General features: G+C 46.1%; 1 protein-coding gene across 1 annotated transcript; it reads right to left on the bottom strand.

The window, feature by feature from the left end:
* Nucleotides 1-15,285: 15,285 nt before the first annotated feature.
* On the bottom strand, nt 15,286-44,421 carry RNF7 (ring finger protein 7). Its single transcript, XM_086943701.1, has 3 exons — nt 44,002-44,421; nt 20,489-20,536; nt 15,286-16,721 (listed from the first exon to the last, which is right to left on the bottom strand). Exons 1-3 carry the CDS (start codon nt 44,177-44,179, stop codon nt 16,603-16,605), a joined length of 345 nt encoding a protein of 114 aa, XP_086799827.1. The 5' UTR covers nt 44,180-44,421; the 3' UTR covers nt 15,286-16,602.
* Between the last annotated feature and the right edge of the window lie 27,668 nt (nt 44,422-72,089).

Below are 72,089 nucleotides of genomic sequence, written 5' to 3'. Positions count from 1 at the left end.
TCGGTCAGTAGGTGAGGTCTAAAAAATATGTTATTAGCACTCTTGTCAACAAAGTGTAAAGGCGTTTGACCCTACAGACTTGAGGTTGTCCTGAGGTTATCCACTCAAAGCTCCTCCATGCATGGGATCTGCAGACGTCATCCAGAGCAATAGTTAAATGGGGTGGCTTAGTTCCCAAATACAATCATAGTGTCACAAACTATTCCACAAATATCAAAACACTCGTTACCTTCTATTGTCGATTCATGCAGAAAAAAGAAAACTGTCAGAAATACCAAGTTGGAGCCCAGCCTCCAGTCATCGTTTTCACAGAAAATGCCCCACACTAGTCACCCACCACTGACCCGATGACAGAAAAACAGTCTAATGACTGGCGAGGGAATACAGAGCGCTGTTCAACACACTATGCTCTTGTTACCGATGAATATATACGTCACTTATCTTTCACAAACGTTATTTCTGGGGAGCAAGTTACTTAGCTTTGTTAACGTAATTTCTCGTGGATTCTCTATTTAATTGCAGATTGATCACATTGTGAATACCCCCAGGCGCCAGACTGGATTTAGAGATTTTCTCGGCATTGCTCCCATGTGCCAGCACTGTCGTAGAGCGACTGCGCTAACTCTGTTCCGCCCTGGAAGTGATGCCAGATATATGCGCCACACCTGCATGAAGACGTCAGTTTCTTTCTTGACTCTGTCTGCGACTTTGGACACAGAGCTTAATAAAGGATTAGATGCGACTGTGTGGACTGCAGATCTGTAAAATAGGAGGGAAACGGCCATTACAACGAAGCCTTTCCAACGAAATCGTTAACCACGCATGCAGTACAACGCATGCGTGGTTAACACGAAAGCCTTTACCACGCATACCTTTACTACGAGGTTTGTAGTAAAGGTATATGTGGTAAAGGTAAAAAGTAAAAAAGGGGGGGCTTGGGGGGGTCTCCCCCCCCAAAAAAGAAACTCACCTGAAGTCACGTCGGGTATCAGCGATTCAGCGGTGTTTAAGAGAAAACGGAAAATAAACTTCCGCTTTCTCTTAACGACGTATGACGTCACCACGCTAGTAATTGTGGTAAATGTTATGTGTGGTAAACGAATTCCGTTGTAACGCATGCGTGGTAAAGGCATGCGTTGCAACGGAATTCGTTGGAATGTCATATATTCAAATAGGACCCGTTTATAGTTGGATGAAAGAGTGCATTCCACAAAACGAAGAGTTAGGGGGGTCAGTGACGAATCTGGAGTTAGCGTATTCGCAAGAAAGGGCATTACCAAAGGAAAGTAACTTTTTCATGAGATGAATACTTCTAACTGCAGATTCCTCACCTTGTTTATATATATATATCAGAGTAGTACCTCCCAATGTGGTGGGTTTGTGGAGTGACTCAAACCAGGAATCCTGCAGGATTGAATGAGCAAAATGCCCTTCCCACCAGACCTGGCTATCAAGGCAGTAGTGCCTCACGAAAGTATGGATTGAGGCCCAATGTCACAACAGGCATACCACGTGGCAATGCAGTGGTAGAGGCGTTGGCTCTGGTCAAACAAGCCCTCAGATCCTCCAGGGGCTGCTTCGTGGCCAATGCGTAGCAAATTTTTATACAGAGGACTACCCACCTTGATATGGTCCTTTTTTGCACTGCCTCATGACTGGTTAGCCCCATTGAACCCCACGCCCTTCTGGTGATCCTTAGTATTATCGACGTAAAAGCTAAAACTTCTTCTGGGATCTAAGTTATGAAGCTTCTCCTCCTCCTTTGAGGTGTGAGGAGGAGCAAAAGGATGATGGCTATGAATTGTCTGACATGAAAAGGTGTCACAATCTGCAGTAGGATTGCCACACTAGTTCATATCACCAGATTGCCTGGGGAAGAAGGTAGTGGATGAACGGACACACAGCTTGAAGTCTACTCGCACATTTAGCAGAGGTTATCGTTATAAGGAAGACTTTTGGGAGTAACTAGATGCGAAGGACGGCTGTGCATATGTTAAAATGGGGCGCAGAAGAGTAAGAAACAAAATTAAGGACTCACTGTGGCATAACAAATGGTTTGGGTGGAAACATGTAAGGAAACAGGCTTTTTGCAGCACCCCCCCCCCCCCAATAAAAAAAACACTTTTTCCCATTTGAACTACTAGCTTCTGGTTTTCCAACCCGGAGAATGCACAGAGGCCTGTTATTCAGATGCCAGTGCCTGTGTTCTAACCCAATACATAGTGTATTTCAAATTGGCTATCCCCAGTTGGCAAGGACTGAATTGCTTATACGTCTCTAGTATATGTTACCCAGGGTGCCTAGGGCATGTAAGCCAGAGAATCCACCCAGGACTTCAGCACTGCTTATGCCAACCTATGTGTGACCATGTACAAAATAGCTCAGAACCTGCCACTGCAGACTGAAATGGCAGTGGTAACACTGCTAGTTCGACTTTGCCATTCAAATGAATAGCAAAGCCCCCACCTCTCTTAGCAATATATGTAAGCCTCCCCTAAGGAAGGCCTATAGAGCCCAAGACAGGGAGCTGTATATTAAGTAGGACATGTATTTTTATGAGTCTTAAAAGCAACACTTCTAAAATTGTTGTTATGCTGTGCAAGGGCTACTAGATCCAATGGTTAACACAGGGTTACAGGCTGACCCCTCAGGCTGGCTAACTTCTGAATGGGACTACCTAGCTGGGTGCTGTAAGGTATCAAATTAATCCTGGCATTAAACCCCAGTTGATGCCCAACTCTAATTTAATGTCACTATTAAAGAAATGCAACTTTTAGAAAGTTGTTACTCTGTTACACATTTTGCCCAGCAGCCTCACACGGTCACTGGTCAACAGACAGCATTCTTACCGACTTGGTGGGGGGGGGGGGGGGGGGGGGGGGGGGGCGTGCGTTTTAGTCATGAGACGAACTCCCAAGCTTGGGAACAATAGCATTTCAACAACATAATGTAGCAGTGGGTCACAGAAAAAATGACTAACTAGGTATCTGAAGGAGAAAGAACCAAGATTAGTGATCAATATAAATCAACTTATTGCGTGACTAAATTATATAACACTGATCAAAACAAAAGGGTACTCTTTCCATGTGAAAAAATACCAGTTGTCAATCGATACCGCCCTGTTCATCATCTGGGTTCCTTCACACCAGAAGGTAAGATTTTGTACCCACTGCAGATGAGAAAGATGTGTACAACTCATCTGACTAGCGAGGCCCAGTGCTTACTATAGTGTATCTAGGTGTGGAATGACAACTGTAGAGTAGTGCATAAAAAGTGAAACAATGATAAGTGAAAGAAAAATGTGCTTCAGTGTCTAAAATTGGATAGTAAACAGGCTAGGAAACTTTAACAAACACCTCCCCGCTTCCAAATCAATAAAAAGAGTGCGACAGTAGTAGTTTCAATAGATAGCTACTACTTAATGTGTGCGGTCAACATGTTTCTGCAGACTAATCGGAGCCCATGGGGTATCATGCTGCTTTCATCAGGACCATTATCGCTACTACTCACTTTGGAGGTGAAAAAGAAAAAGATTTGTCACCTGGGTATTAAGTCGGTCGACATTCTCCTGGCTTTTGGTCCCCAGCACATCAAGTGAAGTAGGAAAACACGCAATCAGATACATAGAAAGACAAACAAACAACATTTAATGTTAGTTTGATTATAGGATCCATCTAGTTTATATCAAGTGAACCAGTTTTGGGCAATTTATAAGCCTATCTGGTATATTATTGAAATATACCATCTCACTTACCAAAAGTGGCACGAGAGAAAAACTTCACCTCACCTGGCCACAGCGCAGGTAATTGGAGCACCGCTCTGGTGGGCGAAAAAAAATTAAAAAGAAGGGATTAATCCAACACGTCAGTAACACTGACATCATGAAACTAGTCAAAGCCACAGAGTGAAGGGCAGGATAGTCTCCGTTTATATTTGAATACTTTTGCTCCAGCTCACACACTGCCCCTTTAAGGGCCCAGAGATTTTTTTTATATATCCATGTGCATATTTTAGTACCCGTGCAAAAATGCTACCAGCTGTAGGTTTTACAAACCTCACGATGCACGGAGACCGTTGTCAGTTGTAAGAGGTAATTTTATATGCTAGCAACATTCATCTTTCATTCATTCCGGTTCGGCAAGTCGCGAAACAGAGGCACACCGGGTTCAGCGATTGTTCCATTTCAGGCAAAATTCTGGGGATAGCTGTATGAGATAGGCTTACTTGCTAACGCCAAGACGCCTGAGGGTATATGATGCGCTTTATAAATATCAAAAATAAATAAATAAATAAATAAACTCCTTAGTTCACTCACAATCACACGACTGGAGAGCAAAGACGTGCCGAATTATAGGTTAATATCTGTTCAGCACGAAAACTACTTCCGTATGTCGTTCAGTCCCATTCACACGACTGTGGAGCGAAGACGTACCAAGTCGTAGGTTATTATTTGTTCAACACGAAAAAAGGGGGTTGCTACTCTTACCTTCCAGTCGGTACTCCAGACGTCCTTCTGGGCTGTCTCGGGGAGATACCGACCCGGTAGAAACCACCCGTATTTAACCACATTACCACAGAGTTCTAAACGCGTCTTGTGCGTCATCACATTGCGTCGTTGCAAAGACGCTTGGGAGTTGTAGTTTAAAATCTTTATCAAAGTACAGTTTCTCTTTTAGAAAACAATGTTCATATTTGTAAGTGCCTGCCTAATTTATAGTTTATCAAAGCTGAGGTTTGCTTATCAGTTATAAACAAGGCTGAAACGCTGTATATTGCGCATTTTCAAATCGCGTAATGAGCGTTGTCAGATCGCATGTTCACTCATTTTTTCTGGCAGTGCCTGCCTAATTTATAGTTTATCAAGGCTGAGATTTGCTTATCAGTTGCAAACAAGGATGAAACGCTGTAAATTGCGCATTTTCAGATCGCGTAATGTGCGTGTGTTAGGGGATGAAGTCCTTTACCAATCATTACGCCTGAAAGCAGAGTCAATACCTGCCAAATACTAAGATATAATACAAAGCAAGGTAATTTTGTCTTTTGTATTTAATCGCTCAGGCGTCAAGCGCATGAGCAGTCCTCGCCGTTGCAAAGGTGCTTGGAAAAAAGAGTACTTGAGATAAATATCCTCCTGGTTTACTGAAATATGTAGGGCAGATGTAAAGTACCCTGTATATTAAAATATCATTCTCTGCCTGGCAGGTCTTTTCAATGTGCATATTCCCTCAATGCTACAGACAAAAGTGCCCGGGGGTTATTGATATTGTTTGAAGGAAAGGAAAAAGAAAGGAATGGTACTTGAACAATAGCAGCCTGCTACAGGGCAAGTTGTTGCTTCCCTTTCGTAGGAAGCCACTCAGGGTGTTAGCCCAAAAAGTGACCTTCAAAGGCAAAGCCGCTTAGGTGGGCAAATGGCATTCACCCTCCTGAGGGGCTCCCCTTTGTTCAAGTAGATAGACTGGAGACATCGACACAGGGTAGACCAGCGCCCAAACCGGTTTTCCCATGGACGTGTAGCCCACAAGTAGCCACACCTTTAGGGTAGGCTACCAAGCTCCTAACATCCAAGTAAGGGTTCAGACATCTTGAGTGGATGGGATTGCTACATGCCACACATAGCCGGAAAGCTGTCACCTAGAAGGAGGGGACCTAATAGCCCATTGGTTAGTGACCGCATCATCCCGCCCCACCTCCCACCCCAAGGCCCTTTCTGGGACTACATATGGCACCACTAGCTCTTAGATAATGCGGAACTGGAACAAGGACAGAAGAAAAACTGTCCTGCTTCCCCCCAGACTGCACAGAGAGGCTGCATTATCTGCTGGACTGCACCTGCTGCACTTTGAGCTAGTGAAGAGAGGACTGTGTCTGTGGCTCCTGGCTCTAGGAAGTCGTGCTCTAGCCCCAGACCGAAGAAGTGACTCCAAGGGTCAGGCTGCTGACCTCCTGGAACCTGCAACAGGGTCATTGAAGTTGGATAAGCCCATTTCTGCAAGTTAGTAGCCACTTCAAGAGAATCGTCATTAATTGCCGCTGGGCACCCTAAGAGACCAATCCTGGACAGCCAAAAGTTGCACCCGTGTCAGCCAGACCCAAGAGTGTCATCGAAGTCCTGACTGGTCACCCAAGAGAGACACCAAAGGATGTCGCTGAGACCACTGTAGACCAAGACCGATAGCCCAGCCGCTGCTGACCATCTACGGTTTCAAAGAGGACTTCAAGGGACCTCGACCTTTTTGGTCAAAGTTGCATCCCCTGACAAGTGGACCGAGGAATAACCTCAAACGCACCCCCATTGACGGTACAGCACTCAGAGCAACCTTGAACATCTTCATCTCCTGCATCCGCAGCATCAGGACCACTCCATTGAAGTCTATGGCTGTCGTGCTGAAAACTTTGGAACTGGACTGAAAAAAAGCTCTGGTGGCCAAGTAACTTTCCAAATCTACCCCATTGCCACATCAATACCTTTTCTTTTGAGGACTTTTGTATTTGGTCACCTAGACTGGTGTAGCTGAACTCATTTTTACAAGCTTTTCAAAAGTTTACAAATGTTATGGTTACCAGTGCCTGCTTGCAGTTGTAATAAAAATTAAATGTTCTTTAAAACTCAGTACCTCCGGGAGATTTTGCTCATCTTGGACTCTAAAAATTCATTAAAATATCCTCTATATTTTATAAATTGGTGTCATATTTCTTTCGTGTTGCGTGGCTTTCCTATTTCAGTGATTGGAGGGGTTAAATGCTTTAATGGAGTTCCTTTTATCAAGCCTTGCTGCTCGAAACCATAGCTACCCAGGTTGAGCCTACTGTGCAAAAGAGCATGACTGGACCCAAGACAGTTTTTGCGAGTGTATTCCATGGAAAGGCCGCACAGTCATACCATATAATACACCCAAACCATCACAACATGGACCACACCTTTAAGATAAAACATAAAAACAGGTGATTTAAATAAGGACAGCTGGTCCAGTAAATGCAAAAAGGGCGAAAGGACTGACAAATAACCTTTAAAAGAGTTCTAGGTAGGCGAAAGACAGCACAAAATCTAAAACATCCAACAAGTTTGTCTGTATAGCAAGAATTAAAGCAGTTTTTGAAAATAGGGAATGCACACCCATTTGAGTCTGTGATTTCATCCATATTAGTCCTCGCCATTTATTCATGGCCACGTGCTCATTGGTAAGGTGCCCTGCCCAGACGGCACCAGAGTACTACATTACCGTATTTTAGGGACAATTCTCCGCCCCAATTCCAACCTCCCAGCATAATGCAATTTAGTCATTTCTGCATTTGTACACAATTTTTTCCTGGTTTTCCTTTCATTCATCATAAAATTTCCTCCAATTCCTCATTTTAATTGCACACGTAACGTAACATGCCAATTTTCAACGGTTTCTTATGTTTGAGTTTGTCCATCCGGACCTTATTACAGGAACAAGTGCAGTCGCAAAAAGTTCATCCGAAGCAGTATTTTAATAACCCAATGCATTTCGGGCAAATTGCATTATGCTGTGCAGTTGGAATTGGGGCGGAGAATCGTCCCTAAAATACGGCAAAGAATTACAGAAGGCCACAAACGTATCCCAGTGTCCAGCATAACAGTTTTCATATAAGGGCGCATGGTTACTAGAAGGACATCCAGGACTCCAGGAGGGAGATAGAAAGCAATCAACTGTCATCAATTGCCACACAGAGTTGTAGAGTGCGCAGGTCCAGTTGCAGTACCCACACAGCTGCTGCAACAGAAGATCCTCCTAATGAGGCAGACTTATCTGCTCAAGCCCAAAAGTCTCAGGTACCACACACTCTTGGTCCAATCCAGACCCACTAGAATGACTTGGGCCTGGTCATTCCTGATTGTCTTGAGAACTCACAACAGGAGAAACAGTGGCGGGAAGGCATTCAAGAGTCCTGTGCTTCGAGGAGGAGCCAAGCTGGCGACCGAAATGGCTGCATAGACGCTCGGCTCCCGGAGCCCTCTCGCCCCGCACATACATCCTGACACTTATCCTGAGCCGTAACGGCATATTTCAGTAGGAGAAGGAAAACTCTCACTTACCGTTTGCTTTTGGGGCTCCTACGTGCGGCGGGCCCGAAGAAATTTACCCAACTGTTCTGCGGCCTTCACGGAGCTGGGACCGGGGTGTCGATTGAGAGGAGCAGCCGGCCGTGACTGTCACAACAGCGGCCATTGGTGGAGGTGTGGAGTCGGCCGGTGGGCGCCGGAGGTGTGCTGGGCCGATGGAGGCGGCGACGACTCAGTCCGTCTAGCGGAGTGCCTCGTGGGGATGCGTGGCAGTGCAGGATCGAGGGGGGCACGTGAAACTTGGCCCCCTTTTCAGACTTGTGTCCAGGCATAACAAACGGCTTCCCCCGGAATCGGCGGGCGGCTCCCAAGGAGCAGCAGCGACTTTGTTTAGCCCTTTGGTGGTTCTTCGCCGGATGGCCTGCCTAGACTTTCTGGGTCCGCACTTTACGTCCTGTTGAGCCCTGGTGTGGGGCCTGGTCCCGGGGTGAGGTGGAAAAGGACGAGGCCGGATCAACTAAGATGGCGGCTGTCACCCTCCTACGTAGCTTGCACTTGAATGGAAAAGTCTCTGCGCTGGAGTGTTCGGAGGTCTGGTGGCACGGGAATGAGCCCACATCCCAAGATATATTGGCCGCTCTGACGACCCTGCATGTGGCATTGATCCATGGCGCCCAAGGTCTGGGAAGAAGGATGGCCGCCATTGCAGTCCCGCCATTCCACACAGATACATCTCGATCTCAAGGAAACGCCGACGTGTCTGCCCCTATGTCAGTGGCGAGTGCTCCATCTACGCCCATCTTTGTGGAGGCACCGGAAGACCCGGCTCAAGAGATCGCCCTGGACAGCTCTATAGTACACATGAATGACTCGTTGGGGCGTATACCTGATCAGCGGCCGGGGAAACAACGCCGGTCTATGTCTTGGGCTGCCCCGGAGACATCTCAATGCTTGCCGAATGGTGTAACCCTTTCTCCTTGGATGGTGTGACTGTGTTCGGACTTGAGGATATTTTTGGTGTCGAAACCGACTCAGATGGATTTTCGCCATATACATTCGGCTGGGTTTTGGTTGCTGAAATCCCATGGAATAATAACGCGGCTCGGTCCGCCCGGACCACCTGGATTCTGCACGCAGCTCTGTCTGCCGATTGAGAACTGGGCTTATGTCGGTGTTATTGACAGGAAAGGCCAAGGGCGACATTGCCTGTGATCCGGTGGATTTATTGATGGCCGATGGTGATTTGGGAGACATTCGGCTGGGAGTTTATTGATGGTGCTTTCAGTGCTCAATATTTTCCATGGCTATTCGGATTATGCTTTTAGGATGTTTACCGGGTGCGGGGCGAGGGGTGGGGCCGAGTGGCGATATCGATGGCCCTCCTCCACCTTTTTGTCCTTTCTTCTTTCTCTTCCTTTACTAAATTTCGGGTCTCCTTTAGGGCGACAGGCACGCTGGTGGGGGGGGTAGGCCATGGCCTTCTGCAGGCGTGCAGGGTGGGGGGAAGGAGGATGGGAGTTGGTACTTCGTCCGTTGTTTGTTTCTATGGCCCTTTCGTCTTTCTTCCTTATTGGTGTCGTCGTTTTCCATGTTTCCTGCGCTATGCTTCGTTTTGAGGGGAGGGGTGCAGCTTGCTATGGAATGGGATTGTGGTCACATTTGTCCTGATTTTTATACCTTACCCCCAATACTTAAACTGTGTATGCATTATTCGCGGATTCCCTGATTCAGGCTTGTTATTGTAGGACCATGTATGACTGAACGACACTGATCCTTATTTTTTCTTATTATAAAATGAACCTTCATGAATCCTGACTTTCGATCATTACGCCTTTATTCGAGTCATATCCTGGACGTTTGTTAGACCCCGGTTCTTGAGCTGTTATGTTACCTACATTTATTTGCTATACTTATGACTTGGCTAGCGGCCGGCCGGTATGGTTGTTGGCCCATACTTGTATTGGCTTGAAGTTATAATAAAGGTTCAAAAAAAAAAAAAAAAAAAAAGGGGTCCTGTGCTTCACTCTAGGTGGAACACATTTCAGCGAGACAACCTTCTTGGGACCTGTAGTGTGCGAAAGCGCTTATATTGCTCTTTCTTGGCGGTGGCGAACAGTTCGAGCCAGGGTTCTCCCCACTCCTCGAGGACACTGTGTCCCACTTCTGGGTGCAGAAGCTATTCATGATCTGCTAGGTGTCACAGGCTATGTTTGTCTGCCCTGCCATTCAAAGATGGTTCTCTGCTAAAGAGATGACCTGTTGACTCGGTCAGTTCTACAGAAACAGAGCCCCTCCTGGCACAAGCTCCAGAACCTCACTCCGTTGAAATGATTCTCCACTGGAGTTTAGAATCCTCTGATCTCCAGCTCTCCCAGATGGCCTCCCCAACACAACAGTGATACTTTTGTCACAACCGTCAGCTCTGGGTGGGGCAGAGAGATGGGTCTGCCGTTGGTCCAATTGTGGCCAAGTAGCCACCTCTGCAGGCTTTTTGCAGTCTCTTCTGGAACCTGGGTGAAATCTGACTGGCTTCTTTGGTGCTGAACCCAATGACTTTAGATACCACGGCAGAGCACGCATTAGCCAGCAAGCAGGATGCAGTAGGCCAAGAAGTCTCAGTGACATTCTCACAGAGACCCATAACCGAGGTTGAAATATCAGGGTCATCACCCGAATGTCTTGAAGTCGTTGAACCTGAGGGATGACTCAACACTGCACCATATTCAGGATGTCTCCAATGAACTGGAACTTCTGAGAAGAAGTGGGATGGGACCTAACACGGTGATAGAGAGCCCCAAAGATGTTGAGGGGTCCGCCATCATCATGAGGTAATCTATGACTGACTTTGGCAGACCATATTCTACATCCAGTCGTTAAGGTAGGGGGAAGCCTGATATCCCTAACCTCCAAAGGTGTGCTCCAATCACCACCATCACGTTTGTGAACATCCAAGGGGCACTGGTGAAGTCGAAAATGAGCACAAAGAACTGGAAATGCTTTTAGCTTACCTTGAGCCACAGGGTATCACCTATGAGTTCTTCTATAATTATAATAAACTAGCTCCCAGCACAAGGAGGGTGCTAAAGGCGCTATAGTCCTGTTTCCACTGTCATTATAATACAATTTCCCCTTTTGTGCTTTTTGCAATTGTAACAACGCTGATTGTATTATTCTTATGCATTTTTCATCCAGTATTGGCGCGTGTACTGCATCTTAGAGCACGGTAGTTAAAATAAAACATTTTAATGGGATGGCAAGACGGGAATTCGAAAATGCAGGTCCAGAGATAACATCCAGTCTACAGGATCTACGGCAAATAGAAACTGAGCCAATGTGACCATTTTGAATTTGTCCTTTTTCAGGAAGAAATTGATCGGATGATGATCCAAAATAAGACGAAGGCCTTCATTCTTCTTGAACACCAGGAAATAAGTAACATTCAGTCCCTATTTCCGATGCAGGGACCCTCTCTGTTCTCCTCGGTCCAAATGAGCCCCGACCTCCTGCCTCAAAATGGACACATGATCCTTCAACAGCTCCTCCTTTGTAGGGGGATTATGCAGTTGTTTTGAAATAAATGGTAGGACATATCCTTGATGGCCTATTTAAAGCACCCATCTGTTGGATGTGATGTCCAGCCACCCATGAAGGGAATACCATATCCTGTCTCCAGTAGCGTGGCCATATGCTGCTGAGGGCAATTTAAAGCAGTCTGATGGCAGCAGTAGAAGGGATGGGGGGCTGGGCAGTGGGCTGCCCTTGAGTGCCTAGTCATTGTCGACCAGATCCCCAGCCTCAAAATGCCTGGGGGCTGGTGCTGTGAAGATGGGTCTTGGTGTTTACTTTGCACCAGTCACCTTACTAAGCCTATAAAGGGGCGGAAATGTTGGGGTCACAGCCACACTGGCACAAAAAGGCTGAAGGAGTGTGCTGTGGCCCTGCTTTCCTGGAAGCACTGCAGAACCAAGTCTGCCTCATCTCTGAAGAGATGGGTGTCAGCAATGAAATGTCCTTTAGTGATGTCCGAAAGTCACCTCAGATTCCAGTAGATCTCATCCACTCATGGCGCCGAAGCACCACACTGGTACCAATCGCCTTGCCCAAGCAGTCAGTGGTATCCATCCCAAGTGGATGACGTACTTCGCTGTGTCCTGATCATCTTAAATGATATGCACAAGGTTGATGCAGCATTCATCAAGAACTGTTGGCAAGAACATGTTGACCATATCCAATAATGCATGCAAGTATCATCCCAGGAGGCAGCTGGCATTTATTGAGCAAAATGCAAGGCTGGCTGTGAAAAATATACTCTTCTTGAATGCCTCCATGCGCTTTGATTCCTTAGCGGGAGGTGTAGTAGGGAATGACATAGTGTTTACCATACTCATGTACACCTGGCTACCAAGTTTCCAGTCGTAAGGTTTGCATGAGGAAAAGAGGATCGCCAGCAGCAGTTTTGTGTCTTCTGGCAACTTGCATATGTGGGCAAGATCAAGGTTAAGCCAAAGTGTCTGTTGGTGTGTCTGTCAAGCCCTTGTTAAAAGGGAAAAGTGATTCTGAGGAAGTAGGGCCAGGTTGCGGACCTCTATCAGGACGTTAGTTTTAACTTAAATGGATGGGAGTTGCAGGTCTAAAATGTTGGCATCCCATTTGATCACCATAGCAAAAGAAGCCAATTTCTCATTGGATGGGCCAGGGGAAAGGTTCACCCAAATACCCAGGGAGGTGTCTAGCCGACTGGAATTCTGAAAGTGCATAAAAAGATTATTCTGATTAGCAGTAATGAGATGCATCTGCCCAACCATCTCCAGGATCACAGTGTTGACTGTGGTCTGAGACAAAAGGAATATGAAGTGTCCTAGATAGTGGCAATGTTCTGTACGAACTGCAGGAATTCGATTGCATCAGTATGAGCTGCGGAATCAGTTCCTCCGTAAGAGACTAGGGCCGAGACCAGGAGGCAACTTTACCTCCATGAATTTTCTCCCCTGACAACTTGGAGTGTAAAGGGGACCCTTAGCCGTAACAGCCATGACAACGGAAACGGGTCTGCATCCTCACGTTGGACCAGCCGTTCCATGCCTTTCAACGGTGCTCGCGAAGCAGAGCTAGGTTTCAACAGTGCTCGCGAAGTAGAGCTAGGTTTCACAATCCCAGATCAATTTTAGATTCATTCGGGCACAATACCAGCATGACTTGAGTCATGAGAAGACCCTGGGCACCAGAGAAATACCTGTTGGGATCGGTCAAAGACATCTGCTTATGACAATTCCTACAAGGTTAAAACCCTGCAGCCTTTGGAAGGGACATATTGACTTGCATAGTGTAGGAACATTTTTGAGAAAATTTGCCAAAAGAATGAGAAAAAGGTGAGGGAGTCCGCGCCAGATCACCATTCAAAGGTAAAGAATAAAAAGGAAATGACGGCGTGCAGGAGAGGCACATATATTTGGCTCTGGTGAAACTTTCAGAAAGGGATGAAGCTGATGCAGAGTCGCACGATGCCATCTGCTGGCATGCAAGAGCAAAGCTGAGGAACATCTCCGGATCCAGTCTGGTGTCCTGGGGGATTCATTGACAAGGTGAGGAATCTCTGGTTAGAAGTAGCCATCAGCAATTACCACTGTTAACACTCACACTTGCATTAACAAATTGCACTTTTGTGACTAACTACCAGATGTCAGAAATATGCGAAACATTTCAACCCACAACGATTCTTGATACAGAACATATATCCCGATAACCAGAAACAAGTTGCTGAAAAAGAAAAGATTGCACCAGTGGGTATGCTACTGCACGCATCTTATACTTTCAAGTAACTGAGGAATAACATAATTTATTTGTTATCCAATGCAAAGTGAATTATCCTATTGTAGGGTGGCACAAAGGACTTCTCTGGCTACAGGGTCAGCATAGCAGTACACTCTTAAAGTATATCCTAGTATTGAGCTAACCTGATGTTTGTCTCTGCCAGTTACAACAGTGAGATGTGGAATTTGTGAGCATTCCATCTATTTGATCACTAAAAAAAATGCCTACTGGAAGGGCAAATTGCCGTTTTGTTAGCCTTTACTTTCGTCTTTGTTCAGTGGGGAGTTAGCGGAGTTGCCTAGACATTTTCTCTTTCCAAATGCAAGTGCACTCAGGAAAGGCGGGGAAGTAAGTTTCTGCAGAAGGCTTCGACATATACTGACAGAATTCCCTATTTCTTCCCTGTTTTTCCGAGACAGAGGCATGTCACACTTCTAGGACAAGGCATACCTTTGAGATGGGTTCTTCTGTTTCCAAACCAACAATCCTATTTCTTGCCCATTGACACGGTTATGCTGCAGTTCCAGTAGAATATAAAGGTGAGCTTAAAAACCTACAGGGATTCATCGAGTTTTGTGAGAAGGTGGACCTTTTAACCCACAAGTTAGGTGGTATAAAACATCATTAATTTTTGACCATGAACCATGAAGGAGCACTTCTGCAGAGAAAAGGCACAGAGAAATGAAAATTATGGGCCTTGAGCAGAGAAGGGGTAATTGGATGGACAGGGTGATAGGCTATGGGCAAAGAAAGGGGAACAGTGAAAAGCTCACACGAAGAGACACGATTCACAGCAGTTGGCAAGGAATCGGATTGGAAAATGATAACCTGCAGCAAGGACCAAGCCGATAGGTGCTAAACAAGAATTAGGGAGGACTGTTGCAAGAACCCATGAGGAAAAACCTCAACAACAGCTATTAACAGGGAAAAATGGGCAGCGATGGAGTGCAGGTAGGAACATGTGGAGCAGAGACAAGAACTGTGTGTCTTGAGGATACTGGAAGCTGCAATGCGGACTAAGACTCTGTAAAAACAAAGGGTATACATAAGTATTTACAAACTCTGTGGGGAGGAAGCAACTGTCACAATTACATAGCGTGTGAAACTGAGGAGAAGCAAGCACACACTAAAAGAATAGGAGTACTGAAAACACGAGTAAGCAGTGAATCTAATGCCCAACTAATTGTTGCGGGGTTAACAGCAGTCTTAACAGTCTGACATAAGGAAAACTAGGGAGGCTGCGTGTATAGTAAATATACTATGAGAGGGAGGATAAGGAAAAAATATACCAAGGGTGAAATAAAGGAAGCGGTAATCTCCGTTTTAGTTTTCTTAGAACATGGTAGCCCATCTAAGGCAGGAATTCCTCTTCAATGGTCACCATTGTAAAGATAACCGCAAATAACAAGTAAACCCTGAAATAAATAAAACAAGCAACTACACCATTTCATTTTTTAATAACTTTTATTTAGCTAGCTCATAAATAATACTTCCAAATAAAGAGGACTCTCTGGGTGTCTGATCTCATACCCTGGGCTTGTAAAAGGAAATTATCAGTCTATAGCAGATTAGGCACTTTGAAGTAGTACTTCCGCTAACCTCTGGACTTGTGCACTTCACTCAGAAAAGTATTCAAAGCAAAATTATTTGTAAATTACAATTACATAAAGACGTCAACCGAACTGTCTGCAAACACTTAAAGATTTGCTGTCAAATGACGACTATGAAACACAGAGCTCACAGGTATTAATGAGGATTCAAATTTTGGCATATAGTTTTCATTCTGTACTCCTGCCATTAAGGTTTTTTCTATTTGACTTTCATCTTTGCTCCCTTTATGAAACAAGCGACACTAACGGGGCATGTGAATTAATAGGTAAAATATCTGAAGATGTAACAAGTTTGTGTTCTAATCACAAGGCCGTACTGAGACATTTTGCAACATTAAAGCCAGGGGTGTGATCTGCACACAGGAAAAAGGTCATAATAAAATGAACAGATATACTATCTTTTAAAAAAAATGTTTACAATATCTCCTAGCAGATCACGAATTTCAGAACGGAGTACATATACCGTCTATTTTACCAATCCATACTTTCTCCCTTATTTCATCTGTTCCAAAGCTGCGTAATAAATACAAGAGTCTCTCGCTAGAGGAGGGTTTAATTCATTCTGTTTGTAAAATTAATAAATCAAGAGATTTAAGTTACAAGAAATAAAAGAGTAACAGTTTGGTTAACAAAAGATGAAGAAGCACACTGTTACTGCTGGAACCACAGCTGAATGCTTTGTGGGCTCCATTTAATTTCTTTAAAAGGAAAATACAACCATTTTAGGAATAAGACTGAAATCTCATTGGCAATTCACATACTCTCAAACGCCACTGACATTAAATTGAATATTTTTGCTTTGGTTGGTTAATAACTTAAGATGGCATTTCAGGTTAGCGTTTCAAAACCATTATTACAAGTCACACCCAGGTTCCATTGAAGTTGTTTAAAATGCTAAATATAGAACATATAGAAAATAAATGCTCTTTCAGTCGTTCCATTGGTCTTCAAAGGCAACGCCTGATTTAAAAAAAAAAACAGAAACCAGGAGGAAAATTCTCTTATGCTGTTGAAGGATCCTCTCAGAAAAACCACACCGCAGACAGAAAGCAGAGCGTCCACTTCACCGATGCAATGGCCATTCATTGGTGAACACATGGCCTTCAAAAGAATCCTGCTCCAAGAAATTGAGACAGAAAATATCCCGTTCTTTCATTTGCCTATCCTCTGGACTACCCAGTCCTGCTGACATAGAGGGCAACGATTGTTCTGCTTCACCCAAAGGGACATGCAGCAGTTGTGGAACGAATGATTACATTCTCCCCAGACCACTAGAGGAGAAAAGAAAAACTCGTTACGAACACTGCATCGCAAAATATCAGCTACAAAATGCATCACCGAGTACTCTAGACAATGCAATAATACTGGCTTTTTTCCACAACTGTTACTATGCATTTTGTACTTCCTTTCCCCTTCCCCCAAAACGTTCTACAATCAAATTAGAATGAGAGTATAAGCAAAAGGTCAAACACTACACCATTTACTTGCTTTCTGTGCCATGAGAAAGTCTAACCAGTGTACCTTTCCATCGATACCTTGGCCCTCAGCCACTGAAATTTGGCCACAGCAAATATTCCTTTAATTTTGCTGATTTCTAATAACTGTAAGTAATGTGATGCCCAAAGGTTTAGCTCCAGGATAAAACCCTAAAGACCAGACCATGGGTGTAGATTTAAAATTAAGAAAACCGTAAAACGTTTGTGTCGGAAGCTAAATTCACGCCACCACACTGTATGACAAGGCTAACTTTACTACTTAGCAGCAATCATTTTATTCCAAGATATAGTGTCACTTCAAGAAACAGTAAATATGTTACTTATCTGTAAAAATGTTTTTTCATGTTGGCATCTGTTATAGATTCAGTGCAACTAGAGGTTGAGCTCTATATATTTTTTCTTTTTAGAAATAAAATAGTTGGTGCCATTTCAGACATGTCAGTAGCCAAGCTCTGCAAACACATGGAGATGATGGAGGGAGCGCTGAAACTTTTTAAACACTCACCCCCAGTCACAGATTTGGGTTGAATCCATCATCGTTCTTTAGCTTTCTTTGCCAACCCAGTTCAGACACAGCTATATTATATGCAAATCAGTCTTGACCCTGTGACTCATGAGAACAGTCAAGCCTGAACTGCCAAGCCATGTCCTCCCTGGACTGGAAACAAGCATCCTGGGACCGGTTTCGGGCTAACAGTCCTCATCAGCCAGGCTAGCTTGAACCCAGTGGCAAAGTGAGCAAGGGACCCACGTCTGGGCATACCCTGCCAACTCAGGGCGAACACAGCAAACACAAGGAGATGTTGGACGGAGCGCTGAAACTTTTCAGACACTCACCCCCAGTCACAGATCTGGGTTGAATCCATTGTCGTTCTTTAGCTCACTTTGCCACCCCAGTTCAGACACAGCTATATGCAAATCAGTCTTGACCCTGTGCCTCATGGGAACAGTCCAGCCCGAACTGCCAAGCCATGTCTTCCCTGGACCGGAAAGAAGCATCCTGGGACCGGTTTCAGGCTAACAGCCCTCTTCAGCCAGGCTAGCTTGGATCCAGTGGCTCAAAGTAAGCAAGGGACCGACGCCTGCGCATACCCTGGCCCTAGGTTGGCAGGGTATGTCGAGACGTGGGTCTCTTGCTCACCTCGCCACCAGATTCAAGCTAGCCTGGCTTCTGAGGGCTGTTAGCCTGAAACCGGTCCCAGTATGCTTGCTTATGGTCCAGGGAAGACATGGGTTGGCAGTTCGGTCTGGACTGTTCCCGTTAAGCACAGGGTCAAGACTGATTTGAATATAGCTGTGTCTGAACTGGGGTGGCGAAGTGAGCTAAAGAACGATGATGGATTCAACCTAGATCTGAGACTTGGGAGGGGGGGGGTTGGGAAGAGAGTGGTTGAAAAGTTTCAGCACTCAGTCCATCATCTCCTTGTGTTTGCTCAGTAGCCAAACTCTCCCATGAAGTTGATTGAAAATAAATAATAAACCAATATAAGTAGGCTAAGCGCTACGTTTTAATAGCTCCAGTTTCCGCGCCTCGACTTGGATAGGTTAACAGGTATAATACACAATTTGCTCTTTGTTGACAAGTTCTCCATTTATCTATTTTTACTTTTGGGACGGACTGTTGAAAAGGATCCATTTCCTCCCCATACTTCTGTAGTAAGGAAAAGGTTACCTGCCCTGTAAGCTTTTGTCTGTAGCGAGTAATGCTATAGATTAACATGCTCTGCATACTCCTGCATATAGTGTTGGGTTCGGATGTTTGCAAGATGCAATCGGTATCGAAAAAAAGCCCAGGAAAAGAAGAAAGCATCAAAAGGTGCTTCACACCTTAAGCCCCATCGGGACGGTGAAAAAAACCCCAACAATCTAACATGGAATCTGTGCCCGTGTGTAACGCCAACCTAAGGAGAAGTCAGTGTATACCTTGTGACTCAAAAGACTTCTTCAAACAAAAACAACTTGCAAATGTCGTAGCCCAACCCTAAATAAAAGGGTTACGCAGAGCATATGTATCTAGAGCAACACAAGCGACAAACTTTTCTTCATTCCTTTTTTATTAACGGGAGAAAGCTGGCCTTAATCTCAACCAGAGATTCAGTGACCCTCTCCATGCTGATCTATAAATGACATTTGGCTCAGGATTTGGCCTAAAACTTTGAAGATGGTGGTGGGGGACAATACTTCATTTTACTGCTACTCACCCGAGAGTAGATCGGTTTAAAATGAGGTTAACAGCTGATAGAAAATCTGGCTTCATTGGTAACAATGTGATAGGAGCCTTGCTTGCTTCAAGAATTTCCACCAGAAAGATTGAATCAGCTGGGATTTCTTAACAAGAAATTGAGGGCAGATGGCTCATCACTAGACACAAACATGGGGTCAGTGAATTTATACGATAAATATCTATGCACCTAATGGAGACTATTCACAATTCTGGCAATTACAAAACAAATTATTGCTCCTATCGCCAAAGAAATGTATCCTCTTTGAGGCAACTTCAATTAACCCATGGAAACAATCCCAAACAGGCAGTCCACATCCAAATTTAGACCCTATCCCGAAGCAGATAAATCTATGTGTAATCTATGTATTTCCCATGGTCTTAATGACAAATGGCATTTCCACAAATATACAGGCAATTATTTCACATTCTTTCCATCCATTCATCAGAGTTATTCACGCACGCACAGATTACCTACTCATTGACGTCACCCACCCACCTACAATATTCAGTTTTCTATACAACCACCAACCAACAAGTAGTGATTTTGGATCATGGCGTCACCCACCCTTTCCACACAAAAACGGCCCCCTCAGCCCAAACAGAGCTCCTGGCGTATGAACGCCCAAAATCCTTGAAAGGGACTTAGACATTTTGCTTTAGATAAACTGTTAAGGCTTTTTTTCTTCTACTTGTGTGTGCAGCAGCAATAAAGAGAAGGTTTATGGGGGAAATGTTGGAGGGGTGGAGCTGCTGTACATAAGATTAGTAAATTCATGTTCTGTAGTGATCGATAAATTACAACAAAACACTTTCTTGTTTCCGATACGATATCACCTATAAATATTTAAGTATTACAAGTTGGCAGCAAATGTCCATCAGTGTTGTAACGGGCCTACATATCTTTTTAACTATAGACCAGTGCCTCTTAACCTGTATTTCAAGGAGCCCTGGGGGTCCGAGAGCCCTACCAAAGACTCTTTTACAAAACTAATAAAGTATGTACAAATTAAGAAGCAAAATTTAAAATGTGAAATGTTTTTCTATCTTGGATTGTGAAATAAACAAAATACTTCACTATTTGCGTTTTTGTTTGGTGTATATTTGTTTTTGTATTTTTGTGTATTGTTTTGAGATTCAAATCATAGAAATTGCTTAGGCTGGGGGTCCCTGGAGTCTGATGAGGACTCAGTAGTGGTCCCAAGATAAAAGTTAGGATTCAGCGGGTGTCCACTGCTGTCAAAAGGTTAAGAACCGCTGCTATAGACCGATACAGTCAACAAAAAGTTCTCTAGATAGGAAACGAAAAAAGTGTACATACCAACACAATCTTCTTGTTTATTTTCTGCCTGGCATCGAAGACATGCATCTGAAAGAAAAACAGCACAAATAAATCAACAATTGCTACCTTGGACTGTGTTCAATTAGTGTAATGGAGACAAGTCTCACCAACTGCAGTGATCAAAATGCCCAATCAACACAGAATAATAATATTGACTATTGATGCACCAAACAACAGCATTAATCATATTGTGGGACAAATGACAAAAGATACTAGTATCCAAATGAATATTGAGAAGGTAGGAAGATAAGTGGATGAATCAAGCTACTAGAAAGATGAAGTTAATGCTGCCAAAAAATCATTGCTACATCGTGGATTATCCCAACGAGCTAAATTAGCACTATGTGAAACATCAGAAAAACAGATATGAACATAAAACAGAAGTTACAACACTTGATAAGCTGTATCCAGAACGCCCTTGACAATGTGGCCTTCTAGGAAGGCAGACAGGTGATTAGGGTTAATATATGTTCATGGGACCCGACGGATGTTTTATTTCACTAGGCATAGCCAGAGTACCGCGCACACAGGACAACTACAAGTGTACTGTCAACAGGTGGCATTTGAAACAGGGCTGAAGCTACTGTGAAAATGCACAAGAACTTGTTCTTGAACATTGATCTGCACGTTCGGATGAATTGGGAGTGCCTAGCCAAAGTTTACAAAAAGTTGTGAAAACTATTAGGAATAGTGGAGGTTGCCACCTGAAGACCTTGGCCTCCCATCTTACACCAGCACTAGAGGTGAGCCGGGCCCCACCGCAACTAACAGGGCACCCTCGCTGCTCTCCTCAGAGATGTGCTCCAGTCTGCTCTGCCCCGGGGCTTGCCTGACCCCAAAATGGCGGCGCCTTAGGGACATCGGTGCCAATGACTCCCCGGATAGACTTTCAAGCTCGCGATCGGCTGCTGCCAAAGCATAGCCTGAAGAGCTCTCCTCCTGTGCGCTCCTCCTGTGCCCATCTTCCTGTGCCCTCCTCCTGTGCCCATCCAGCGTCGGCGTTGCTGAGGCTCCTCCATTTGGCCCCAGATGATGTGGGATGGCTTTGTGGCGTGTTCTCCCCTCCTCCCGGGACTGCCTCCCGTTCTGCGAACAGCTGTCTTGGCGCCTGTGGTATTTCTTCCCTGACCCCTGGTCTCCGGATCGAACTCCGCTGCCCCAGCTCCTCATAAACGATGAGGCTGTGACTTTGTTGCAGACTGCCTTTTTCCCCCCTACTTGCTGGCTATGGCAGCCCTCTTCCTGGACTTTTGGACCTGGACCTCTGTGTCCCCGCCATTTTCTTCTCATGACTCGCTTCTTCTTCTACCTTTCTCCCCCGCCATTTTAGCGATCTCTGACCACCCCCCTCTGTCCTAACGACCTTTCTATTGTCTTTCCTGCTGCCTCTGACACACTCCTCGCTGTCTTACTCGTTACCATCTGCTTCCCTCTCTGGTTTATCTCACCTTCCTGCCCTTCTCTGTCCCTCCCTTGGTGGTGTGAATGCATCTCCCCTCCGACCCCATTTAATGGAACTCTGCTTTTCTGTATATAGAGATAACTCTAATCACTAGTATATGCAGTAGACCTTTGTACTCTCTACCATTCCTATGTGACTCTTAGAGTATATCCAGTCGTAGCCCTTCCCTATGTATATAGAGAACTCACAAGTCTCTTCTTTGTGTGACTTTACATCTTGTACATTAGCAATTTTTTTCTGTTTGTATCTTTGATGTAACACATGTAATCCTTAGTCCTTATGTTTTGAAACTGGTTCTTATGTAAAGCGCTCTGACACCTTCGGGTAAAGTTTACGCTATATAAAATCGCATTAAATATATAAATAAAAATAAATAAAACTAGGAAAGTATGTTCCCGGCATAGCGGAGATCCCTGTAACAAAGGTTAGGCCAGCAGTCTTCTCCCCACGCCACTTATCCAAAAGATGACTGAAAGAAGACTGAAGTGTGTCTTATGTCAGAATCAGGTTTCGGTGTTGTTGGAAATGTTAATTTGTCCTACTGCGTTATTGAAGAAACGTACCTGTTCAAAAAATGCATAGTTCGATTAATAATCGCAGCAGCGTGATTGTGAAAAGTCACTAAACAATTCGGCTTCCCAACATGCAGGGGCCATATTCATAGATGCAGCAAAACATGGAAAGCAGGCTGAGCTTTTTAAATTCTGCGCTATACTGCAGGCACAAATGATCAGAAAGTAATCCATATAGCTAACAGAGGTATCATTTGAGCGCATGAATAACAAAGAAGTCAAAACTATTTTATCGATATAATCATGTTAGAAACATTGTACAACACCGTTACTGCCACTAGGACGGCCTCATAACAATAGTGGCCTTTGGGTCATTGTCCACAGGGTTCTACATGTTATGAAGATCTTCCTTGTTCGGTTCTGTCACTATGGGTAGATTTGAAGTAACAGAATGTCGACTTTGTACATTTGTGCAATTGTGCCTTTTCCCTTTTGGTAAATCTTTTTCCAAGCTAACCGGAGTCCATAGACATGATTTGATTTCACTAGCAGTCACTTAATTGGACTCATAGATCTCTAGAATATGATTTATGGAACCTTCTTTCAATACGTCAGAAAAGATTTGCTTTTTGTGAGGGTACTAGTGATAATGTTACTACTTTTGATCATACATACTTTGCTTAATTTTTTATTACAAGATTTACAACAACGACTTTTACATGCACTTCAGATAAACGTCATATACAGTGATTTTAGCACCAAGTTTGTGAAAATGTTGTATCTATGTGTATCTGGCAATGACACACCGAGGAAAGGAATTTGTATTTAATTCACAAGAATCGCTTTCACGACCTTGATCAAAAAGATGATTCCGCAGGACAGTCTTGATGTGACATGCTACTCTTATTGTTTAGCTTTATTTTATTTTCAATGTAAAATAGTTGTTTGGATTAGACTTACTGTGTGATGTTTGATGAACTTGTATTAGCTGAATAAACACAGAAATTAGAATGGCTGGTGCTATTTCATCATACAAGGTATAGGCTCAGAATTAATTGGCAGATTCGAAACATTCTGTAAAGGTGCAACCAACACATTTTTATATGGAATGAGGATTCTCAGCCTCCGTGGCTAAGGCGAACGGATGTAAACCAGTCCATCTATGTCTTCCACATAAAAGGAGAGCCTTGTATGTTCACAATGGCTAGCTATACAAGTTAGGTGGCTTAGCACACAAAATATTACATGCTCATGATAACCCATTAGAGACAACTATCCATGGCTGTACTAGTGCTATTTCTCAATGCGGTCCCTGGAACTGATCAAGATATAGAGGCCCACATCACCCAGAAAGGCCCATAGCCTCTTAGTCATCCAGCTTAGGTTAAGCTTTACAATTAAAGCTCCCACCGCCAGTACACTGAGAGGCTACAATAGCACTGCTTGAACACAGCCTCAGACAAGTCAGACACCAGTTACTTCACTTGAGCGGGTTTGAATGTAGTGGCAATATTAGAAATGGAGATAAAACACTTTCAATTCAGATAACACACTTTCAATGTGTAACCTCTGAAAAAACGATCCAGTATACATAGCTAGAGAACACTATTTAAGAGAAAATGTGTTGCTATTCACGGACCTAAATAAGAGCCTTTTGGAAGTTTAGATGTTCACTCGACAACCATTAGACCAGAACTGGTCCAAATTAATTATTTTACAGTGAAGGAAAACTCCAGTAATCTGACATGGCAGGTGTCGCTGTCGGTTTATCTTTAGTTCCCAGGAGTAGCCATGCCATGCTTCCATAGGTTTGTAATGGTTTCCTGTAAGCACTTCATTGATGTATGATGAAAGAGTCGACTTTCAATAAGCAAGCTAAGTCAGGCACCAGTTTTGAATCGTCTATACTTGCCAAGCCCTAATGTTTCTTAAGAGATTTAATTGACGATAAGGAACACCTGAAGAATCCAAGGAAATACTTCAAGTAGCAATAATACATGACGCACAGACTTAATTACCCACACTCCTGAAAAAATGGAAACACAGCGAGTGCCCATTTAGTGTCTCGAATCTAGGTCATTACTTCGCTTTGCATCAAGAGTCATTACATCGTGGTAAGTACATTGGGAGAAACTCTCCACCGGGAGTGTTTGCATGGATAGTGACTTTACATCATTACTTTATCTAAATGTAGATACACCTATATGTGCATTTGTAGACACATATTGTTCAATATTTGGGTAGATACATGTGCTTATGTATAAGCACACGTTTATGCACCTTTATATTTTACCAAGTGTCTCATAAGCTATACTTTAGGAAGCTGACAAATATTTGCAAACTTTATATTGGGAAACAGGACTCAGTACCATACCAGACAGTCTAGCAGGGGCTACTGTAGAAAAAACAATGTTACTGATTAACTCTGCACTGACCAACAAGCAAACAGGCTGTCTAAACATATGTAGTAACTGCTTTTATTATTGCAATATTTGTTTGCAAGGTAACAGTGTGTCAATGTAAGAAACACTATCTGACGCAAACAGCAGACTTGCAAAAGCTTGTCAGACATCTAGCACGTAACCAGTGGATTGATGATAAAGGACTTATTTTAGTAAATTATATTTTTTATGGAAATAAACCAAAAAAGATGTAAGAAAAGAAATTAAAGAGAACCAGGACATTTGAGTGGCCAATTTTGCTAAGAGACGCGGTGTTGGCTCAACATCCTGTCATTTTGGAGTTTCAGTCATGCTGAACAGCAGATGTGCTGCTAGACAACATGGCGAAAAGACATCCAAATTGTCAAGGCCAATCGTTCGGGCAGTACCGCGATCTATTGGCTTTGCCAGTGCTTTTTCAGTGTTAGGGTCTTGCTGAACAAATGTGGAAGTGATAGTGAGAAACAGTTGAGGGGCTTTGAAGTAAAGCGAGAATGTGTCGTAACGGCCAGAGCTGCCAACAGGGGAACTGGGAAATCAGATTTGTATCACGGGTCAGCTGAACAGTTTGTGATTCTGGGCAAATCACTAACGTTTCCCCCTGCCTGCGACACTGAATGTTTCATTGTGTAATGTAGCTGGTGTGCACAGAACAAGTGCTCTAATACCATTGGATCGTGCAAAAGGAACAAACAAGCAGCAACGAGGGAGGTATTGGGGGGGGACGAGGGAAGCAGGAGGGGAGATGGGCAAGCAACAATGGGAAAAAAACTCAATTAAAGCAGGATCAGCGACAAAAATTAATGTGTCATTGTGTAATGTAACTGGTGAGCACTTAAGGCGCTCCAATACTATTGGCTTGTGTTTGCGCAGTGGCAAGACAGCCTTTGGAGCGAGCGCTCGAATACTATTCGATAGTGCAAAAAAAATAAACAAGTGCTGTTCGTGTTTTAACAACTTGTTACGGGCTGCATTGGTTTATGTACACGCAAATGCATTTTAGTGGTATGTGTGCATGTCTTGTGTGCATGTGTACAAGGGAGACGTCCTGAAACAATGAGTACTCCTATGGAGTGCTTGAAAACAATAATAGCTCCACAAACAGAGAGCAGTGTAAGGAGACATGTACTTGGACCATGTGCCATGGGAGGGCCAAACACAAGAAGAGGGCATGATGCCTGCATGCCAGAACGAATGGCATCAAAGAAAATAAGAGATGGGGAGCGTTGCTTTGCGAGCTGCAGTATGGCTGCTCAGTGAGCGAGCTCCGCCGGCCGAGACCCTATCCTTTACGCAGCCGCTCATCTTTAAGAGTAAATTCCTGCTACCTTGACATATTTGAGGACGTATTGCCGATGGTAACAAGCGGTGAAAGTTTGGACCCATCCTTTGTCATCTCGCCGAGTTATGACCTCCGCAGCATGGTGAGGACACTTTGGGCGCTTATCGCTGAAGCTGCGACCCGGCCGCACTGCCAGCTGTGGGCCGGGGTCGCATTACAGGCATAGTCGGGATTCGGCCGATGCTGCTGTGATCGGACCTGGGAGGAAGAAGTGCTGAGCCCAGGCGTTGGCACTGCTGCGGAGGGGACATCTGGCTCTGGGGGCCTGAGCCGCCTCGGGTGACCTCGGAGGCCCACGTCCGCAGGTACGAGGTGGAGCGCGGGACGTGCGGAACTGCGCTGCGGCCTCCCACTCAGCTGACAGCGGTAGATATAGTGCAGGCATATTTGCAAGAGACGGTCGGCCCGGCTGAGTTAAGTGAGGGGATGAAGAGAGGCTGGTAATCGCGGCGCTGTCTGCGGCGTGACTGTGCGGACCTGACGGCCCGGGGAGACGGCTTACCTCCGCAGGCGCCATTTTGAGGAGGTATGAGACTGCCGCCCGCATCGTGGGAGCAACACCACCTATAATACTGCACAGAGGAGTTGACCTGAGCATCTGGGGAGGGCCCTATGCGCATTTGCAGAGCTGAATACTGGATTAGGGGACTACCTTATGGGACTTGGCAACATGGAGTCACATTAACAGTAGTGATGTCTGTCCCCGCCTTTATATGAACCTCCAAGACTTTGAATGGGCTGGTAAGAGTAACTCGTCGAAAACTGCAGATTGAGCAGCGTGGGTGGGGTTGCCGCCTGACCAGCATAAGACCTGACAAGCTGTCCGTGCCTGTGGAATGGTGAGTCTCGCCGCAGTGTTGCAGAGTCTTTGCCTTATCAAACTATTGGTTGTGATTGGAGGGAGATTCCCAGTGGTGCTCTGCTATACGGAAGAAAGATAGAAAATATAGCGCCAGCTGGACGGTCACATTGTATACAGATAACCTTTGGTCACCAGAAAGTCTAATTTTGTGGGGGTGGACTGCGGCGCCTGTGGTTGTGGACGGTATACTAAGAATCTGCAGTACAGCGAGAAGGGCGTGCCACACTGCGTAACCATGGGCAAACCAGATTACAAACAGCCCAAAATTAGTTTTGACCAGCGTCGTTCTACTAGACAACATGAATCTGACACGGAGACTGCCACTGGGGGATCCGCGGATGGGCACCAGGAGGACCAGGGCAAAGACCTACGTGCACTCATGTTGGAAATGCGCTCTAGCCTGCGCAATATCGACGCCAAATTAGATACCTTAACAACGTAGATGGAGTCAGTCAAAACGCAGTTTGGAGTGCACAAACACAGACTGGATGTATTAGAAAATAAGCATACCGACCTATATGAATTTCAGGCGGAGACCAAAGACCAAATCTCTCAGATGGATAAACTCCTTAATGTGATTAGAGCTAAAAATGAGGATTTGGAGGCCAGATCGCGCCGAAACAACCTACGCATCACGGGAGTGCCGGAGACGACGGCGATTACGAAAATGGAGGTCTATAAAGCGGATATGCTTCAGGCCCTGTTTGCCGAGCATTTATCACCGGTCTTTGCGGTGGAGAGAGCCCACCGTGCATTGGGAGCACGACCTCCAATTGGAGCTCCTCCGCGGCCCATATTGGCAAGAATGTTGAATTATCAAGACCGGGATGCGGTGCTGAGGCGAGCTCGCACATTGGGAACGATAACTCACCAGGGAAACCAGGTCGCGTTCTACCCGGACTTCACTCCGGCAGTGCAGGCGGCCAGGAGAGAATTCTTGCCGGCAAAAAAGATCCTACTGCAGACGCAGATACCATACTCGTTTCTCTACCCTGCTAAACTCAAAGTTTCCTATGATGGTTCCACTCACTTTTGCCTTTTGCACGGACGCCAAATCTGCCTTGAAATTTTCAAAACACGTGGGTAGTAAGCGGAATAAGAAGGGACCAAGCTCAGTGGAGACATCAGATCGCCAGCTAAGTGATAATGACTAAATAGTGTGCTATTGTTCCCCTTTTATTTCCTTGCTTCAGTATTGCTCGTAAACCTTGAGAATGGTATTCTTTGTATTTGGCCGCAGGAGGTGGGTGAATGCTTTCCTGTGCAGCACACAACTGCTTGGGTCCTCGTTATTGCTCACTTAATTTGTCGCAGTTCACAGCGATATATATATTAGTTATAAGATGTACCTACATACTTAGAATTGCCTGTGTTAGATTGCTGAGGCGGACTGAGAGGGGTATGTGCTTGTAACCGCAAGATGAGCAATGGTGTCAGTCTATTCTGCAGAAAGTCCACATGCCATGTTTAATAAGTTATGTTGCAGGTATAGTCTCTTGCAGTTTCTTGGCCGCCCTGTAACAGTAGGGAAGTGTGCCGGTACTCACACGTCCCCATGGGAAATTTCCCTGAAATGTTCTATTTTGTGTTCTTTCTGGGGAGGAATTTGCCTCAACCTGATTGGGGGGTTGACCTGGGAGGGGGGGTTAGGGTAGGGTTTGTTTTGGATTTGTGTGTTGGTGTCTGGCCATTAAGGGATGGGATTGTTACGTGATTTAAGGACAAGCTCACATACCAGACGGGCGCAGCGGTGACACTTCTGTAACCTTACTCACAAACACGAGGCGAAGGTGAACGGTTTAACATGGAACATCCGTGGCCTGAATGATAGTAGGAAAACTAGGTTAGTTCACACATATCTTACACAACATAATATCGATGTATGCATGATACAGGAGACTCCTCTCCGCTCCCAATTATCGACAAGGCTCAGGCACAGGAGATAGGGCTCGGCATATACTTCAGTATACTCTAATTACTCCAGGGGGGTTGCGGTGCTGATGAGACGGGGCCTGGACTGGAGAGAGAGAGGGGGTATATACAGATCCAGATGGCCGTTATATAATACTTCTGGGCTATTTGGGAGGTACCTTGTTGATAGTGGTAGCGTTATACGGCCCCAAAACGGACTCACCTGAGTTCTTCCAAGACGTTGGGCTAAAGTTAGAGCCACGGGCTGTGCCACGTCCCTATAGGGTGAGTACTTCAATGCCATCCTTCAGGATGACTTGGACAGACCGGGAACGGCAAGGACTCACCACCCCGCAGCTAGCAAAGTATTAAACGCCCTATTAGAGGAAGGTGACATGGTGGACATCTGGAGACTCCGCCACCCCCTGGTTAAAGAAGGCGCGTGCTTTTCCGAATACCATCGTGCCTGGTCTAGGTTAGACTATTGGTTAATGACAAAAGATATGGCCAGCTGGGTGGTCGATGTCAAGCATTTGCCGAGAACTATATCAAATCATTCACCATGCTTGCTGACTCTCTCACTGCCCAACACCACACGGAAGGCATTGTCCTGGAGGTTACCCTACAGGTGCTCTTGGATGATGCATTTAGAGAAGAAATATGGACTGATATTACGGAATACTTCGCGCTTAACACAGGGACCTTGGAAACTGAGGTCTCACTGTGGGAAGCGTTCAAGGTGGTCATCGGGGGTCAATGTATCTCTCGACAAGCAGGTGTTCTTAGGGCCATAAGAACTACCTTGAGTAATATTGAGGCACAAATCAAGGATTTGGAGACACGTATACAGGTAGGTGGAGAGCCGTCCTCTGAAAAGAGCGAAAGGCTAAGCTGATAGAATATGAAGAGGAAGCACAAAGGGAGGTAAAATTCCTTGGGAAATACGCAGAAGCCAGGAGATGTGGGAGGGAGACAGACCAGGTAGGACATTGGCTGGTATGCTTCGGGCCCCACGCTCCACGGCTTTTATCCCAGAAATTCGTAATCATAGGGGTGACACTATCAGGGGCTCCTCAGCTATTCTAGATGAGTTCTCCTTGTTCTAAACAAATTTATACACCGCTACACAAAATACCTGTCCTGAGGGCATGCAGGAGTTCCTGGACTCAGTGGCGCTGGCATGGTTCAATGATAGGTAAAGGGAATATATGCACCTGCCTTTCACAGTTGAAGACGTTAAAGACGTCATCTCCAGCTTGCCTCTAGATAAGGCCCCGGGATCTGATGGTCTTACGACCGCCTTCGACAAAACTTATGTAGAGGAATTGGCACCCAAACTCCTTGCCGTATATTGGGAGGCGTACGACACAGGTGTTTTGCCTCCGTCAATGCTTGAAGCGATCATTATCACTTTACTAAAACCAGGCAAACTAGAAATCGAGTTGGACTCATACAGACCATTGTCACTTATCAACGTAGACGTGAACATTTTTGGCAAAACTGATCGCGACTAGGTTGCAACCTCTACTTACAATGATAGCGCTGCCGGATCAATCGGGTTTTATACCCGGGAGGTCCACCTCCCATAACCTCAGAACGGTGTTCTCAGTGCTACATTACCTGCACCCTCATGTACAGGCTGCAGCGGTTTTCTTAGATGCCACAAAGGCATTTGATTAGCTCGAAAGGCCGTACCTGTTCAGAATTTTGAAAAGGATGGGATTTGGCCTCTTTTCCTTAACCCTTTCGCTGCTGATGACGAGCTCAGCTCGTCATATCTGCAGCAGATTAGCAATTTGCAGCACAGCGCAAAAATCCCCGCAGCAGCCATGTGGTTAAATGGATCAAACTACTCTACACTGAACCACTGGCTAGAGTGCGGGTGAACTATATGATCTGCGCTCCATTCCATATAACCCGTGGGACCAGGCAGGGATGCCCGCTGTCCCCATTATTATTTGCCATCGCGATGGAACCATTAGCAGCTCGTATCAGGCAGCACTATACAGACAAAGGTATAGGATTCGGTGCTAGAAGCCTCTTGATATCTCTATACGCCAATGATGCAACCTTGTATATTTTGAACCCGGAGCTCAATCTGGATGTAGTGTTGAGAGAATTCATCAAGTTTGGCGGCCTCTCGGATGTAAGCATAAACTGGTCTAAATCTGTGATATTCCCTCTCACTGATTAGACCAATGAACTCGGAGTTCCCGCTGAGGTGGGAAAGCAATGCTGTGAAATACCTAGGCATATGGGTAAGTAGGAATATACAAGAGTTATGGAATTTAAATCATGGTAAAGCCATTGCCTGGCTGGAGGAAAAAGTGCCTCTATGGGCCAAACTTCCACTTTCGATTGCAGGGAAAATTGCCTTGGTGAAAATGATTGTACCCCAGGACTGGTAAACTATCCATGGCTTTTTTGGAAGTCAAGGATGTTGCCCGTTTCGAGCCAATACTAGACATGATTACACCGGTGGAAGCAAGAAAGATTTTTCTACAATTTAGGTTCGGGATCCTTCCACTCCGCTGTTATACAGCAAAGAGGAGTAAGGACCATGAGGTTCAGTGCCCTGCCTGTGGTTTCTCAGACGAATCATTGCAGCATGTGTTCTTCGCCTGTCCTGGCTATCTCAAGGCCCAGAAACGATGGCTGGTACAGATTTGTAGGAACATTGGATCCAGGAACCATCAGGAAGCTTTTCAGATATTGAAATCTGATCTCAGTATACCGATTGTGTTTTCAGTTTCTAGATTTTTGTTTTCCATGTGGTGCACTAGAAGGGTTCTGTTGAAATTATCTAATGTGGTCTAGATTACTTGGCAATGTTTTTACTTGGACCTGTTTTTAATTGTCCTTTTTAAATTATGTCCTAGATTTATACTGTGCTATTATTCTTAACTTCCCCCTAGACTAGCTTGCTTTTTTTAATTATTTATTCATCTATTGCCATGCATCCCCTGATTTGTATAGTATAGCTTGTCTATCCGTAGCATAGCTTCTGTATTGTACATGGTACTCGAAACTAAGATACTGGTGCTGCTTCCCCCTCCCCAATACCCTATTTTGATATCTGAGATTAATCATGTCGCTGTATGTGTTTTTAGTGCTGCACTTTTAAAGGTCGTAATGACCGAAATAATGTTTTTCTGAACTGAACTGAACTGATTGTATACCCAATCCTTTTTCAAGGCACTGCGATCCCTACTGGTATCCTTGTTATGGGCCGGTGGCCAGGCTAGGGTATCTTGGGAGCTACTGTCCTTGCCGACCGGGCAGGGAGGGCTGGGTGCCCCGGACATGAAGCTGTATGCTCTCTGTGCACAGGCACAATTCTTGCAATACTGGGTTCATCAGACGCCCTTTCAACCACATGTAGCAGTCGAAAAAGATGCAGTTGCACCTGTTCCACTCAGGGTGGCAGTATATCAGAAATTTAAACGTCCCATAGACACTCCTGAGACTCTCAGATGGGCCTGGGATGGACTACGTAGAAGAGCGGGCACACAGATTTTATATGCACCCGCTATCCCCCTGATGCAGAATCCCATGTTCCCCAATGTCAGGGATGAAATCAATAACAGGGTGGCGCAGACGATGTCACGCCATACATTTGCTGATCTCTATCTGGGTGGGTATTCAGGGACCTTCCTAACGTGGAGGAAGGCCAGAGGATCTCTTTTGGAGAGTTGTTTCTATATCATAAACTCTGCGCAGCCTGTCGTGAGTTACATGCAGGCTTCCCCTCCCAGCCTACCCCACTGGCTGCTCTGGAAAATTTGCTGACTACACCATCGCCGCACAAACTTATTGCCAGATTGTACACTCCTATGCAGAGGGAAGCACCTGTGACTGCTTCTGGTGCTCGCCTTAAATGGGATGTTGAGTTGATTCCGCCTGACGACCAGTGGTCATACTGTTGTGCCCAGATGTCGGACCTATCGCCCAATTATAAGCTTCGGCTAATTCAAATGATTATTTCTGACGATGTGGTACAAATGTTGCCTCCTTTATACATATGGCATGGGAATGTCCGGCCATTAATGAGTTTTGGTCCCAAATGTTTTAATCAATAAACCAGATTCTAGGTCTGGCGCTGTCCCCGTCCCCGCTGCTTGGACTATTGGGATATGTTAGAGACACTCATGTTAAAAAACGTAAATTAAATGCGCTGTTATTGTTATTTGCCAAACGACAGATAGCCCTGTGCTGGGGGAAAAAGAGGAAGCCCAAAGTCAAAGAGTGGGTGAGGGAAATCACATATGGCCAAACTCAGCTTGCTACGTACTGGGACTTAATGCCACCCACTTCTAGACCCAGGAACATCTGGCAACCCTTCCTTGACTGGGTGCGGGCTGGGTCTGCTGGCCCTGTCGTTGCCAAGGACGTTGGAACTAATGTTGGGCCTGAGTAATCTACCTGTCACTGTGCTTCGATGTCTGTGCGAGCTAGAAAATAGCAGAATTTGAATTGTGTGTAACATCTATGGTCATTTTGGATGATTATCGTATGCAACTGTCACACAGGGAATCGTAATGTTTGTCTGTTTATTAGATGGCAAATTCCGTCTATATATATGGTACTGTGCACCGTTTTGCCCACTGTCTTTAAATTTCTTGAATACTGAATTATCTAATGATTGGATTGTACAAATGGCTACCTTCACACTACTGTTTTCATTTTTGTTAATGATTGCTCCTCTGTTCTATACTGTATCTCTTTTGAAAATCAATAAAGAAAAAAAGAAAATGAGAGATGCTGAAGTTTACCAATGGTAGGAGATGGGCAGCCTGTAAGCCCACAGACAGAACACAACAGATCTCTCCAAGACAGCACATGCACTGTCTAGCGAGACCTAAACATAAAAGCTCCTATTAGACCAAAAAGCATTTTGCTCCTGTGGCCTATTTAGAGACTAAAAACAAGGTTCACTAATGAAATATCCGGCCACACCCTACAGTCAACCTGTGCTACGCATTTATGAAGTCAGGACCAATGGGGGTTGACAGTCTGCAACAGGTAAGCACAAGAAACCGTATTTGTCTGTCCCCTTGGAACTCTGTCCCTTGTTGATGGATATGCATAAAAACACCATATACTAAAGGTCATAAAAAATCCATATACTAAAAGGTAAGCTAAACATGAGAAGGTTCTGCCAAATGTCATACTGGTCCATGATGCCATTAAAAAGATTAGCACATAAAAAGACGTTTGGACATCGCTTTATTTTTGCCGCCCTTGTTGGATCTTCTGACATTTGAGATTCCTGTACTTGGCTGAATTTGATAACAACCTACAAATATCAAGCCGATCCATTTACCAGTGCCAACTAACACTTTTTTTAACGCCCTGTTTAACACAACCCTCCTTGATGGATTTGCATGAAACTCCATATATCATGAGTAAGGTAAACATAATGGCTTGCCAAATTTCATGTAAATCTGCCATACAACTTCCAAGATATTAACATATGAAAGATTGTTACTACCTTTTAAACTTGTTCCTATTAGCTTTATGTGCATAAAACTTAACAAGCCAAATATAAAATGGGGTAATGACTCAGTCCACTTTTGTCACTGGTTCTCTACACTGCGAGTGTTGGCATTTTGCTTGTGCGCATGTGTCTAAAGATTAGTCTACTTCAATGCTAGGACTGGTGGGTTAATCTCTGCTTTTATGTCGGCTTTTTCTTTTGTGATGGGACCTTTTTTAATGTATTTCTTTTAGGCAAAGATAGACAATGGCATTTGTACTCTTTTTTTAAATTACTTCTACACTTCTAATTGTTGCAAAAAATAAACTAATAGGAATGTTAGAAAATATTGCAGGCTTGCTATGGCCATTCTCATTGGCTTTTCCAATGCTTGTTAAAATGTGGTTTCTATAAACCTCAAGCACTGAAAAGTAATTTATTTTCTGATACTGGGTAATGAAGAGGGCCATATGCTAAAGCCACAGTCATCGTTACTAGACTGCACTGGTTTACAGATAAATAAGATCACCCGTCAAATGGAGTACTCTGAAGCAATGGCAACTATATATGCTACTTCACATTGGAATTCCACCGTTTTATTTCCCCTAATACAAAGATTTTGCCCAGAAAGGGGCGAATCTGTTCACCAGTGGAACACAGAAGTCTAGGGGTGGCAATGGTATAATACTGGAAATTGAGGCCGGCTGCATTAGGTGTAGATAGTAATTCTTTTCTGTTCATGGGCTGGTCACATACAGTAGAGCATCTTCGGTTGCAAAACACGGAGGGCCAGATTTAGAAAGATTTTGGATTGGGTTTGCAATAATTTTTTATAGCACAAACCCGACGCACAATCCTTTTCAGGATTTACAAACCAATGAAATTGGTATTTGCGCTGGTTTGTAAGAAAAAGTATGAAAAACCAGTGTGAAGCGCTGATTTACTTTACTCTGCATCAAGGGGCATTTCATGGGTGGTACATGGACGTTCCCATGCAACCACCCAGGGTTTTTGATGCAAAATCGTATCAACTAACAATAGCAGCCAAGACACGAGTTTTGCACCAAAAATTAACACCACTTGAAAGCAAGTGTTAAAAAGAAAAAAAATGTTATTACTCCTAACTTTTACCTCTTTGCATATGTGCTACACTGTACTGTACACATCCAAAGTAGAAAAAGTTATAAATCAAGTCTAAGGATAGGATTTTGTACTAGAAGGCCACCCTTCTAGTACAAAACCTATGCTAGACTTACACAGACGCTTTTGCACTAAGGTGCATAGGAATGTGCTTGGTGCTCAGCTGCCCGATTGTGCACCGGTGATAGGAAGCGTGGAGGAGAGTGCCATTTCTCTGTAGATATGGCACTTTCCTTCTCTCTCCCTGTCACGCAACTCAGTGCAGCAACTTTTGGTGCTGCGTTGCATTACGTGACAGTTTAATAAATCTATGCCCGAGTGTTTTATTGGCTTCATGTCCTTGCTGTCATGCGGCTGTAAGGATGTCATGAGCAGTAGTGTCAAGAGATTTGTAAATTGCAAAAATAAAGTACTAGCACTTTGCCACATCTTCACTTGTAAATTATTCATTAAGTATTAGCAACCTGAGGGATTAGATGGATCCAAATTGGATACATGGCACATTCTTCATTCAAACCCTTGTCTCATGCAGGCTTCACCGATATCTTCAACGCCCTCAAAGATACTTACTAATTTGAAGATGTTTCACTCTCGTCTACCATCAAACACCTCTCCACAGAAGCTTTCTCTGCCCCTACTTACGATCATCAATGCATCTTCCCAGAAGCTTTCAAGACAGGCCAGATCCACTGTTTACTGACTAAACCCACAACAGACACAAAGGACTTTGTCAACTACAGGCCCATCACCTATCTACCATTCATCTGTAAACAAATCAGTCAACGTCAACTCTAAAACCACATTAACACCAACCATGTTCTACATGACTACCAATCAGGCTTCTGATCATGCAGCAGCATGGAGACAGCTACATTACGAATCATATTATGCCCTCCGAGTACAGATGAAGGTGCACCCTTTCCTCTTGAACTGGACCTACCAGCTGCCTTCAACACCATCAATCATACCATCCTCATCTACGCCATGACACACAAATGCAATGCACTTACAATGTAATTTACTGGACTCCTCCTACCCATCCAACCAACACCCGTTGGTTAACATGGGCACCTACTGGTCCCAGAAGATCCCGCTCTCCTGCTGGTTCTCCCACACTTCCATGTTGAATCTTGAAATCTTCAACCTCTACATGAATCCCCTTGGACTCTATTCACAGATAGCATCAAAATGCAATAATCCATGCCTCAAATACTGCCTGCACCTCATCCAGACCTGTTAGTTCAGCACATACCTAAAGCTCAAACCAATAAAACAGAACTCCACTGTTGGCTAACAACAACTAGTGCAAACCTGGCTCAGCAACTTGAACCTGGACAGATTCAAACCCCAACGTTCATCCAATGCCAAGTTACTCATATACACCCTGGACTCAAACTAAATTGCAAGGATCATATTGCGAAGAAAACCTAGGCCACCTGGTACAACTTAGCTAAACTAAAGAAAGTATCCCTCCAAGAAAGCAACTTCCAATCTGCCATTCAGGCGTTTATACTCTTGCATCTCTATGGTGGCTATGCCCTGCTCCGCAGCTTCCCAGACTACACAATGGCCACCCCCTCTTTAGGGCATGCTGCATGCATGACAGAACACACGTCATCCCTGGTCTGAAGACATATGGCCATATCACCCCCATAGTGAGGGAATTCCACCAACTCCCCTTGCCAGCCCGCACAATCTTCAAAACCAACTGCAACATCCACAAAGCCATTATAACTGCACCCTCGCCTATCTAGCAGACAAGAAGGCCTTCTCCACTTATTCACTCCATAGTCGGAATAACTCACTACAGCTATCAAGACTGCCAAAACTCTACTTCAATTCACGAAAGAGCTGAAATCGCTTGTCTTTAAAGAACACTACATCACAACGAAGTAACCTTCCACCTCCACTCTCAGAGCCCAGCTTTCGCTCCAATCATTTATTGACTGTATCTTTGGATCTGACCAGGTACAAGGGTGCGATGCCTTTAGGCAAAGGTTCGCACTTCACAAATACCAATTCCATAAGGTTGAAAAGGCTATTGTCCCCCTCGTTTGTTCATACTACATGTGTCTGAGTTGCAACTAAAATATTAACGTTTGAAGGCTTAATCGGAAATCTGTGGAAAATTAGCAGATCATGTAAGCCCAGTCCCAGTGGAAACTGAACAATCCATCACAGTTCACTCACATTGCTATCAAAAAGGGGAAGCCTGAACTTTGGAGGACTTCGGCATCTTCTATGTGTTACATAAGGATTAATTTCTAATGCATTAGATAGCCATAAACTGACTTTGTGAAGAAAACGTATTCAAAATAGAATCGAACAGTATTATAAGAATACCACTGGGGAACAGCCCAGCTGGTTTTACGTTCTCTGAAACTGAGAATTATTTGCCATATTTATGATTAAGAAAGATCATCATAGATGCGACACAAAAAAAATTGAGGAGGTAGAGGCAAGGTTTATCCTCCTTATAGGTACAATTAACACATAAAAATCTAAAGGTTCGAAGAAAACCTGCCCTGGGAGTTGGTGTATTGAATACAGCGAGAGTCCACTGTAATCACTCAATTGCAAAACAACTTTTTTCCAAGAGACACCTCACCCAGCAGGGTTGCCCCTTGGTGGCATGCTTCATCTTTGGGGTTTATCTCAATCCTCTACGGATTGAGGTGTGCTACGACTTTGCGTTAACACGGGAACACTTATTTGTGTAATAAATGATAAAGTTAGTAAATTGGGAGGGAGAGGAAAACAAAGTTAAAATTACCTGACTAGTAGGACAATTGTTTTATTCCCGCCCCTAGCCGGTAAGGTTAAAATCAGGAGTTATGACTGAAGTCTAGGACTTTAATGAGTCTGTGTGCTTCAGAAATACGCAGTCAACCTGTTTCGAGACGTTCCCCTAGTGGCTCTTCATCAGGACTTATCGGGAACCCAGTCCCAATAGTACCACTCCACTAAATCCTATAATATGGATTTACTGGGTTGCATGCCATGCGCATGCACCTAATATACATAAGGTTACTAATGAATCGACCTGTATCTGTAATGACAAGAAAGAGAACATATAAAAAACACTGGCTCATCAGCCCAGCTGACAAACCCAAAACTGTCTAAAGCTTTAAATATGCAATTCCCTAATTGTAAGGGTGCTCTGTAAATTAAAACATGTGATCAAAAGATGAAGCATGCCACCAAGGGGCAGCCCTGGTGGGTGAGGGGTCTCTAGGAAAAAAGTGTTTTTCCTATTGAGTGATTATAGTGAACTTTCGCCGTATTCAATACACCAACTCCCTGGGCAGGTTTTCTTCGAACCTTCCGATTTTTTGTGCCAATCATCATAGATGTGAGACCAGTACTGAAGAGGTCTGCATGCTTGTCTGGTTCTTCACAAAGATGTACTGCGCATTGTTTCAAGGAGGTATACAAGTAAACATTCAACAACGGGTTTGTTACAGAGAAATGGTAAGCTGGTGCATGACAGCCAGGTAGCATGACAGACTATGCATTGGTAACATATCTTTAGAGAGTTTTTTTACATTTATTTACAATACAGTGGCAGTTGTGGCAAGGTGTAAGGCATGGCTAAGGAATAGCTGGTCCTTAGCATGAAGTTTCAAGTGTGTATAGTGAGTTTTGTGAGCTTATCCAGATGAAAAGAGATGCCTCAATGGTGATGTGGCATGGGGCAACCGACTTTATTGACGACCTAGCGGCCTTGGGTCTGCTTCTCGCCAACTCTGAACCAACTCACACGAAAGGGCACCTTCTCGACCCGGTGTTTTCCAACATCCCTTCCCTCCTTTTCATTAACTCTCAACCCCTCCCGTGGACGGACCACTTTCTAGTCACGACCCATCTCCCTGGAGCTTTCAAAAAGCCTCAAAAACCCCCCACCTTCACCAGAGACAGAGCGTGGGCCAGACTCTCGGTGGAGGATTGGTCCACAGCCCTGGACGCTTCGACCCCCAGTCTTTCTGAGGACCCCTCCACCGCCGACTCCCAAGTCAGAGACTGGATATCCTCCACTCTCGATAATCTTATCCCCATAAAAAATCGGGAGATCAAAAACAGGATAAAAGGCCAGGCCCCCTGGTATACTCCTGACCTCAGGGATCTACGCAAAGAGTGCAAAAAGGCCGAGAGGCAGTGGAGAAAGGACTGGCTCCACAGTAACAAAGACCTCTACAATAGTGCAGTTAGACGCTACAAATCAGCTCTCAAACTTGCTAAGGCAGGATTCTATGACAACAGAATACAAAACGCCACCAATTCCACAAAAGAAGCGTACCTGATTGTCAAAGAACTCCTCAACATTCCATCAGCACCCACCGTTTCCCATGCCCCCCCAGACAGAAGTAATGACTTTGCCTCCTTCTTCGACTCTAAAATCTCGCGAATATTGGACTCTCTCCCCAGCATCACCCCCCACATCTCCACTGATACTGAGGTCTGTATCAACAGCCCACGGCTGTCCTCCTTTAGAGCAACCTCCCTCATTGAGGTCTCCGCCACGTTAGCCAAAATGAAAAGCGGCTCTCCTCTTGACCCAGCCCCGGCCAGACTATTAAAAGCTGCCGCCCCCAGCATAGCCTCCACCATCAGGGATCTCATTAACATCTCCTTGCGCCAAGGCACAGTGCCGCCCAACTGGAAAAATGCGGTTGTCAAAGCCCTGCTAAAGAAACCCCATCTGAATCCTGACAATATGTCTAACTATAGACCCATATCACTCCTTCCCTGCATCAGCAAGATGGCGGAGAAACTAGTTAATTCCCAACTCTCCCAATTCCTTGAGACCAACAAAATCCTGCGCCCATCTCAAACTGGCTTTAGGCCCGGCCAGGGCACGGACACAGCCCTCCTCTCCGTCATTGAGGAATCAAGGCGCATTCTGGATTCAGGAGGATCAGTGGCAGTGATCCTCCTGGACCTCAGTGCCGCCTTTGACACGGTGGATCACCGTGTCCTTCTACATCGCCTGGCCAGGGCAGGAATTGTGGGCTCAGCACACGCCTGGATTAACTCCTTCCTATCAGGCCGTTCATTTCAGGTGTGGGACGGCAACTCTCGCTCAGACCCCCTTCCACTCACATGTGGAGTCCCGCAGGGGTCCTCGCTTAGTCCCACCCTGTTTAATGTTTACATGGCCCCCCTGGAAGACGTTGTGACCCCCTATGGGATCAAAATTGTCAACTACGCTGACGACACCCAACTTGTCGTCTCCCTCTCCCAGCTGGACAAACACCCAGACAGCCTGCGGAACTGCCTCCAAGACATCTACTCCTGGATGTGCGAATCTTCCCTAAAATTGAACGGTTCTAAAACCGAAATTATGCTCCTGGGCAACAAATGGTCATCAATCCCCGCTTCGGTGTGGCCGGACACCTTTGGTGAGATACCCACTCCAAAGTCAGAAGTCAAAACGCTAGGCGTTTGGCTGGAACCAAGCCTCACCATGAAGACCCAGGCAACCAAGACCGCTGGATCATGCTTTGGCCTCCTGCGGTCAACCCGAAAAATTCTCCCTCTCCTTCCTCCAATATCCAGGAAACTGCTGGTTCAAGGGCTCATCCTAGCCAGACTCGACTATAGCAACGCCGTCTACCTCGGTGCACCGGAGTTTACCTTAGCCAAACTCCAACGGGCACAAAACGCCGCGGCAAGGATTATAATGGACCTCCCCCCCAGAGCCTCTGCCAAATCAGCCCTCAAGGCCCTGCACTGGCTCCCTGTCCGCCAACGAGTTGAGTTTAAGGCAATGTGCACCAGTCACAAACTCATTAATGGTGCCGGCCCTGCCGCCCTGAAAGACCTTGTCGCCCCCTACAAAGCCCCTAGGGCACTGCGCTCGGACGACGAGCATTTGGCCATCGTCCCTAAATTTAAGAAGGCTCGGACCGGTGGCCGTCGCTTTTCGGTCAAAGCCTCCTCAGGCTGGAACGCACTGCCTCGCCACTTGCGTCTGGAACCCTGCCACGCCCTCTTCCGGAAAAAACTAAAAACTTTCTTATTCCCCAAATAATCCTCCGGTCCCCCCTCCTCTTGGGATATCACAGCTCTATAGCGCGGGGATGCCTCCGGGTCACCAGGCGCTTTATAAATTTATAAATAAATAATAATAAATAAATGTGGTAAAACGATTGGAGCTGCTCAGAGGATCTGAAACGTCAGTGGGCACACTGGGGTCTGGGTATGGTTAGAAGGTGAAACATGTCTGCCGGCCGGGCGTGGTTGTGGTGTTCGCGCAAGAGAGACCTCTGAAGATATATTGTAGTAAAAAGTTTATATTTAGCTCTGTGTTTTGTAAATATCCATCCTGCATTTGCTCTGTATTTAGTAAATATCCATCCTACAGGATGTTTCTAAACTGAAGTGGACGATTGCCTTTTCCATAAATATACAGTGCTATTCAGGCTTGAGCACCACTGTTAAAACTGGCACAAGTGGGGTTTGCATCCATGAAAGTATTTTCGTACATTAGCTAAAGGCAAATCGTGCTTCCTCTAATGTTGCATTCTCCATTACCAACAACCTTCAGATGGTTGTAACTGTGAGTACAACCCTATGAAAAATGGGTAAGAAAGTACCCAAGTAAGAACAAATCATTTGCATACTTTACTCCCCATATTAACACACCAAGTGTTAGCTGAGGGCAAAAATGAACTCTGGGCCCAGCACGAACGTTATTTGCACTGGGGAGGTTGTATACATGTTTTTTACACCAAGGTGTAAATTGTCCTAGTAGTGTTTGTGTGGTAAAGGTAAGTGCATCTGCTCTCTTTTTTTTAGCACTAGCAAGAACGCTTTTATATACAAATGCAACAACGGGCAAGAATGGTTTCAGGTTCCTCTGTGCACCCAATTCAGTTAACATCCCAAGACCTATATTCACACAAAAAAAACAAGCTCCTAGACACTGCTCGACTTGTAGTGTGACCTTAAAAAATAAAATCACCCCACAGCGATTACCAAGATTGGAGAAGAAAAGCGGAGCAGGGACTGCAGTTAAAAGCTATGCTGTTCTTTCTTTCTCGATATTTTTATTAGTAGGTCTGATTGTATAGTAATAAAGAGATCTCAAGAATAGTTTATTCCTTAACGTGCTCGAGTCAACCCCAAATGCAAAGTTAGAAGGTTATCAAGAATATCACCACATATGAAGAAAAAAAACATTCCTCCAATCAGTGCACAATGTGTGCAAGAGACGCTGTGGAGTAAATAAATGTAGTACTGCGGACTATACAATACATTCAGCATCCATGAAACGTGCCTACTGAATTCATCGGCATGCATGGGTTAGCTAATAAAAAAAATTACGACTTACTACGATCACAAATATATATTGCAATAGTTTCTATCTCACTGAAAGCTTCTTGAGCACATAAAAAAAATCAGTAACATCATGGTTAGGCTAGATTGTGCACGATTATATATGAATTGTGAGTTAGAATAAAACAAAATGCAAACAAAATTCGGTTCTAGCAATACTACTCGCACCAATAAAGGTTATTTGCTATAAAGTACATTTTACTGGTAGTCAAAAATAACACAAAGATGGCGGTACACGCTCACGTCCCTTTTACAGAAAGGTCTCATATTGATTTCAATATAAGCGCAGACCGCATCTAAATCGTCTGTATTATTACCACAATTAAAAGCTATATACATCCATGTTACAAAATCCCCCCTAAACATACTACAGGATAACTTGCGTCCGTAGAGCGTATATTCTAATGCCAGACGGCCTCCATAATAAATTAGGGAACATGTGGGCACTTCACATATATTCCACGCTGCCCTTACGGTGGTTTATATTTCTATGGACGCGCTTCTATAAGATTACTAAGGTATCCGAGTCTAACACATCATATTGTCCATTTTACGCCAGCGCATCAACCCCTGGCTTATGTGGTAAATACAGAGTCCGACATCTAAGAAATCTGCAGTGACTGCATTGCGCGTTATATACGGGGAGGGAGGGTGCTGGTCGAACTGATGGAGGGCGGCGGATTATCAGCATCCCTGTAACTTCTCCATGTATGCGGCCTGCGTAGGGGAGGGACAAACGACCTGCCCCACCCCTGTTTTCGGGGGGAGGGACCATACGGGAAGTAACCAACTCTCCCTTCCATCTACTCCCTTGGATGTGTACAGTTTGTAATAGGCTCGTCTATCCAAGCATGCATTTGCAAAAGGGGGGGGGGGTTCTTTTTCACAAAACAACCAGCCGTACTCAATCCCACACGAGGGAAGATCGGTGGTAGTGTCGTAAAAAAACATTCGATTTCTCAAGCCAGCAGGCCTCGGCGAAGCACCGGTCTAGAGTAGCGTTCTTACCCATGACCTGCACCCGGCAGATGGCGCAGGTGTCGCACTCCACGTCCCAGCTCCACATAGCCACCGCGTTCCATTTCTTCAGCGAGAACATCTTGTCGGTGGTGCCGGCTCTGGAGCTGAAGGACGCGGCGTGGGAGGGAGGAGGGCCCGGCTCGTCTCCGTCATCCATGTCTGCCATGGCGTCGGGAGGGAAGCGAAGGGGGAGGGCCTTAGGGTGGAAGGCCGCAACTGCAGGCGGCTGCCGCCAGTCGGCGCTACGGCTCACGCTGCCTGAGCCCGAGCAGCTGTACAGCAGCAAAACGAAGTGTTGGTGTTGGAGGCCCTCCTCCACCTGCAGGTTGTACCTGCGCCTTATCCCTGGTGGTCCGGTGGACCTCTGACTCCTTCTACTGCTCTGCTTATTCTGCTCCCTTTATCCTCTCCTTTCTGCTTCGTTTTTCACCTTTTATTTTTTCACCCTTTTACTCTCGATCACTTTTCTTCACTTTATTATTTTGCTATCACCTTACATTTCTTACTTTTGTGCTGTTTTTTGCTCCCTTTTCGTGCACATTCCTGCCCGTTTGTCCTGTCCCAAGGCCCCTCCCCCCCCCCCCCAGTGCGACGAGCGTAAGCCAGTTTCCCCTCCCACTGTCGAGCCCTCCCTAGGGTGACCAACTGGCTGGGTGCAAATTCAGGACGGTCAATGTAAAAATTCAGGACAAAGTGCCAAAATTCATTACAGAAGGTCAAAATTCAGGACAAAACAGACATTTTACAGACATATCACAGGAGGTACAAAAGTATATAAGTAAATAGACAACCAAAATTAGTTCAAGTCAAAAGAAGTTTATATACGGTTGAGACAATCGTGCACTTAACGCTTTTCAATATGCGCGCAGCTTTGCAAAAGGACATCAGGCTCTTTCTGCAATCAAGATTTGTGCCGGAGAAGGTACACCACATGCTGTCACTTTATTAGGGCCCATTGTCATTCTATCTGCGATAATCGTCTGCAGTATCAGGATGATAATGGGCCAGTCCACAGTCTTTGCGAGGTCCAGGAGGGGCTGCTGCAGGCAGCCTCAGTCTAGAAATCAAAAAAGATAAGAGCGAGGGGCCCCTAGTGGAAACATAAACTCAGGGGGCCTCTCGCGGGGGAACAGCATACCTTCCTGAAATTCCTGAATTTGATTTTAGTATGATGTCTGTAAGCCGTCCGTAATTTGGGTACCCAAAATTATGGACACGTTACAGACATCATACTAAACTTACGGATGGTCCGTGAAATTTACGGCGGTTGGTCACCCTAGCCCTCCCCGACCCGAACTTAATGGCGGCCACTGCGGGGACAAGCGAGCAAGACCACTGACTTATTGTCAGTGAAATTGCTCTCCCACCCTCACAGCTCCACCATCAAGTGAGGCCCTCCTGAGCCCCTGCACTCCTGAAGTGTTGGTGTTTCTATGCCCTCCTCCACCCGCAGGTTATACCTGCGCCTCATCCCTGGTGGTCCAGTGGACCTCTGACTCCTTCTTTCTCTCTGGTTATTCTGCTCCTTTTATCCTCGCCTTTCTGCTCCGTTTATTTAGTTTTTCACCTTTTATTTTTTCACCCTTTTACTCTATCTCTTTTCTTCACTTTATTATTTTGCTATCACCTTACATTTCTTACTTTTGTGCTGTTTTCGCTCCCTTTTCGTGCACCTTCACGCCCGTTTGTTTTGCTGCTGCTGCCCCGCGGCCCCTCCCCCCCAGCGCGACCAGCCCAAGCCAGTTTCTCCTCCCACTATCCAGCCCTCCCTAGGGTGACCAACTGGCTGGGTGTAAATTCAGGACGGTCAGTGTAAAAAATTCAAGACAAAGGGCCAAAATTCAGGAAAAAAATTCAGGATAGACGATCAAAATTCAGGACAAAAATTTGGGACAAAACAGACGTTTTACAGACATCACAGGAGGTCGCACAAAAGTGTTGAAGTAAATAGACAACCAAAATTAGTTCAAGTCAAAAGAAGTTTATATAAGGTAGAGACAATCGTGCACTTCACAGCTTTTCAGTATGCGCGCATCTTTGCAAAAGGACATCAGGCTCTTTCTGCAATCAAGATTTGTGCCGGAGAAGGCACACCACATGCTGTCACTTTAATAGGGCCCATTGTCATTCTATCTGTGATGATAATTGGCCAGTCCACAGTCTTTGCGAGGTCCGGGAGGGGGCTGCTGCTGGCAGCCTCAGTCTAGAAATAAAAAAAGATAAGAGCGAGGGGCCCAAGTGGAAACTTATAAACTCATGGGGCCTCTCGCACGGGAACAGCATACCTTTCTGAAATTCCCGAATTTGATTTTAGTATGATGTCTGTAAGCGTCCGTAATTTGGGGACCCAAAATTACGGACACCTTACAGACATCATACTAAAATTATGGATTGTCCGTGAAATTTACGGACGGTTGGTCACCCTTGCCTTGCCCGACCCCTACTTAATGGCGGCCACTGCGGGGACAGGCTAGCAAGACCACTGACTCATTGTCAGTGAAATTGCTCTCCCACCCTCACAGCTCCACCATCAAGTGAGGCCCTCCTGAACCCTTGCACTCCCTTTTACTCTCTATCACTTTTCTTCACTTTATCATTTTGCTATCACCTTCCATTTCCTACTTTTGCGCTGTTTTTCACTCCCTTTTCGTGCACCGTCCCGCCCGTTTGTCCCACCGCTGATGCCCCTGTGGCGCCTCCCCCAGCGTGACCATCCCAAGCCAGTTTCCCCTCCCAGCAGTTCAGCCCTTCCCGACCCCTACTTAATGGTGGCCGCTGCGTGCCCATGCGCAGCGGGCATGCCGCTGGCAAGCCTATCTGTGCTTGTCCGCGACCTGAACGCGACCCGCGCCAGGAACCCTGGACCTCCGCACCGCTAACGTTACAACCCAGCGGGACTCCATCCACTCAGCCCAGGACACAACAACAACTGCAAGCTAGCATCACCAGCCGACACCCACAGACCCATAAGCTGTCACTGCTGCTGCCACACTTGCAGCACCGCCAAGACCACGGATCCTGCACAACCCACCTCTAAGAACACAACCACACCAAAGACCCTGCAATGCATCCTCCTCAACGTCCGATCCCTCCTCAAACACAGCACCAAAATCTGGGACCTCCTTGACATTACTGTCCCGGACGTCGTGTTCTTCACACAAACCTGGACCAACACCACCTCGGGATCGGACATCGCCATTGCCATTCTCCTAGGATACAAGATCTCCCAGAAGGTCCGCCCCACCCGCCCTGGAGGGGGAATCGCCATCGACCACAAATCCACCCTCCGGCTGAGCACACTCCCAGACGAGCCCTCAGACCTGATGGAAAACCTACACAGAGTTTTAGCAATGGGTCAGGAATCGTTGCTTTTTGATATATCTCGTGGGACAAGGCAGGGATGCCCATGATCTCCGATCCTCTTTGCCCTCTATATTAATCCCCTTATTTTAAAACTGCTAAATGCTGAGGCAATTAGACCAATTACTTTGGGCCCCTTTGACACTAAAATATTAGCCTACGCCGATGATGTGGCGGTAGTAACATCACACCCCACGAAGGCAATAATTGAAATTGAACAGATCACTCAAACATTTGGCCAAGTCTCTGGTTATTCCTTAACTAGGGATAAAACGATGGTTATCTGCACCCAAAATACTCAATTTATAGACTCCAGGAGAGTAGAAAGTGCTGTTTATCTGGGAGTCCGTATATCCCCCAAAATTGACGAGATCGTCAAAATAAATTATGACCCTCTCCTACAAAAAATTAAAACCGATCTTAAACGGATAGATGGCATACATCTCTCGATTATTGGAAGAGGCAATTTTCTTAAGATGAATATTCTACCCCGGGTCCTGTATTTGTTCCGGGCGATCCCGTTATTGGTGGATGATAAAACCATCAAGGCCCTCGAATCCCAGATGAGTAAGTTCATATGTAGATATGGGAAGATAAGGAGATCTATCCGCTTTCTATCTCCCCCAGTTATAAGAGGGGGCTCGCAATTCCTAATTTGGGATTCTATATGTTGGCAGCTCTGCTCCAGCAGATGTTGTCATTATTCCGTGCAAAATCTTTGGAAAGTGAAGCAGGGGAGAATTATATACCATCAATATTCGAACTGGTTATCAGGGATAAGGCTAATGGCCTCCTAGTAAAACAACTTGAACCTTCATATTTCAAGAAAGTGAAATTTAAGATTATATTGAGTGCCTGGGGGATTTGGAAGAAAACTCGAAGGCATTTGAGTATTCCTAAGTATAATAAGTACACCTCGCTATGGCACTCTACCTTACTACCACCACTAATATATGATGTGATTGCTAGGAAATGGGAAACTCTAGGAGTTTTAACCCTTGGTGATTTCTTATTGCTTTCTGTCGGTCAAAGATTTCAACAGCTGCAACTTAAATTCTCTATTCCCAGCAATAGTGTATTCAAATTTATTCAGATTAGTACGATTCTAGACCTAAAAAGTGCTGATATCATATTAGAGAATATCCCTATATTTGATTGTTTATTTAGACCTCTAACTAGGATTGGCATGATCTATGATATCTTAATTGACAGTCAGCGGGATGATGTTGCTTCTATCGAGCAGGGCTGGTCAAGGAAATTAAATAACCCTAATGTCGACATTGATATGTCACTAGCATTGTTAACAAATTGTTTGTGTCTTCCAATTTCAAAGCACAGTTGTACAAGACTCTTTATGATTTATATTTTACCCCCGCTAAACTCTTCTCTTGGGGGAAAAGAGCTACCTCAGAATGCCCTAGGTGTGGAAAAACTTTGGCACACCTGCTTCATGTGCTCTATGAATGTGAAAAATTAGTAGTTTTGAAAAATATGATAACAGGATTTTGGCAGGAAGTGTTTGGACATCCAGTGGCCGAATCCCCTACCCTTTACATCTTGGGTTATGATAATACACTGTCACATACCATCGAGGAAGTAACATCTCTCTTTTTGGGGACAGCTGTGTAACGTATAATATTAACAGCACGTTGGAAAGATACAGATCCCCCTAATTTCCAGATTTGGTTATCCCGACTCTTAGGTATGTTTAATCAAGAGAAGGCGATTTTTACCTGCAAAGGTGTAAGGGCGAAAGCCCGGGGCATTAAGATTTGGAAACCAATCGAGAACTGGAGTAATAATATCAGAGTGGTTAACTAGACTTTTCCCACTAATGTAAACAATGTTGTGACCTTTTTCTTTTTTATTCCTGATATCTGCTTTATACTCTAATTTATTTTTGTGTTTGCTAAATATGATTGAAGATTAAAATGTTGTTTTTTATGTATGTATCCGTAATTATGAGATGCCAAATAAATAAATAAAAAAATTTAAAAAGGAAAACCTACACTTCAAGATACAGGCCAACCCTACTACCACCCTCCGGGGAACCCTCATCTACTGACCCCCTGGTCTCCACGGATCTTTCACCAACTCCATCACAGACATCATCACCCCGCAGACTATCGCCTCCACCAGCTACACCTTGCTGCGCGACCTCAACTTCCACCTTGACAACCAACTAGACGGCAACACCACATCCCTCCTGGACATCCTCCACAACATAGGACTCTGCCAGAGCGTGACCTAACCCACGCACTCAGCTGGACACACCCTCGACCCCTCTTCACTTCAGGAAACTCCATCACTTTCAGCCACACCACCAAACTCTTATGGACAGACCATTGATGCATCCACTTCACCTTCAGAACACTCACCATCCACAGAACCCAGCTCCTGCTCCCACGAAGAAACTGGACCAAAATCAGAGACGACCAGCTCACCTCCTCACTCGGCAACTCCCCCCAACCATCGCGGAAGACAACCCCAACACTGCAGCCCGAACTCTGCACAGATGGATCTCCGACAGCGCCAACACCATAGCCCCTCTCAAGAAGAACAACACACACGCCAAGAAAGCCAGATGGTTTACCACAAACTTCGAGAGTCCAGACGCTCATGCCACCGACTCAAAAAAGCCTGGAGGAACTCAGAATCTACAGAAGCCCACAACAACTTCAGAGCAGTCACCAACGCTCACCACCAACTCATCAGAAACACGAGAAAAGCAGCAATCAAAGACAGAATCTCCACACACGCACACAACAGCAAAGCACTCTTCAGCATCATCAAGGAGTTCGCCCATCCCATCAAGGAGTCTACAGACATCCCTCCCTCACAAGACCTCCGCAACAAACTCAGCACCTTCTTCCATCACAAAATGAAGAACATTTACGACAACTTTGATGAAGACAGCCAACACACTGAACCCTCACCAACCACCCGACACCCTGAAGCCAAAGATTGGCAGCTGGACAGCCCTCACCACCGAAGACACCCTGAAGACAATAAAGTCAATCCACTCCGGGGCCCTCACGGACCCCTGCCCCCACCACATCTTCAACAGAGCCGCCGACACCATCGCACCCATGCTTCGCCACACCATCAACCGCCCCCTCCCGAATGCCTCCTTCCCCGAGGTCTGGAAGCACACTGAGATCAACCCCTTGCTGAAGAAACCCTTGGGGGACCCCACTAACCTCAAAAACTACAGACCAATCTCCCTGCTCCTATTCCCAGCGAAAGTCATTGAGAAAGCCATCAACAGCCAACTCGACCCCTTCATTGAAGAACACAACATCCTCGACTCCTCCCAATCTGGCTTCAGAAAAAAACACAGCCCTCCTTGCAGCAACAGACGACATATGCTCCCTCCTGGACAGAGGAGAGACAGTAGCCCTCATCCTCCTCGACCTCTCAGCGGCCTTCGACACAGTCTCTCACTGCACCCTAACACGCAGACTTCACGACGCAGGGATCCGGGACAAGACCCTCGTCTGGATCCACTCATTCCTCTCTCACAGAACGCAGCGAATCAGACTCCCTCCTTTCCTCTCGGACCCCACAGGGAACCTCCCACTTCCCCACATCTACATGGCTCTGCTTGCCCCCATCTTCAGAACCCACGGACTCAACATTGTTTCATACGCACATGACACCCAACTCATCCGCTCCCTTCGCAACGAACCCAACGCTGCCAAACACAACTTTCAAGAAGGCATGGAAGAAGTTGCCAAATGGATGAAGACGAACTGCCTACAACTCAACACCGACAAAACAGAAGTACTCATCATGGGCCCACACCCCGACTCCTGGAACGACACCTGGTGGCCCCCCGCCCTTGAAACATATCCACCCCCATGGACCATGCACGCAACCTCGAAATCATCCTGGACTCTGAACTCAAAATGGACCGCCAGATCAACTCTTTCCCATCCACCTGCTTCCACAGTCTCCGCCTCCTACGCAAGACCTTCAAATTGATCCCCCTTGAGCACAGAAAGACTGTCACTCACGCCCTTGTCACCAGCAGACTTGTCTACGGCAATTCACTCTACGCCAGAATCAACAAAAACCTCACCGCAAGCTACAAAACATCCAGACGCCGCCGCAAGACTAATCCTCAACCTGCCAAGACACTGCCACACCTCCCAGCACCGGCGCACACTCCACTGGCTCCCCATCAAGGCTAAAATCACCTTCAAGATTCTCACCCACGCACACAAAGCCCTCCACAACACTGGACCAGCATACCTGAACAGCCGACTCAAATTCCACGCACCCCAAAGGACCCTATGATCAGCCCAGCTCTCCGAAGCCGCGGTCCCCCGCACTAGGCAGTCCAGATCGGGAGGCCGCTCCTTCTCCTTCCTCACGGCCAGAGCCTTGAACGCCCTACCGCTCCACCTCAGACAGACATCAATCCCCATCTTCACGAGAAACCTAAAAAAATGGCTCTTCGATAGACCTCCTCCTTGATGGACTGGATCCTGCACCTTCCCTCCACCCCAGGCCCTTGAGACCTTTATGGGTGAGTAGTCGCACTCCACAAACCCAAGATTGATTGAGAATAGGACAGCAAGCTCCGAAATGCAGTTATAAACTGGACAGGATCTAGAGTTGCTACCTTTCAAAAAGAAAAATACTGGCCATTTGTTAAAATAGCGCTAGAGCACGTTTTAATCACTTTGTTCTCATAATTGCTGGTTGAAGTATGTACTGCTAAGGGGGAATAATACGGGCTATAGGTGATTTTCCAAATGTTTGTACTGGTTGGGTAATTAGAATGCCGATAGAAAACAGGCCAATTAACATCTCTAACTGAATGGGCTACCCCCTTATGCCAAGGATGTGAGATACATAAGATCTCTGTTTGATACTGTGCATTACTGGAGGAGGCAATACAACACAGACACACCAGTTACTTGGTCACTCTGTCTGGGACTCGTACTTCCAAGTCCCAATCCTTTTAGTAACTTCGTCTTCACCACATTGGTTGACCCATCTCCTTCATTTCATGGGATAGCGTGACCCGCATAATCCCGCACCCTCTTAGTGCATACATCCTGTAGTGAGTCAGCATTACAGTGTCCAGCCCCTGCATGGGCCGGATGTTTCACATCCGCGCGCCAGAACCAGGAGCCAGTGGCGACCCAACTTATTAACAGAGCACATGTGTCATTATTGTCATGAGCCCAGCGCTATTGAGGCCCAGAGTGTCTTGTACACACCCTCACCAGACTGGCGACGTGGAGCGGAGCCGGAACCACTCCCCTGCTGCATTGCCGTGCGAGCTGCTGCTATGCCTGAGAGTGGCAGGAGTGCTGCCGGCATTTCCTTTGGCCGGCCTGTTCACATGCTTTGCAGGGCAGGAGACGGCAAATGTGGCAGAGTATCTCCGTGGCCGCCCACAGCAGCGGGTAAGAGCGCGGCCACCCACAGTGGCTGACAGCCCCTTCCCCGGAAGTGCAATACACGTGCTTTTGGCCTGCAGAGGGAGTCTAAAACCTGGCACACTGACTGTGGCCCAGCCGCACTGTGCTGCTTCAGCAAGAGACACCACTCACTGGGCAGCTAGGCAGGAGCCCACCACCCTCACAAACAACTCAGAGGACAATAAAAAAAGAAAAAAGCACAGAAAGGAAAGGGCACGCACCTGCAACACCACAAACGTCCCTGCAACACCACAAACACCCCTGATCCACACTGGGCCCAAGCCCCTCCGTGGCAAGCCTAGCACTGAGGAGCACACCAGTACTAAGACCCTGCTAGACCCATCACCACCACGCAAGAGCGCCACCCTAGGGGAATGGAATGGGAGATCCCAACGTGGATCAACCGCCTGCATGCGTAATCGTGCAGCACGCTCCAACGGGAGTCCTTCCAACATTCAGCGAATCCGCCGACCCCACCACAGCGTTCCCACGATAGAAGACATGGATAGGGGGGATAGAAAACTACTTTGTAGCGACAAGGGAAAGAGATGGAGCCGTGAAACGGTTGTTACTGCTCCACTTCCCAGGAGAAGAGGTGTATCTCCTGTTCAAACACCTCCAAAACACGGGGCACACACTGACTACGACGCTGCTGGGGCAGCACTCAATGCACATTTTGACCCACAGTTGAACCCCGATTTCGAGAGGGTAAAGCTGTGTCAGGCCCGGCAATCAATGCATTCTATGCACGACTGAGGGAGTTAGCAAGCACCTACATCACAGATCACCGTGCCACTGAAGAGATTTGCACCCATATAATCCATGGTGTCCACAGCAAGACACTGCATGGACTGATACTGAGGCAATCGAATATACCCCTCAATGACTTTCTAGTCTTGGCAAGAACACACAATCTCTCAGCAGCCAGAGCCGATGAAATGTATCTAGCGCTAACGTGGCCCTTGGAGAAAACCACAACTTTTAAGTTGGAGAAGGGTGACGCCATGAGGACGTGAAGCAGAGGGAACAAGCCACCAGGGCGTCCACTCCCAATCGCAAGAGGCCAATGTGCCTACTGCAGACACGAAGAACATCCCTTCCATGCATGTCCTGCCCAAGACCAGACATGCTCTCACCGCGGGATTTCGAACCATTTTTCGTCTGTATGCCGGAAACAAAACCAAAGCAAAGACAAGAGAGGGGGCAAGCAGGTGAGAAAGTTGGTGTAGCAACTGTTGAGCAGCTCACTAGAGACATAGAGCAGTGCCAAATAGAGGGAACAAGCAACATACCGAGTAAAAGACACGTCAACTGAAGACGACGAGGTCGAGACCTACTTAGTCTCCTTCACCAAAGAACTGTAGAAACGGAGAAGACCGCAGCCCACGTGCCCCATGAAGATAGCTTGGTCCGAGGTGAAAGCAGTCATTGACGCCATCCAAGATGAAGATCTTTGCATATGGGAGCAAAAAACCCACTGCCACTGCATGGGAAGATGACAGTCCAGTTGGAAGACAGTGAAATCACTACAGTTGTTCTTGTCATCGACCAAGAGGCGGATACATTGCTCAGTAGCTACGCTGCCAAAGACCTAGGGCTGGTGATGTTCGCAAGAAGGGTACTAGCAAACCAGACAGAGGAGCTACTGAGCCAATTTTCAGACCTGTTCAAAGGGCTGGGGTGCATCAAGGGACCCTCAGTGAAGCTCCATATTGACCAGTCGATTGCCCCAACAGCCCTATGCCATAGGCTTATCCCCTTCCATCTTCGACCGCTTGTTGAACAGAAGCTACTAAAACTTGAAGAACTAGGCATAATCGAGAAAGTATCCAGAACGACCTTTGGGTGTCGCCCATGGTCATAGCCGGAAAACCAAGACAGCCTGGGAAGATCCGGCTCTGTATCGACATGTGCTTTCCCAACAAGGCAATCAGACTGGAATCACCAAATCAAAGTAGAGAGTGAGGACTAGAGAAGCTAGTCCGTATCCCCAGGATTATATGTAATGATCAAATAGGACTAGCTATATTTACAGGGGGAGGGGGACTCAAAGAAGTACGCTAGCTGGCAAACCTGTTAGTTTGTTCATGAAGCCCTCACCCACCAACCTGGTTGGTGGCATGCTTCATCATCGGGCCCACCACAGTGACACAGAATGTGACCCGGGTGTGCTTCGACGCCAGATTACTGCGGAGCTGGTATATTCCCTGAGTGTGCAGTGTAGTGAGTGAGAAAGTGAAGTTAAAAGCTATACAGTAGGTCCCAGTACCCGAGGGAAAATAAATAAGTTTAATAACTGGGCCTCTGTTAGCAATAAAAAGGCAGTTAGACGCGGTGGAGTGCGAATTATGACCTCCTGCGTCTTGTGTGGTCTACATGTTTCAGCCAGGCCTTATTAAATTTTTAAGGTGCGATTACATGTAAGAGGGGGATTCCCTCTAGTTTTGCTACATATAACAAGGACAGAGACAAACGTACAAAGAAGAGTCATTTTAGTATTATGAGAAACTTAATCACATTTTGTAGCCGACTTGTAAGGTGAGTGAACGACCTATAAGCGGCTATGGTGTGGTCATGTTTGACCTACATGTGTTTTAATAAGAACTGATTGTTGTGGGGAGCTAGGACAGCGGATACTAGCGTTTGTGAGGTACAGGTAAGTAAAGTTTGGTATCCTCACGCAGGCTGTTTGCTGTCAAAAGCTTCCTTGGGTCACCTGGCAGAGAAAGAGACCCTAGGACAAGGATAGTGAATGTGGTATCCTTCTATGTACTTTCCTTCTATGTGCTATGTATGTGTAGTAGTTTCTGATTATAGAAGATTATAGAATGTTATTTATAGAATGTCATGATGTAGTCTTGTGATGATTCTAAGGGTGGCCAGGACTCTGTCAGTTGCTGCTGCTGCCTGCCTGTGCCTCCTGTGGATGAGATCCTTTCCTTCCTTGAAATGAATAAAGAAAGCTTTTATCCAACTTATATCTGGAACGTACTTCTTCACATTGGCGACGAGGACGGGATGAGGATTTCATTTCAAATTTAAATATTCTTTTGGAAAAGAAGAACATTTTTTTTCTCTTTCCTCTTTTAAAGAAAATTTTTCAAAGGATCTCAACACAAAGAAGAAAGAAATATCTTCATTTTAAGGTACTTTATCTTAATTTTCGTTTTACTATTCAACTTGGGAACTTAAAAAAAGAGAGGCCTTTTTACCAACTTTAACTTCATTTATTGCTGCCTGCCTCAATAGCTGCCTTCCTGTGTTGCCTACCGACTTTCTATGACTATCTACTGTGTTGCCTATCGACTTTCTCTTACTTTCTACGAGTGCTTGCCAAGTCTGTGGTTTAACATTTAATGATTATTATTGACTTTCCTTACCGTATGTTTTACGACCGCGAGACCTCCAACGAAAGGCTTTCATATGTAAACAGCCTTCATCTTCAGCCGCGTTCTCACCCGCGCTCCTGGCTCGTTGGTTGCACATACGTCAAACTCTCCTGACTCTAACGCTGCGTTTCAGTCACACGCAGCGCTGCGTTTCAGTCACACGGAAACAGTGACGAGCATTACCTTGGCAACGCAGACGCTGCGTTTCAAAAAAAGAAACAAGTGAAGGAAGTGTTAATTGATGAAGATTCTGATTCAGATTCAGATGAGTTACATTGTGGTGAGATTTCCATATTTGATGAAACTGTTAATTCTGATTCAGATGAATTGCATTGTGCTGAAATTTCCTTATCTGATGGGAAAAAATGTAAAGGTGCTATTGATATTGTACGCATTGATAATTGTGAGGTCAAAATGCTATTTGACTCTGGAGCAAAAATTACTTTAATTCCTGAAACTTTCTTTAACAAGAAACTTTTTGGAAAGGTAAAAGTTTTCAAACCAGATATAAGGCCTTTGGCCTATGGGAGAAAACCTATTAAACTGGTAGGCTATTTCAATGGTCAGATTGATTACAAGGGACGACTTACTGCTGGGAAAATTTACATCTCTTGCAGGGGTGATAGCATCATAAGTTGGTTTCACCAGGCGGACTTACATCTCGCCTTACTTCCTGGTGAGAATCCCTGCATTGTTTTAAGAGACATAGTATCTCACTCTGGGAAGGATGATCTTGTCTCAAATGATCTGTCTTCAATCACATCTGGCTGTAATGTGATAGGTGTACAAGAAGTCTCTGATCTGAGTAAAAATGAGGTGCCTTATCCTGATTGGCGAGGAATGTTTGAAAATGTCTTTAGCAATAAACTAGGTTGTCTTTCTGGTTATGTTCACAATATTATCCTGAAGACAGATGCTGTTCCTGTGGCATGTAAAGTCCGCAGTGTTCCTTTAGCTATGCAGGAACCTATGCGCTTAGAATTAGAGAAACTCATGAGTGATGGAATCATTGTGAAATCTGAAGCAAGTGAATGGGTCTCGCCTGTTGTCTTAGCGCGTAAACCCTCTGGCGAGATTTGTTTTTGTGTCGACCTTAGGGGTCTTAATAGGGAGGTTGTAGCTGATAGATACCCTCTTCCCAATATTAATACCATGCTCACTCAACTTGGGGATGCTTGCATGTTCTCCACTCTGGACTTGAGGGCTGCATACCACCAAGTGAGAATTGATGAGACATCCATGGGTCTTACTACCTTCATCACACCTTTTGGCACATATAAGTTTACTCGTTTACCTTTTGGTTTAGTCTCTGCAGCTTCCGTTTTTCAGAGGGTGATGGAGGATGTTTTGAAGGGTATCACTGGCGTCAAAATTTATCAGGATGACGTACTTGTTTTTGGTTCATCACAAAATGAACATGATCTTAGAGTTAGATCTGTTTTGGAGCGTTTTGAGGACAGAGGTCTGACTTTGAGAGAAAATAAATGCAGATTTAATCTGTCGGAAATTGACTACTTAGGTCATTGCTTAACTCCTAATGGTGTAAAACCAAAGGATAAACTGGTGAAGACCATTCAAAACTTACCTACGCCGAAATCTAGGGAAGAATTAGTTACCTTTTTAGGTATGGCAGAATATTATAACAAATTTGTGCCTCATTTTGCCAATAAAACTTCTAACATGAGAGCTTTGTTAAAAAAAGGAACTAAGTTTTCTTGGTCTGAGATGTGCAAAAGGGAGTATGAGCTTGTTAAACAAGATTTAAGTTCAGCTCCTTCTTTACAGAGTTTTGATGTGAATAATGATTCAATTTTGATCACGGATGCTAGCTCTCGAGGTTTAGGGGCTGTGCTCAAACAAATGAGAGATGGGAAAGAGATTACAATCTTGTTTCTGTCTAGGTCTTTAGTTGGCCCTGAGCTGTCATATTCTGTGATTGAAAAGGAGGCTCTTTGTATTTATTGGGCAATTAGGAAACTAAAAAAATTTCTGTGGGGCAATTCGTTTGTGGTTCACACAGATCATAAACCATTGAAGGATGTTTTTTATACAAAGGGTTTGGATGCCATTTCTTCACGTATTTGCAAATGGGTTATCGCTCTCCAAGAATTTGAATTTGATGTGAGGTATTTATCTGGGGTGAATAATAAAGTTGCGGATTGTCTCTCTAGGCTAGTTGTGGAACAAACTGACCAGAATTCTTTACCATTTGATGATTCTTGGGAAGTAGATGAGTTCAAGGTCTGCGAGGTGGTTGAAGGAGTTGTACAAGAAAGTGATTGGAGAGATGCTTTGTGTACAGACTCTGAGTTACAAGAAGTTTGCGATTTGGTAAGTAAAGGTTGGCCATGTCTTAAGAATTTGAGTGTTCCGGCTAAGAGGTATTGGAATGTCAAGGATGAGCTTTCCTTAAAGGATGGTTTGTTGTGGAGAGGCACTAGACTTATTCCACCTTCTCTCATTAGGGAGAAAATTCTTCTCTTAGCTCACCAAGGACACCAAGGCATATCCAAGACTAAGGAGAGAATACGGTTGCATTTCTGGTGGCCAGGTATTGATCTTCTAGTTGAGCGAATGATTCGTGATTGCGTTGAATGTAACTCTTCTGACAAAGTGTGTAAAACAAGGACGCAACCAATGGTTATCAGGGATATGCCGGTACGTTGTTGGCAGGATGTAGCTTTGGACATTCTAGGTCCCATTTCCTCTGGGAATGGTCAGAGATATGTTCTAGTCATGATGGATATGTTCTCACGATGGCCGGAGATAAAAATAACCCAAAATATTGAGACCAAAGATGTAGTTAAATTCTTGCGAGAAATTTTTGGTAGGGAAGGCTTCCCTGAGACTATCCTTACGGATAATGGTGTGCAACTAGTGTCAAAGGAAATGGAAGATTTCTTGGCAAGTAAAGGTATTAAACACAAGCGTTGTTCACTTTACCATCCGGAATGTAACGGTATGGTGGAGAGGTTCAATCGCATACATAAGGAGTCCATTCAGATCTCTAAAGACCAGGGCTTGGATTGGAAATAATCTGATGGACAGAGTAATGATTTATAGGGTTACACCCCATTCCACCACAGGTGATATTCCTTTTGTGCTTTTCCGAGGTCGCATTCCAAACACTTCTATATTTCAGAGTTGGATGAGAAATTTAGGGGTGGAAGCAGGGAATCACTGCAAGGACCTAAGTTCATTGAAGCAGGAGATGAAATCCAATTTGAGGAAAGAAAACTTTGATAGAAGACATGCTGTTGCTCATACCAAGGTGTGTGTTGGGGATCAGGTAAGAGTTCGTCTTCCACTTAGATCTTCTGGGGCTAAGTTTTATTCCCCCTATTATGTCACAAAACTCTTCCATAATGCTGTTAAACTAAATGATGGAAGGATTTGGAATTTGAATCGTATTGCTTCATGTTCAGGTTCTTCTGGTAAGACTTTACCTAATAGCACTGTGATTAACAGGGAAGATCATGTCAAGTCTGATGTTCCTGTCAGAAGAAGTTCACGTTTGACCCGTGTTCCTGCAATTCTCAATGATTATATTTTGAAATAGTTTTTTTTGTGTTTCAGGGGAAGGTGTGTGGTATCCTTCTATGTACTTTCCTTCTATGTGCTATGTATGTGTAGTAGTTTCTGATTATAGAAGATTATAGAATGTTATTTATAGAATGTCATGATGTAGTCTTGTGATGATTCTAAGGGTGGCCAGGACTCTGTCAGTTGCTGCTGCTGCCTGCCTGTGCCTCCTGTGGATGAGATCCTTTCCTTCCTTGAAATGAATAAAGAAACCTTTTATCCAACTTATATCTGAAATGTACTTCTTCACAGTGAAACTAATGGTTTACATCCAACCTGTAGGGAGAAAGAAGGTAGCTTACCCCAGTTGTAGCAGTAGTGTTGAGTTACTCACGGTATTCCCGGTCTAGATCCTCCTTGGACCTATCGTCCTTCTGCGGTGCCTGGAACAAGTGAGTGAGGACCTTGAGATCGGGTTTAAGTAGCCCCAGCTCTTGCTTGCGGCTTATGGTTGGTCCTCCCGCAAAGCTGTCTTCAGTGATGTCTCTTCACCCCGGTGGCTGGCTTGTGTTGCTGAACACCGTCTCTAGTGCTGGTACAAGTCCTCTGTTTTATCGCTCATCTCTCTTTTGCCATATGTGATGGTTGTCAGCCCTGTGGCGTGGTGCAACTCTCTTCTCCTTCGCAGGGTGTCATCCTGCCACGCACTTCACATCCTTCACGATGTGGTGTCCTGCCATGTTCTTCTTCTTTTTATGACCAGGTTCCTCACTCTGATGTGGCGTCATGCCACATTTCTCATGTTCGCGCAACATGGACATCTCACTGGTCGGGTCTATTTCTTAGGCCTGTCTTTTCTTTGCTACAGACCTGTCACAGGTCAGTCCTGTCGGTGCGGCTTGCTTCTACTCCTTGTGGACCTCTTGCAGTCCCCATCTCCTCTTCAGGGATTTTCACTGTTCTCCTCTTCCGGGAGGGCAGGTCACCTTCTTCACTTGGGGGTGTTGTGCTTGCGCCTCGAGCCTGTGCCATTGTGGCGCCTGCTCCTGCCTCTGTTCAGGCATGCTTGGCAGGGTCGGTCACTTCGTGTGACATGCTCCTTGCTTGCAGTGCGATGTGGTATCCAGCCGTGTGTTGCATGTGGTTGGACACATGTTGCAGTGGCAGCTTGCCACGTGGAGTGTGCGACTGAGCTATTGCCTGTCTTGGACCACTGGCGACTCCATCTTGAGGCAGTGTTAAAGAAGGACACTCTGTGATGTCTTTGGCCCACTGCTGGGCTTTGCCAGAGCAGTGGATATGTAGAGGTTCTCTGTGTTGCCTTCCGCTTTGCTTCCATTCTGTGGACAGGTCTCAGTCTCCTGGGTGCCCGCCCATGCGGTTAAACTTCTGGGTGCATGCGTCGGCGTAACTTGGATTTTGCGTTCTTGGTTCTTTTTCAGGCTCCCTCTTCTGGCGTTTGGCGTGCTTGCGCTTCTTTCTTACGGTGGTGGCCATTCATCACCAGGGGCAGGTGGCACAATCTCTTTGCTTGCGGTGTCGCCAGAGCCTCTGGGGGTTGCACAGTCTGTGCATGTTCTTCACGCACTTCAAAGTGGGGCTTGCTTGGTGCCTTTGGTCCTATGACGTTTGCTGGACCTTACTTGGCCACTTGTATTTCTGGCGCTCGCCTGGGCCTTTACTCCCGTATTTTCTCCTGGGAATGCTGCTTTGTTGTCTTTTTTGTTTTGGGCTTCTTGGGCCTCTATTCTGGTGTTCTTTTAGAATTCAGGTTCATTCCGGGCAGGAGTATCGGTCTTGCACCCAGATGGCTTTCCCCAGCTGCTGCTCCTGCCACTGCTGGCAGTATTGAACATAGTGACGATTTCAGGCACCCATTGTGTTTACTCCCCTCCATCATGCTTTGTGATTGCAGGTGCTTGCTGGGAATCTGCCTTCACTCCCTGTTCCTTTTTGTGATTTGGTGAGGGTAGTTGCAGCAGGCAGCAAAGCCTCTTCTGGTTGTGGCTGCAGATGGACACCAGAGGGTGTCCTGTGAGCTTGCGCCTGCCTCGGCTTTTCACTGTTTCCCTGTGTGGATGCTCCAGTAAACTGCAGCAGCTGTTGTGGGTGATAAAGGGAGCTGAGCAGGGCTTTTTGCAACCTCTTGCCGCTGAACGGCTTGTCTTGCATTACATCCCTTTCTGAGCTTCGGCTCGCATTTTGCTCATGGGAATGCGGTGCACTCAGGCGACCGCTAGGTGCTTCCCTGCTAATCCCTACAATGGCAGTCTTTGTGGATTCACTGTCAGCTGAAATTGCAGGCTGGGGCGCGCTTTGCAGATGTGGCCTGTATTTTAAATAAATTACTGTCACAAGGGCTGCAGTACAGCGAGCTACAGCTAAGCGGCGCTGTACCCACTTCTGGAAAGCCTCAGCAGTAACTTCAATCCTGTGGGTCGATTTTCCCTCACAGGCATTGCTGGGTCAGGTGCGGAGCCTCCCCTGAAGCCTGGGTGGCCTCGCGGCTTGCTGTTTCTTTCGCTGGAGGGCTGCAGTAGGCGTTACCTGGCAGTCAGAGTGCATGGCTGCGTGCCTATCTCCGGAACGCGCTCACTGCACAATGAAGGTGGGGGGACGCAACGGGGGATATGTATGTGGGCTGGGCAGCAGAGCAGGTTTTAAGTTCTTTCGGCAACTTATTTCATAGGGCCCGCTTTGCACTTAAGACATTTGCACACGCCTGGTGTAGTCCTCACTGACGATGTGCTCTACTCACCTTTTCTACCCACTCGGACACTACGAGGGCGTCTTCTACTCATCCTGCAGATGGTTGGCAGTGAGTGAGGTGCCTTGAGCACGGCGCTAGCTGCAGGGATTTCTATGGCAGGACGGAGGCTCTGATTATGCTTTCTCATTTCTTTACTGCCAAAAAATACAGCAGCCAATCAGAACACAGTAAAGAAAATAAGCACTACATTTCCCATGAATCCCTGGGCATCCATAGACTATATGTACTATAAAAGGAACCATAGAAGGCAACACTTCCTCTTTCTTTGCTGCTTCCGCAGCCAGTTAAGTGCCTTTAATCATACTATTGTTGATTATTGTTGCTATTTTGTATCTGCATTATTGCTGCTTTGCTTATTGTGCTTGTGCGCTAAGCGCTTGTGTTCTTTTACCGCTTTGTGCTGTACTGTACTCGCGAACGCTTCAGCTCGCGTGACTTTCTTGCCGGTTTCGTTATTCCGCCAGTGCAGGGAGCGCGTGGTTGCCTCCCCGGTTACGGCCGCTTGTGCCTCTGCCGTCTTGGTTTTGTGGAGCGGGAGTTGGGGGCGAGGAACGCACGCGTTGTTCGCGCGTCCCTTTTCATTGCTGGCAGGCAGTTCCTCGCATGCGCGGTTCATTGTTTACATTCTCCACATTCCAAGTGGAGCGCTCACACGCCTGAGCTGCGTTTCTCTTCAGCTCTGCCCACAGCCAGCCGCTTTTCTTCCCCCGCCTACGCCCTTCTAGAAAAACATAGTGGGGCTGTAAAATGGAGCATAGGCATTGCCTAGAGTGGTTCTTTAAGGCAAGCCCTCCCTCCACACTTGACGTTGATTTGACAGGCTCTTTTGCCTGCTTCTTACCTGGCTTGCTTTAGGGTTCTTCCACTCCCCCTGACTTGGCCTTTCAGGCTGTTAATATTTCATTTTTTTCCTCTCTCCAAGTGGGTTTATTTACAACTGAGTTGTCAAATGGGAGATTACTATGAGGAGGACGCTTATTATTATGATGAGGAGCCCTCAGGCTCAGTGGAACATGACTTGCTGGATCAGGCTTTGGTCCATGCCATTGCTCCTTTGAAGCGTCATCTGTCAGATTATGCTGCGCAACAGGGTTTGTTGCCTCAATCTTCGGGACGCGCTCCCAAAAATCCGCACCATTCGGATTTTGCAAATTTGGCTAAGTCCCTCTCTTCCAAGCAGGCTTCTGCTAGACCTTCTAAGTCAGTGCGCTCGTCTCCTGACTATCCTGCTGATGGTGGGGATACCACCTCTGATTCCTCTTCCTCTGGTCCAGTGAACCCTCCTCCGTCCAAAAAAGCCTGTAAGGAACATTTTGTAGACGCCCTTCCACCCCCCAACTGCTTTCTTTTGACCCTTCGTACAGTATTCATCCAAATTCTTCCTCTTGGCTTCCCTCTCCGGAGGTGGCTGATTATGTGCAGACTCACATTCGCCAGCCTTTTGAGAAAGATGTTCGAGCTCGACTGCGGTCGGAGTGTCCGCGTCCGGACCTCTCAGACAAGCTGGCTGATACTCCCAAGGTCGATCCAACCATGGTAACGTACCTCAAGAAGTACGCAAAAGATCCCAAGAAAGGGTTGGACAGGTCCTGGCGTTCCTGTCAGTATAAGATGTTAGATCTTCTGGGTCCCTTGACAAAAAGTTTGGACCTGGGCTTTCGAGCCAAAGAGTCTGGTGCTGCTATTGATCCTGACGAGCTGGTCGGGTGGTCCCAGAGGGCCAATTGTCTGCTCGGTAACGCGAATTGTGCGATTTCCTGCGAGCACCGTCGCTCCATTCTTCTTAAACTTGACCCCAAGCTTACAGATTTGGCATCTTCTGAATCCGGTTCCCTGGCGCAGGGTTTGTTGTTAGGCCATCCTTTCCTCAAGGAGTTGACGAAATTTGTGGCCACTTTCAGTGGGTTGGACAAAGCCTAGACTTCCCTCCGACGGGCCTTCCGCCCGGTTTTTGGAAGGGCCAGACGACGGGGACGTTCGTTCGGCCGAGGATCCAACCAGCAGAATCAGTGTGGTGCGCAGTCCCAGAGAGGTGGCGGACAGGATTCCTACGGCTCCAACAAGTCCAATTTCTATCCCTCCCGCAAAGGGAGAGGACAGTACAAGAAAGGTGGCTACGGAGGTAACCAGGGAGGTCGTCATGACTCCTCTAACTCAGGTGAGTTTGATTCAAGCCTCGGAGGTTGTTTTGGGGGGCAGGCTACGATGTTTTCTCCACAATTGGCAATTGCTCTTGACCGATGCCTGGGTGTTGGAGACGGTGCAGGGTTACAGAATAGAATTCTACAGTCGCCCTCTCCAACCCCACCTGCATACACCCCTCTTTTTTTCCCAACAAGATCGGGTGTTCATTTCAGAGGAAATAGAGTCTCTGTTAGCCAAAGGGGCCATAGTGAAGACATGTTGTCATCCACTGGGTTTCGTGAGCAATGTTTTTCTGGTTCAGAAAAAAGGAGGCGGTTCTCGCTTGGTCCTCAATCTCAAAGTCTTCAACGGCGGAATGGTGTACCGTCATTTCATGATGGAGGGCATCCATCTTCTGCGGGACCTCCTTCAGGAGGGGGACTGGATGGTCCGTCTGGACCTGAAAGATGCTTACCTGTCGGTTCCGATTCACAGCCCTCATCGGCGGTTCCTTCAGATCCAGTGGCTCGGGACTTGGTACGAGGACACTGTTCTCCCCTTCGGTCTCTCGTCCGCTCCATGGTGCTTCACGAAGCTTCTGTGCCCGGTGAGGGAGTCCTTGCGAGCCCGCGGGGTTCACCTGATTGTATATCTCGACAATATTCTTATCATGGCGCAAGGTCCTCTTCTCTTGCAGACTCATTTGAATTGGTCAATAGATCTGTTACAATCACTAGGATTTCTGGTGAATCCTCTGAAGTCCGCCTTCGTTCCCTCTCAGTCCATGGACTTCCTCGGGTTTCGGATCGATTCGGTATCCTGTCAACTTCTCTTGCCCGGTCAGAAGATCACATCTATCAAGAGGGAGTTGCTGTTGGTCTTGTCCAGTCAGACTGTTTCCTTGAGATCGGTGGCTCGGATTGTGGGCCTGCTGTCTTCTTTGATCCAAGCGATCTTCCCAGGTCCGTTGCATTATCGTGCTCTGCAACGTCTCAAGGTCAGGCACCTTCAGAAGGGCCTGAGTTATTCAGACCATGTTCCTCTGTTGGAGGAAGCGAGATGGGAAATGTTATGGTGGCTGGAGCATATGGAATCCTGTAACGGCCGTGCCCTGTTCGGGAAATCCCCAGATGTGGTGATAGAGTCCGATGCCAGTCTGTGGGGTTGGGGAGCCCGGTGCTGCCTGGTCTCGAAAGGGGGTCATTGGTCCCAGTCGGAATTGTCTCTTCACATCAATTGCTTGGAGCTGCTAGCCGGCTCGTTTGCGATTCGTTCTCTAGCCCCGCAGGAGACGAACTGTTGCATACTCCTCCGCATGGACAACGTCTCAGCGGTCAGATATGCCAACAAGTTGGGGGGGACCAGGTCCAAACTTCTGGAGGAGATTGCGAAAGACTTCTGGCATCTTTGTCTGCAGCGTCAGATCACTCTTATTGCAGAGTATCTTCAAGGTCGCGAAAATCGGATAGCCGATTGGAATTCCCGTCATCTGAAGGACTCCTTCGACTGGAGGCTTCATCCTCAAGCTTTTCGGTCCCTGTCCCGGATTTGGGGGCATTGTCACATAAATCTCTTTGCGTCTTGCCTCAACAAACAACTTCCTCAGTTTTACAGTTGGCGTCCGGATCCGGAGGCTCTGGCCACGGATGCGTTTCTCCAGTCCTGGCCTCCTCTCCTATACTTTGTCTTTCCTCCTTTTGTGATGATTCCCAGGGTCTTGGCCCGCGCGAAACTCTTTCAGTCGGAGCTCATTCTCATCACTCCTCTTTGGAGGGCTCAGGCTTGGTTTCCAGTTCTTCTGGAGATGAGTGGTTCAACGACGCTCCTTCTCCCCCACAGGTGGAAACTGTTGCTGGACCCTCTACTCGCTCCTCACCCCCTTGTCCTGTCGGGTCAGCTCCGTCTGGTGGCGTGGAAGATTTCGGGGGACACTGACAAATCCCAGGCTTATCTAGCGACGCTGCCAAATTCATCAGCGAGGCTTGGGCCCCCAACACACACAAACGTTATGCGTCAGCTTGGAAACGGTGGTGTGATTGGTGTTCACAACGGGAGGTGGATCCCGCTTCAGCGGATATCGCTTTGATTATCAATTTTCTGGCCTCCATTGCTTCATCTGGTCTGGCCTATAGGACTGTCAATAATTTGCGTTCTGCCATTTCAGCTGGGCATGTTTCTATCAATGGCAAACCTGCTGGGGAGCATCCTTTGGTTTCAAAATTACTCAAAGGCATTCGGATGGTAAAACCTCCTTGTCCTAAATATGTGGCCTTATGGGACATGTCTGTGGTTTTGCGCTTTTTGGAATCTTGGCCTTCCAATTCTTTGCTGATCCGCAAACAACTCTCGACTAAGTTAACAATGCTGTTGTGTCTGGTTTCGTGCAAACGGGTTTCTGATGTTCGAGCCTTGGACCTTGCTGGTCGTACATTCTCGCCTGAGGGTGTTACCTTTGTGGTCTCCAGACGTACTAAATGCAATACGTCTTCCATGACTTATCCGTCTTTTCCGCATAATCCACAACTATGTGTGGTCCAGTGCATTAAAGATTATGAGGTAAGTACTGCACCTTTTAGACAAAATGTACGTGGTCAGTTGTTGATTGCTTTACAGAAGCCTTTCAAGCCTGTGACTCCTGCTACTTTAGCACGTTGGGTGCGTTGGCTGATGCTGGAGGCTGGCATCGATAATTCCCTCTTTGGTGTGCATTCTGCGAGAGGGGCAATGGCTTCTAAAGCTTTTTCCATGGGTGTCAGTTTGCATGATATCATGAAAGCCGCTGATTGGTCTACTAATTCTGTGTTTAAGACTTTTTATTTCAAACCTATCGTTGATATTGCTTCTGTTGGGGTGGCTCAGCTTTGAACAAGCATAATCGGAGCCTCCGTCCTGCCATAGAATTAAAAATGTGCTAACATTCATGACAAGAATTTTCAATTCTATTAAGGACAGGAGGTGAAGATTATCCCACCCTTGCTCTAGGTCTGCATATCTACTGTTGATTGCCTTTTTGCTTTATATGCAGTTGTACATTACTCTCTCATAATGCTCTTTACAGTATTTGTTCCCACCCTATCTTGAGTCTTTTATATGCCTTAACTCCATTGTGGGTTTAGTGTATTACGGCTCTGCTTTGTTTTTTCAGGTTCTGATCCTAAATGAGGTTCCCGCTGCGCATTCTCTGTTCCTGAGGACTGTGGTTTTTCCCCGGAAGACTTTCAGCTGCTGTTTCTTCGCTTCTGCCTTCCGGTGGTCTGTTCAGCGTGATGTCCTTCTGGATCCTTTTATTCATTTGGAACTGTTATGGACAAAGAAAGAGGAAATGTTGCCCTCTATGGTTCCTTTTACAGTACATATACTTTATGGTTGCCCAGGGATTCATGGGAAATGTAGTGCTTATTTTCTTTACTGTGTTCTGATTGGCTGCTGTATTTTTTGGCAGTAAAGAAATGAGAAAGCATAATCTTCGCCTACTGTCCTTAATAGAATTGAAAATTCTTGTCACGAATGTTAGCAAATTTTTAATTCTTCAGTGTCACAGCTTTCGGCTTGGCAAAAGGTGCAGGCTGCACACCGGGCGACTTTGGCCTCGGTTTTCTGTCCCCCCCTCTGCTAGTGGGGTCTCCCAGTGCCTGGGTGGGATGCCACCTGTCCGTCTGAGCACCGCTGGCCTAGATGCTGTACCTCTTCCGATTGGTGGCAGGAGAAGGCCACTGTGAGGCTGTTTAACTTGCAATAGTGGCCGCCTGGGCTTGAACGCAGCAATGGGTTCATGCCAGTTCTCCTTGGTAAAAAGGCAGGTACTAGAGTTGACAGGACGGATTCATGCTCCCCTCACCCATTGGTTGTGAGGCTGCTTCAGTGAAGGCACCGTTTTTTCACCTGGGATGACAGATGAGAAGCGCGCCGTGGTCACTACAGTGAGTGGCAGTGGAAGCATGAATATGAGGGCAGCTGTAGAGGCCTGGATACTAGGGTCAGGCAGATGAGCAGTGCTGCCCGCTCACCTTAAGGGCTAGCACCTTTTCATCAATGGCCTCCTCCAACACCGTTGCGTGCCATGTTTGTCCTGGGAAAGCGATACTGGTGGTGCCTTATGCGCTGCTCACTCTCCCCACAAGGAACAGCGAGGTGGCTGCTGCCTCACATGTGGGGTAGGACCCCCCTCGTCGCCACTTTGGTGTCTTGGGCCCTAGTCTACATGCTGGGTAAATGACTAAACGGACACCGTGGTATGTGGTAAAGGAACTGGCCCGGGTTACGTGCGCCCGGCCCCTTTTATTAGCAGGGTCACCTGACTGGCGACTTCTGTTATGGGTGAGTGTTAGGGTGACCAACTGGCATTGGTGCAAATTCAGGACGGTGAGTGTAAAAATTCAGGACAAAGGGTCAAAATTCAGAACACAAATTCAGGATAGGAGGTCAAAATGTAGGACAAAACTTCAGGACAAAATTGGATATGTTTTACAGACACATCAGAGGTCGCGCAATAGAATATAAGTAGGCAGTCCGGAATTCGGTTAAAATCGACTCTGCACGATAATACCCTACAGGATGAAAATCAGCTGACCTGGTTTAAACCGAGTGTCACTGATTTTCAGAGTTGTTGCGCCTTTTGGCCACTTGATGGAGCCAAAGCATTAGAAACCATTGGCCTGCCTTTGGTGGCCTGGCGCGGAGGTGTCGGGAGAGCCGAGGTGTGAATGGCCCGAGGGCCAGAGCACCACCAGGCCCCCTGCCTGGCTCACATGGGGGGAAGAGGAGCTGTTGTTGTATGCCGTCTGTCTTACTGCGGCCACACACGAGTACTTCACAGGTCTTTAAAAAGAACATTTACTTAACAAGGCTACCTTTGAAAATCGCTTGGGAAAGCACAGGCTAATTGTTGTAGGCGCTGTGTTGTGATTAGATGGCCAGTCGTAGGTTTAGGGTAGCTGAATTGTACTCCTGGCTCCTCGACAATGTGTGATCCTGGCTTTTGCCTCGTCCTTATGCAATGAAACAATAGACGCCTAGGAGCACGCATGCACTCCACATCATAAGGCAGAGAAGGGCTGTACAAGTGATGTCCAAAAAAGTTATTAATACGGCGTACCTGTCTGCGGAGATGTGGGCTCTCCTTGCTGTCCCAGCAGAGAGGCCTCCTCCTGCCCCATACCGTCCGCCATGGCCCTGCCCATCCGTACAATCAGTGAGGGGCGACTTCGGGGAGCTTTGGACCCTCAGTGCAGAATGGCAGCACTGGGCGTCTCTCACTGCTCCCAGCACTGCCTTTGCTATGTGCATCTCTCCTCCCCCCACTCCTCCCACCAGGGACTGCGCTCAAAACACAGCGAGCAGCTGCGCTGGTCTAGGGGTGTCCAATTGTTGCTGGATTCACACCAGGAGCGCACGCAGGTGAGAGATGTCAGAGAGCGCACAGAGGCCGGGTCTGGGAGTCAAAGATTAATTCACCACCGCGAGGGTAATGGTGAAAAGTGCATTAATGTGCTCTCCTTCCTCCCCAACCCGAAACCAAACTTCTAAAATATGTACGAATTCGAGTGTTCTTTAAAATAACATTTTAATGTGTTTTTAGACTGCCAACTCTTCCTTGGATAACTGGTCTCATTAAAAAAGGTCAACGCTTTTTCAATGGCTTTTTTCATACAATTTGGGACGACCAGTTAAACCATTGCATTTCAGAGGAAGTGCTCTTGCCGCTCATTTGGAATGCGGTTTGCTTGACAAGGTCTTGAGCAAGGGTTGTTCCTTTTCTAGTAGTTAACAAAAGCCTAAGACAAAAACTTTTTATGGCACCCCCAGCCACTGGGTTGCACAAAATAAACACAATGGGGGCAGGCAGTCCTTAACAAGGGGCTTATGTCCACTGAGTGTTCCAAGAGCTGTGGCGAGACAGGAGGGTCCCAAATCGGCGCTTAGCAAGAGGGCAAGGCCGAGTGCGCCCCAACCACGCCACTCTGTCTGACCCACCTCCCCAGTCTCAGTGAGCGTAACAGGAAAATGGCATTCAGTTAAGAGTTGCGGGCACGTAATTAAATCAGAGAACAAAATGACCTTTTATGTGGAATGTGTCTCCAGATTTCGATTTGCGACAGAGTGATTAGAACAGCCCCTTGCCCGGCCCGAAAGTAGCACCTGGGTGTTTATTACGAATGTATTTATGTTTAACAGGGCTTACAACCCTCTCCCCACTTGTGCCAATAAATAGCAGCGTGTCTGCCTTTTGTCCCAGCCACCCTTTCTGCATGCACACATGCCATGTGTATGTTTATACTTGTGCCACCTGCTTTCGACGTTCAGGCGGTAAATGTAGACAGGACACATCTCCTAGGCGTCACATTCAGGACTTTTATTTTAAAAACGCATTTGAAGTTCGTTATCTCCGTCTTCATTTCTGCAACACACACACATATATATATATAAGACGAATAAAGTCGGCTTTTGCTGTGAGACGAAGTTGGGCTCTGGTGTGTTTTTGTGAGGAGCAACGAGCGGCAGGATCTCCATTCCTGCCATTTAAGAGCCCGCCCTGCAGGGTCGGGGCCCCCTGTAAAATGGAACTTTGTTGGAATGTTTATGGAGGGGGATGACCCGCTTGCAACGCTACCAGCCACACTTGGATTTCCTGGGCCATTTGGTATTTCGTTGGAGAAAGGGAGAGGAGAAGGGTGTCTTCCCTTCACCTACAACTTCGCTGCTGAAGCACTTATTTTGAACACTGCAGCAATCAAAGCACTTAGCAATAGACATGTTTGTGCACCGTTTGGATGGCAAGAACAACAGCGACATTGGGCGAAATAACGCTATAAAGAAAATAAGAATAAATCAAGTTAAACTTGCGAACATCATCCTGGTTCATGCTGGGACCCGCAGTTCAGCCGCTGCGGGACCAAGTCCACTTGGGATTAATTGGACACACCTACCAATAATTAAGGCGGAGTCACGCCGAAACGCTTCAGGACTACATTAGGTGTCACGTGCTGCAATGTCTAAGACAAATAAAGTCGGCTTTTGCTGTGAGACGAAGTTGGGCTCTGGTGTGTTTTTGTGAGGAGCAACGAGCGGCAGGATCTCCATTCCTGCCATTTAATAGCCCGCCCTGCAGGGTCGGGGCCCCCGGTAAAATGGAACTTTGTTGGAATATATATATATATATATATATATATATATATCACTCCACGAATGCCGGGGAAGATTGAAAGGCTGTCTGGGCGGTCCGAGTCACGAAGCCGGCGCTTCGCAAAATATCCGCTCCCAGGTTCTCGTTGTGCATAAAGAACCACTCGGACACCTTGAGTGCTTTTGCTCTGGTTTATTCAGCAAACCGGGAAAAACGACGCGTTTCGGGAATGACCCTTGATCACGCTCGTCAAACTTTCAGTGCCACCATGTTTAAATACATAAACAAACCCATTTACACCACGTGACATATGTTTACAACTGTGGCGGCCATTTTGTAAGGTGCAATGTTGC

The sequence above is a fragment of the Lissotriton vulgaris genome, chromosome 11 (assembly GCF_964263255.1).
Source record: "Lissotriton vulgaris chromosome 11, aLisVul1.2, whole genome shotgun sequence".
NCBI lineage: Eukaryota > Metazoa > Chordata > Amphibia > Caudata > Salamandridae > Lissotriton > Lissotriton vulgaris.
Note: the sequence above shows the minus strand (reverse complement) of the source record. Positions and strands in the feature narration are given on the sequence as shown.

What these genes read in the sequence shown, in the direction of transcription:
- RNF7 (XM_086943701.1), bottom strand. Translation starts at nt 44,179, where the DNA reads ATGGCAGACATGGATGACGGAGACGAGCCGGGCCCTCCTCCCTCCCAC. An exon ending in CTGCCGGGTGCAGGTCATGG is followed by an intron (nt 20,537 to 44,001) that starts GTAAGAACGCTA and finishes TTTTTCTTTCAG; the next exon opens with ATGCATGTCTTCGATGCCAG. An exon ending in TAAACAAGAAGATTGTGTTG is followed by an intron (nt 16,722 to 20,488) that starts GTATGTACACTT and finishes TTTCTCCTCTAG; the next exon opens with TGGTCTGGGGAGAATGTAAT.